Genomic DNA, 72,089 nt, shown 5'->3' with positions numbered 1-72,089 from the left:
TTTACAGCCCCTGCCGCCCAAATAATGTTTCAAAGGGAATGTGTCAATCAGATTATCTATCAGCTGAAAAGGGGAGACGGGCCAATGACCTTTTCATTTGTACGCCGAGGCGCGGTGTACAATCAGTCGAAGGAGAAGTTTTGCTAGCGTATGACCGCCCGAATAGAAAGCGATCGGATGCAACCAGACAGAACAAAATGAATACTCTTTTTCTGTTATTTGACTTTCTAATTTGATACTTTTCATCTATTGTTTGACTTTCTAATTTACAAATTGGGATGCACAAAAACAAATCTAGAGTCAAAAGGGGGAGATGGTGATCTCCGAAATAAAACTACCATCCGAACCACTTTTCTCAACAGGTTCCTTTCGAGAGGTAGGCAGCCTCTTTAAATTAAATGCCAAAAGTGCCGAGGTGGCACGTAACTTAGGACCTTACGTGTCACATTTTCGCGACTAGATTCGTGACAAGAGATGTCATGGTTTTCCTCTTCTACACTCAGTAAAGTAGATTTTCCAGGAGGTGCATGAGGTTGGGGCAATTCTGAAATTGGTGAGGAGACCTGGTTTTCTTTATTCTGGCGTGACGGTTGCTGTTAAGATTTCAGGTACTGAAATATTAATATTGGTGCTTGTCACCCTAATGATGTGGCAACATTTATTTTGTGTTAGCGATTGCCGGGGCAATTTCGTATTGCCACGGATTTAATTTTTCTTCTCTTGTTACCATCCGTCTTGGGCGGTCGTTTTGGCAAAACGGCGGAGCTGCCAGGTTTTCACTTACATGTGGGTTATAAAACCGCGGAGAGAGATAGCAATATTGGGCTCACCTTACATGAGCTGCCCTACGGGTCTTTTTTATTGTTAAAATAAAGACCACTATTCGAGAGCTGGAGTTATTATTGAAGACTTACTCCAGTCATACTTCCTTGGAATCTGGTGACTCACCACGCCGGATTGCTCTGTCAGGAGAGTGAAGTTAAGATCCTGAACATTGGTCCTTCGAGCCGGATGATTATTATTTGGATTGATCCATTTGAGACGGAAGATCATTATTTGGAGTGGTCCAGTCGGGCCTCATCATCATCGGGAGTGGTCCAGTCGGCGTCCTCATCACCATCATTGGATTGATCAAGCGAGCCTCATCACGACGCTCGCATGCACAGCAAATCAGGTTGTAGCCTTCCTTTCATTGTCCTTTCAAATTCCATTTAAAAAAGCTAAAAATCTGTGTAGATGCCACATTATTTCGTATTGATTATATCGAATTATATTCGGGTGTTCATAATCAGATGCTTTCAAAATAGCATAAAATTGTTGGTGATAATAATTTTTATTGTTGTATTCTGCCGAATAACTTTGCTTTGCCTTACCTACATATCTAGCCACGCGTTTGCAAACTTTGTCTTTGCAATTTGCATGCCATAGTATTTTGATCGGTTTCTTTATAATCCATAGTATTATTTTATTCACGTCAAAACGTCAAACTGCCGTTTCGAGTTGTGTATTAAGTTTTAAATCAGGTTATTGTGTTATTCGTTTCTAAAAAATGGAACTCGACAAGTTGGTTAAACAGCGCGGGGTGTTGAAAGGTTCATTAACGAGATTTGAAACCTATTTAAGCAACGAAAATGATATTAGGCCCAGCGTATTGTCGTCGAGATTAGATGCCATCAAACCTTCTCTGATGGAATTCTCCAAAATTCAGCTGGAGATTGATTTATTGAATAAATCAGAAGATCATGACGCGAGGGATAATTTTGAAGGTACATATTTTAATTTAATTGCATTAGGACAGGAAATATTATCAAAATTTAAGAAGATTGAAAATGTCCCGAATACATCTGTGAATTTACCACCAATATCAATACCAATTTTTTCAGGTTATAGTCATAAATGGTTGACTTTTAAAAACTCGTTCATTGCCCTAATTCATGATAACAGTAAATTAAATCATGTTCAGAAATTTCATTACCTTATTAGTTATGTGTCCGGAGACGCACTTGATTTGATTAGTTCTCTAGAAATAACCGGGGATAATTATACTGCAGCCTGGACGATGCTTATTTCAAGATACGAAAATGTCAGACTTATTGCAAATAGACATCTGAATTTCTTATTTAATGTTACACCGTTAAAACGACAGAATCATCATGAATTGCGAAATTTAATTGATCAAGCAAACATTCATTTGAGAGCTTTACATAATTTAAAGCTTCCAACAGAACATTGGGACACATTAATTATACATATTCTAACCTCAAAGTTAGATAATCACACACGTAGCCTGTGGGAATCCATGGAGTGCGATAAAGTTTATCCTACGTTCGAGCAGTTTAGCAATTTTATTTCACAAAGGTCACAGATCCTGGAAACTATCCAAGGTGATAATGATGGAATGCAACAGAAAGCGGAACCAGTTGCAACAAAACCAAAGTTTTTTAATTTTAAGGAAAGGAATTCTACGAACAAGGTTACGTTAGCGTCAAGCAACGTTAATTGTATGCTGTGTAATGACAGCCATTTCATTTATTCTTGTAAAATATTTGTTAACAAAGCACCAGCGGCACGAAGAAAGTTCGTTTCAGAGAGAAATTTATGTTATAACTGCCTAAAACCGGGGCACCCTTCAAAGGTGTGCAGGTGGAAGGAAAAATGCAGTGTTTGTGATCGAAAACATCACACTCTGTTACATATCAATACTGATAATGTACAAGCGGGTACTTCAACTGGCAAGGGTCAGTCGGAGGCACCAGTGAATTTAGCGTGTCATAGCGACATGAACGGGCGAGAAATTTTACTATCTACCGTAATAGTAAAAATAGAAGACGCGTACGGTGGAACACACAAAATACGCGCACTTTTGGATTCAGGTTCAATGTCTAATTTTATTACAAAGGATACTTGTAAGAGATTAAATTTGCATTGTACAAAATTGAACATACCTGTTTCAGGTTTGCATAATAATTTAATTCATGTAAAGGAAACAGTTGACATTAAATTTAAATCATTATGTTCTCAATACGAGGATGAAATATCTTGTTTGGTATTAGATGAGATTTCTTGCAATCTTCCACAGACCGTGATTAACCCAAAAATGTTGAACATTCCAGACGGTGTCCGGTTAGCTGATCCGCAGTTTTACCAGCCAGCTTCTATTGATATGCTGATCGGAGCAGAGGTTTTCTGGCAGGTGCTTCGTACGGATCAGATACAGTTAGGAAAGGGTAAACCTACATTGCATCGAACGGAGCTAGGCTGGATAATATCAGGAGCTGTACAGAGTCGTCATAATACGAGGCCAGTTAAAGTTTGTCATATTTCATTAAATTCTTTGCAGAACCAAATAGAAAGGTTTTGGAAGGTTGAAGAAACCGAAAATAGTAAGCATCACTCTCTGGAAGATAGTGAATGTGAAAGGATTTTCGAAGGCACGCATAAACGCGATGCAAACGGTAGATTTGTAGTCAACTTACCGTTTAAATCTAACCTATCTCAATTAGGAGATTCATTTAGTATTGCTAAAGGTAGATTAGCGTCAATGGGAAGGAAATTCTTAAGACAACCTAGTTTAAAGGAACAATACTCGGAATTTATTGATGAGTATCTTGCGTTAGGTCACATGACTGAATGTGAACCTCCAAAACGCGATGAAATTACTTATTATTTACCACATCACGCTGTATTTAAAGAAGCAAGCACAACTACTAAAATTCGTGTTGTTTTTGACGGGTCGGCTAAACCCGCTCGAGGGATTTCTTTGAATCGCGCTCTAATGATTGGGCCCACCATTCAAAATGATATATTTTGTCACTTGGTATTTTTCAGAAAACATCAATATGCAGTCACCGCAGATATTGCAAAGATGTACCGCCAAATTAATATCAACCCGGAACACAGAAATTACCAACGTATATTATGGAAAAGGGATGCGGAGGATTGTTTGAAACATTATACGCTAAACACGGTGACATATGGTTTGGCTCCTTCGCCTTATTTAGCAATACGTTGTCTGCTCCAGCTAGGTAATGACGTTTCATTTACTCATCCATTAGCTAGTAAATCCCTTAAGGAAAATTTTTATGTAGATGATTTTCTTTCTGGTAATGATTCCATAGATACTTGTCACGTGCTTAAATCCCAAATCATTAATGCGCTTGCTACAGCAGGCATGGAGATTAGAAAATGGAGGTCTAATGCACCCTCAATTAATGATTCTAAAGATAATTTGGAATTATTGCCAAATGAATCCAATGAAGCTAAAATTCTAGGATTAATATGGGACACCAAACTTGATGAGTTTACTTATCAGGTAGAAAACATAGACTCAAAGTTAGAAGTAACAAAACGTCAAGTTTTATCATTAATTTCAAAGGTTTTTGACCCTTTAGGACTGGTAGGCCCAGTAATCATTGTCGGTAAGATAATTATGCAAAGATTGTGGAAGCTAAAAACATCCTGGGATGACAAGCTACCCAATGACCTTTTATTGGCCTGGCAGACTTACACGCTGAGTCTCAGTAAAGCAAATCATATTCGGGTACCGAGGAAAATTTTCTGCTTCAATAAAAAATCTTTTAGCTTACACGGTTTTTGCGATGCATCTCAAGTAGCATATGGCGCTTGTCTGTATTTAAGATCTACCGATGAACACGGCATTCACCAATCACAGTTAATATGCGCTAAATCTCGTGTAGCCCCACTAAAAAATTTATCGTTACCACGTCTTGAGTTATGTGGAGCACAATTATTAGTTAAATTAATGAAGCGGGTGACGGCAGCTCTCCAAGTAACAGTTGACACCACTTTGTGGTGTGATTCGTCAATAACATTGGCTTGGATTGCAGGAGAACCGTATCGTTGGACTACTTTTGTTGCTAACCGCGTATCAGAAATACAACGTGAAGGTGATGGCGCTATATGGCGTCACATTTGTTCAACTGAAAACCCAGCTGACATAATTTCCAGAGGAATAACATCTCAGCAGTTGAAATCATCTTCATTATGGTGGTCAGGACCACCATGGCTCACGTCCGACGAGGATAAGTGGCCACGTTCTACATTTGATACTCCCACGGAGTTGCCAGAAACGGCGAGGATAGTTTTGGTTACTAGTAGTCCTGTCGATTGGGAAATATTTAATAATTATTCTTCATTAAGACGACTGAGGCGCGTAGTTGCTTATATGTTACGTTTCATACATAACTGTTCTAAACGAAAACCGATGCGGGTCGACGAGCTTTCTGTAATCGAACTGGAACATGCCATGCATGTAATGATTTTGAACGCTCAGCGATTCGCATTTCGTGATGAAATAGCTTCTTTAAGTAATGGAAGATTTGTATCTAGGCGGAGCAAGGTAAAGGCACTAAATCCTTTTATGCAGGATGGGTTATTGTGTGTTGGAGGTCGACTATCACAATCTGATATTACCTCGGTCTCTCAAAAACATCCAATTTTGTTACCACAAAATCATAAGTTGACTGACTTAATAATGACCCATCTGCATTATGAGAATTTGCATTTAGGATGTAATGCTCTGCTCGCATTACTGCGTTTACGGTTTTGGCCAATATTTGGTAAAAACGCAGTGAAGCGAGCACTGCATAAATGTATTGTATGTTTCCGAGTCCGTCCGCGCGAGTGTCGCCAGCTCATGGGCGACCTTCCTGCTGACCGATTCCGAATCCAAAGACCATTTTATGTAACCGGCATAGATTATGCAGGTCCAATTTTAATTAAGTCTGGTTTAACCAGAAATGCTAAGAGTGTAAAATCTTACATATGTTTATTTATTTGTTTTTCAACGAAGGCAATTCACTTAGAATTAGTGACTAATTTAACTTCAATGGCATTTATGAATGCATTGAAAAGATTTATAGCTAGGAGGGGTAAACCCTCACGACTCTTTAGTGATAATGGAACTAACTTTACAGGTAGTTATAGGGAACTTACTGAACTATTTGATTTTTTGAAGGCATCTGATAAGGATATCCATAATTTTTTAGCCCAGCAGAATATTAGCTGGAGTTTCTTGCCTCCCCGCTCACCGCATCACGGTGGACTTTGGGAAAGTGCAGTTAAAATGACTAAGTTACATTTAAAAAAGGCAATGCGGTCAACTGTTTTGACATACGAAGGCATGAATACCATACTAATACAGATTGAGGCTTGTTTAAATTCCCGTCCTCTGACTCCATTATCATCAGATCCAAATGATTTAAACGCACTCACTCCTTCACACTTCCTTATTGGCGACAACCTGTTAGCATTGCCTGAGCTTGATATCCATCATCTGCCTACAAACAGGCTTAATATTTACCAAAAGATGTCTACCGTTGTTCAATCTTTTTGGCACAGATGGAGCCGGGAATACCTAGCAGAATTGCAGAACCGAGTCAAATGGCAAGAAGGACGTCAACGCAGTTTACAGCCTGGTGACATGGTCATCATCAAAGACAACCAACTACCTCCGCAGTACTGGAGGATGGCGCGAGTGACGGAGATCCACCCTGGTCAAGACGGACGCGTCCGCGTCGTCTCCTTGAGGACGGCCAGAGGTGTCACCAAAAGAGCCGTGACACAGCTCTGTCTACTTCCCATGGAGGATCCTTCCTCCAACCTGGATTAAGAACCAATTACAACACTAAAGGTGATGTTATGTGTGAATCAAAATGCCGTCAGGCTCAACAGTGCCAAGTGATAAGATATTTTCTCATAAGTGGGTGCAGCGCACCAGAAGTTTCTACGTTATTAGACTTTTATTTTTTAATGTCAAGTCTGACATAGGGTTATATACGTTGTTATAAGTTTTTTGTTATTATTTTGATATCCATGTATTGAATATTGTTTATTTTTGTATGTGAACCTGTTGGGTAAATTCTGAGTACCAATGTTGCAATCTCTTCCTACATTATTTTATGAAAAACGACTATTCCTTAATACTCGTTTTGGGGCGGGAATATGTTAAGATTTCAGGTACTGAAATATTAATATTGGTGCTTGTCACCCTAATGATGTGGCAACATTTATTTTGTGTTAGCGATTGCCGGGGCAATTTCGTATTGCCACGGATTTAATTTTTCTTCTCTTGTTACCATCCGTCTTGGGCGGTCGTTTTGGCAAAACGGCGGAGCTGCCAGGTTTTCACTTACATGTGGGTTATAAAACCGCGGAGAGAGATAGCAATATTGGGCTCACCTTACATGAGCTGCCCTACGGGTCTTTTTTATTGTTAAAATAAAGACCACTATTCGAGAGCTGGAGTTATTATTGAAGACTTACTCCAGTCATACTTCCTTGGAATCTGGTGACTCACCACGCCGGATTGCTCTGTCAGGAGAGTGAAGTCAAGATCCTGAACAGTTGCCGATTTGGAACAAGGGGAGACCCGGCCGGTTGTGATATCCAGACACGCAGATATCGATCGCCTTGTTCAAATTATCATCCATCGGTTTTGTTTGGTAAATAGGAGGAGCCAACTTTAGCTTGAACAAATTCATTCCCTTTCTTCTCCTTCCCCTCCCAAAATATATACATGGATTGCGCCGACAACTAACACCATAAATTTATCGTATGTTTATCACTTATATACAATCTAACACCTTGTTATACTCACAATACCCTACGACAGGTAGAATCACGTAGCTAGTCGGTGAGCAGGCGAGTCAGAGAATGAGGTTTATGAAATGGCTTTAAAACACAGCGGTAATGGATTCAACTCACTCTATCTCAAAAGAACCGAGGAGTACCACACACATACAAAGATAACTAGGTTTCTATACCGAGAAACAAAAAAACCAACACAACGTTCGGTGAAACCTTTTTATACTGAACCGTCACGTGAAATGATTACGTTCAAGATCGTAAACCACGTAGACAAACTAGGGTGCACACACTTGAAGGGGTTTGTAATAAAGAGAGGGGCAAGGGCTTGTAAAGACGGCAGGGAGTACATTCTTACCCCAGATATATACATAACCAAAGCCTTATGGAAAAGTTACCTATGGGACTTAAAGAAAATTTATCGTAGAAAGAAGAGAAGGAAAAATTTGAAGAGGACAGATCACTACAAGACTAAGAAAAGTGTTTTTTAAGTTCGAACCCAATTCTTGCAATAGTGTCCATAAAAATGATAATTTTTTCACAAATGCAGTTTTATTGAGATTTTTTTTATTGATTTCGCTTCGGACCAAGATTCTCAACACATTTTTTAAATTTCAGCCCGTTTGATCCCATAGTGCCTGAAAAATCGCTTTTATCGATCGAAACCAAGTGTTCTAATACTGCCCGTAAAAATGATGATTTTTACACATGCATTTTTATTTAGATTTTTTCTCTGATTTTGCTTCGGACCATGATTCCGATCACAATTCTAAAATTTCGGCCCGTTTGACCCCATACTGACTGAAAAAAGAGCTTTTTAAGTTCGAACCCAAGTTTTGCAATAGTGTCCATAAAAATGATGATTTTTTAAAATTCATTTTTAATTTAGATTTTTTCATTGATTTCGCTTCGGACCAAGATTTTCATCACATTTTTATTATTTCATCCCGTTTGATCCCACAGAGCCTGAAAAAATCAATTTTAACGATCGAACCCAAGTCTTCTAATTTTGCCCAAAAAAATGATGATTTTTACACAAATGCATTTTTATTTACATTTTTTTCTCTAAATTCGCTTTGGACCATGATTCCGATCACCACTCTTAAATTTCAGCTCGTTTGACCCCATACAGACTGAATAAAGTGCTTTTTAAGTTCGAACCCAAGTCTTGCAATAGGGTCCGTAAAAATGATAATTTTTCCACAAATGCATTTTTTTTAGACTTTTTAGTTTCGCTTCGGACCAAGATTGTCATCACATTTCTTTAATTTCATCCCGTTTGACCCCATACAAACTGAGAAAAGTGCTTTTTAAGTTCGAACCCAAGTCTTTCAATAGTGTCCATAAAAACGATAATTTTTAAACAAATGCAGTTTTATTTAGATTTTTTCTTTGATATCGCTTCGGACCAAGATTCTCATCACATTTTTAATATTTCATCCCGTTTGATCCCATAGAGCCTGAAAAAATCGCTTTTAACGATCTAACCCAAGTCTTTTAATAGTGCCCGAAAAAATGCTCATTTTGACGCAACTGAATTTTTATTTGAATTTTTTCACTGATTTCGCTTCGGACCAAGATTCTCATCACATTTCTAAAATTTCAGCCCGTTTGACCCCACAGAGCCTGAAAAAATTGCTTTCAAAGTTCGAACCCAAGTCTTAAAATGATGGATTGTCGAACCCTAGTCTTGCAAAATCTTTTAATACAAATCAATACCAAATCTGCCTACAATAGCATTGTAATAATTATCATTCGCGACCAAATTAAAAAAAAAATATTTTTTAAGATAGGCAGTCTTTGTCAAATGTTTTACCATCACGATGATGGATTTGTCGTTCTTTATTTTTAAATCCCGAGCATTTGTATTGCCTTCTTCCATGTTACTCAAATCCTTTTTTTAAACTTTTACTTTATTCAGTGACATGGTTATACCAATTATTTGTTTTATTAAGACCACCAAGCTAGGCACATACCCGTGCTTTGGTGATTGAAAATCTTTATTATAAAGCAAATCAAATATTCAATGCAAATATTTGCGTTGCTCGTTGCGTTTTTCTATATAAGGTTTCTTCCCATTGAATGAAAAAAAAATTTCAATTACTAAGGCAACTGAGTTTACTCCACATATACTGCTTTTTTGAATAAATGTTTAATATACCTTTAACTTTCAATAAATCACGATAAAAAATTACGACACGTATGTTACCACATGTAAAATAATACAAACCGTTCTTCTGCATAGGCCCTTAAATACATGTTTGAAGTTGCGGTATATTCCAGGCAAAGCATGTATACCTGTTATGACACTTTTTTTTCCGTTATCCTGTTTTAAGAAAATATTACAAAAACATTTTAAAACTATATTTCCATAATTCAAATACAAAATTCTCTTTCTTTGGTTAAATTAGTACCCTAGAATCCTACATCTAAAAGGCATCTTATGTGAGTTTTTTTTGCAAACTGAGCATTAGGGTATTTTATTAAGTCTTTACCATTATCGAAGGGTAGAAAGGGTAAGAAAGAGATATGAACATGTATCAAATAATATTATCCCTTTGTTATCGGTGGAGAGTACACTAGAGGGTTTTAGGGTACTGATAAAGTTCAGTATATAGCAACCACGAAAACAAGACTGCTACGTTGTTAATAATTTTCCTATATTTTAACTCCTCCAAAAACATTTTTCATTTTTCAACAATATTTTAAAAATACGTTAGTTCATATTTTGAAATTGGAATTTTTTTCTCTGAATTACATAATAATTTTTCATTTAGTAGTTTGGCAAAAAAATATTTGATTTTTACTAGTAAACAATTTTTTTTTTGTCATAGTGAAACTGAGTTCCACCGTTGCCGAATTCCGGGAGGTTACAGGAATTGTTTTCCTGCAGTATGTTAAATTAAATTTTTTTAAAAAAAATCAAAGGAATTTGAATAATAATAAGGGTTGAAAGCTCAAATAATTCACAATATTTAAAATTTATGTCGTTTTTGGTGCAGTTCCAGTAAAGATAGTTTTGAGAGTTAATCGTAGGTGGCAGTGCTTGCACTCTTGGGAACGAATGGTTCCGAATGTACACGAAGATAACCGATTCATAGGTCAGGAGGTCATTTGTATTTTTAGTCTCGGGCAGACTAACTAAAATTATACTCAATTAGAACGGATGTTTGTCCAGTAATGTTTTTGTTGTAATTATCAACGGTAATAAACTTTTTGTAATCATTAACAAATCAAGTATTTATTGAAGACTCCTGTACTCAAAAACATTTAATACCGAATGATATTACTCACTCAGAACATTATCATAATATCGCTGGAATTTACCAGACATTACAATATCCTTGTTTCACAGTGTCACCTAGTAGATTGTATTTCATTTAAAATAAAATCTGAAGTCTTTAGTAGTGACCATCGATAGGGTATCATCTGTAAGGGAGGTCCATCCTTCATCCCTTGGTGATTTATTCGTTTCCTCTAGCGGTCCACTAAAAGGGTCCTCTCCACTTTTCCCTTGAGCTCTGACCGTGAACTTTTTTGATGAAAAGGGTTTTTATAAATATTATTTTAGATGCTTGTTTCGATAAACACTACTTATAGTAATGAATGTGTTTCTGCGTTGTTATCCGATATCACATACACCTATCACACATACACACATCAGATACACAAATCATAAGAGATAATACAATGTGCTAATTACAGTCAGACTGTTCTATTACTATTCCGAAAATTACAATTAAACGTTAAGATCCAGTTTCTATTTTTGGTATTGACAATTGGTGGTGGAATTCCATAATAATGATATTTCGAAAATTTAAAAAAAACTTAAATGTTTCAATATATCACATTACTTAAAATAAACTCATACTCGTAAAACCCTCGCGAGAATAGTTTAACTTTTATTAAATATTTTTTATATTCTTTCTGAGCCCAAAGCAATCAAAATATTTTATAACAGAAAAATGACATTAATATTTTAATTGGTTTCCCCCACTTCCACGACAAAGATCGTAACTTATGTAAATACCGTACGTTTCCATTTCACTTTTATTGGCCCCGTAAAATCTTTCTGGTTTCTTTTTAATCTGGAGGTTGTCTGTGGAGTGATAAATAATTCACAAGACTGACCTTTTGACTCCGAGATTAACCCTAGACAGAATAAATTTAAAGTACTCACTCGCCTAGCAAAAAACACTGTAAAAAATTGCGGAAAAATTACTTTTCAAAAAATAAAACACACAATTTTGTAAAGTTTAAAAAAAAATTACCACCAACTGAACTGAACAGAAAATTTCTAGAGGTGTGATTATTGAACGCCCGGTCTCGAGGAAGAAAAATATTTTTTATATTGTTCCAGGTATATTTTCGATATTTGGAAAACGTTGATCATTCTCATCCAGAATAAGTAAAAAAAATGACATCACTTCGGGCACACTTCACAACCCGCAATACATTTTTATAGGTTTATACGACGGCCGGCATAGTCCAGTGGTAACGCATTGGACTGCCATTCCGAAGGTCGCGGGTTCGAACCCGGCGTGCGCAAATAAACTTTATTTGATTAATTTGTGTTATTTCACAATTAATTAATTAAAATAATATATAGTATATTTGCGGCACGTTCCAGAGCGGAAGATACTACCAGTATCGCCCTGGTGTAAGACCACCATTCAGAATTGAAACGTTGCTTCAAATGGCTTTAGCCGTGTTTAGTGACTAGATCTGAATAGCCAGGTACTTCCCCACCATCCTCTTTCCCTTCCTCACTTAGCTTCAGCCTTACAACATCCCCCAATTGGGGATGCCATAGTCTCACTGGCTCCAGACGGGAGCAGTTGGGACTCTTGTGAGGTATTCACTATAAAAAAAAAAAAAAAAAAATATCTTCAATTATATCATTATCATAAAATTACACACATATCCACTAAAATATAAATCATTGGCCAAATTAAATCCGGTGTTAGGGGTATTATTTATTATCTCCTATAAAATATACGAGCCAACATAATATATACTCGGCGTCACTTGAGGTTATAAATCGTTTAGAGTAAAGTTATGAATTCTCATGTACCTAAAAACTGGGTGTTTGTTTTCGACTCTGTTATCATCACTTCCACGTCAAACATTCTACTTATATACTTTTATTCATTTATCTTCATCACGTACGCCACATTTGACCACATATTGTTGTATCATATCTTTCTCGGGCGTCCCGGTCTTTTTTACTTTCTTGTAAATTTTCAGCTATACCAGTCATGTAGTTTTTGAATACATGGAACGCACACGTACGGTCAATGGACATTACCTTTTATGTGTGTACGTTATATATGGAAAAGTATCTGTTGGTGGTTTTGTTTAATATACAAATTTCAGTTTAATTCCGATTTATTTAGAATTTTGGAAAACTGGAACATCAAAACAAGAAGCTTGTTTTATGCTAACACAGGAAAATAAAATAAAATAAAATTTGCCTCAGGGCCTTCGGAATCTTTTGGAATTCTGTGTGGAGGTTTTTAAGGAAAAGAAGGAGAGGAAGAAGAGGAAGTTATGGGAAGGTGATAGGTCGTGAGACCATTTGGGACATGGAAAAAACGTAGATTCGTTTTTTTGTTAAAAACGGGACTGCAGGCCTATCACAAATGAATTGACAGAGTTTTTAACAGAGTATCAGTTAGAAACGAATGTTTCATACAAATACTTATATGTTATATGTCTGTCATGATATTAATTAGGAACAGAACACATCTTCTCGACAAATTCTGAATGAATAATATTTTATCAGGAAACTGGTATGCTATCACTATTTTAACTGTATGATTTTCAGTATAATTACTTTTCCGATCTGGCACGCCACGCCGCTGGTAGGTAGACGAATCCTGAATACACCTTAACCAATGAACCCGTGCATCCCTGCTTTATCACCAAAAGTAACGATGGCAAAAGTGTTGGTTATCCAATAAATGTTTCCCGGGGTGTTGGTACCCAAACCCACCTCCCAAATTGTTACTATTTACTACTAGGTGACTATTTACATAAGATTTCAAACACCACCATACCTTTTTTCCACCTCTCAAGACAGAATTTTAATAGATCTTAAGTAATTGTTGATTACTTGACCTTCTAATTGAGGAAAATTACTGTCTACATCTGATTTTTAATAATTAAAAATACAATTTAGACAAATGAGAGCATCATCTAGATATAGAGTGATTTATCTCCTCAGATGAATCGCCTGTGTGAAAAACCGTCTCGTGTAAGACAAATGATTATTGAGCGGCAGTCTCAAATTACTCGTACTTTTAAGGGATGTTAACTGAATGTGCTTTAGGCATGTCGTTATACATTATTTATAAAAAGGGGGTAGGTTAGTAGAAAAAGCCAGTGGAGTTTTTCCATTTCATGTTATTTTATAACATTAATTTTATTTGTGTTGGAACTGTTATTGAAATTGCACTTTTTTTTGTATTTGAAATTTATTAAGTCACTCCTGTTAAATTTATAATTTGATTTTTTTATTCCTCTAATATAATCCATTTATAGCAAAGCCTTTGTTGCACCTGAAATTGCTTACGGATTACAGCATCAGATGAACATGATAAAGTGGATGGAAAATAATTTGAAAGAAACGAAATTAATTGGTGTTTGCTTGAATTTTTTTTTTTTTTTTTATAGTTAATACCTCACAAGAGTCCCAACTGCTCCCGTCTGGAGCCAGTGAGACTATGGCATCCCCAATTGGGAGATGTTGTGAGGCTGAAGGTAAGTGGGGAAGGGAAAGAGGAAGGTGGGGAAGTACCTGGCTATTCAGATCTAGTCACTAAACACGACTAAAGCCATTTGGAGCAACGTTTCAATTCTGAATGGTGGTCTTACACCAGAGCGATACTGGTAGTATCTTCCACTCTGGAACGTGCCGCAAATATACTACATATTATTTTAATTAATTAATTGTGAAATAACACAAATTAATCAAATAAAATTTATTTGCGCACGCCGGGTTCGAACCCGCGACCTTCGGAATGGCAGTCCAATGCGTTGCCACTGGACTATGCCGACCGTCAATAGAATTGTGCGTTAGTAGGTGTTGGAATGAACAAGGTATGGAATAAAGGAAAACCAATCACTTACCACTGTATTTCAGCAAAGAAGTACACAACACAATTACAATATAGTGAGTTTCACCGCAAAAATTATTTTTTATGTGATTACCGCACAAGAGTCAAAACTGCTCCCAACCGTCTTGAGCTAGTGAGACTATGGCATTCCCAATTGCGGAATGTTGTTAGGTTAAAGGTAGTGGGGATGGGAAGGAGATGCGGGGAGTATCTGGATATTTAGATCTCATCAAACACGTTTCAATTCCGAATGGTGGTCTTACACCGGGACCAAACTGAGAGTATCTTCCGCTGGAACGTGCCACAAGTATACTACATACTATTTGAAATGAATGAATTGTGAAAGAAAACTAATTAATCATATAAAATTGATTTGCGCACATAAAAAGGGATTTGAACTCGCAACCTTCGGATTGCTAGTCAGGGCTTTATTCCTCGACCAAGGAAGCATTGAAAAAAACATATGAGTACCTACTTAACAAGATATTATGCACTTCCAAGAGAGTCAACATGCTTTTTTTAACTTTTCATCCAGATTATGTATACAAAAAACACTAATAACTTGCTTCTACTGTGATTCCAAAACTTTTCTGTTTTCAAAACAAATATAGGTGCCTACTCGAATTCGCACTATTTTCTTGCCATTCGTTGTTCCAAATTCAAATAATTTTCCAGTAAGGTGATGATTGGGGAGAGGTAAGAAGTGGATAAATGACATCCCGGCAGGAACTAAGCATATTCTAATTTTTCAAACCAAATAGGCTTTTTCGTTAAAATCGACCAATTGTCCTTGTATCCACAACATAGGTGACCTCTTAGCGTGGAGGATATTAAACACTCTCCTGCTCAGCAATATGTCCTCCACAATAGGCTGAAGTGACATCGCGAAAAGCAAATTTCTGTATTATAGTAGCAAAATCATCTTATCTAGGAGTATAAATAAATCTTATCCGGGAGCAGTACAAATGGCAAGTTAAAACGCCAGTAAGTCATCCGGGTGTGGTTTTCGAAGTCGGCAGCTTACCAGGGGCGGGTGTTTTGATTAATTCTTCGATGGTCAGCCCGCTCATTCTGGTTGGGCTGTCAAACGAATTTCAAACCTGTGTCTCATTTAACTTCGGTAAAACTGAGATCATTCTGATACTTTAAATACGGAAACCCGGTCGGATTACATATCTTGTGCTTGACGCGCGCACTAAATGCGCTTAAAGGTTGTAACATAGCTATAGGATAATGCTCGCTCGCCATTGTGGTTTGATAATAAGGAAGTTGAGTCCATTTTTTTATTTTTTTTTATCAATTTTCGCATTCAAACTTAAATACTGGTATTTTTTTTTTTTTTTTAAGTTTGTTTTCATAGTTAAATTAATTCTCAAAGTTTAAATTTTATTAAGCCCGCCAAAACGAGCGAAATCCGAGCGGTAACAGGCGGGGTGTAGTGTGACGTCATTAGAACTGTGAAAACCACGTCGCTTAAGCATTATGTATGGAAAAAAATTTAATTCTTCAACAAGGAATTCCAGTAATTTTTTTACCAATGTTAACCGTCTATTATAATTGATGTTATTAAAAAAAAAAGAAAATTGACTAAGATTTGATAGTTAAATTAATATTTTAAATTAAAATATTTGCTTTTCACGCCCGGTACGGTATTGCCGTCGCTACTTGTTGACGTTCCCCGCGCGAATTCAGGACCACCGCGCAGAAAAGTAGAGACCAAAAGTAAAATAACGGTTTACAGCCCAGTTCACTGTGAGACTTTTCTGAGCAGCCGGCGGCCTGAAGTGTATCATATGCTATGTGACATGTATAATAATAAAAACATCTAAGTTATGCAATAAACAACATATTATTATAAAGCACTATACGAATATGTATCTTTAGAAATCCATTTCATATAATAATAATAACAAATACGTACATATATTTGACAAACCCAAATAAACCTTTGGCCTATACACCTCTCTCATCTAAACCGACCATCTCTCATGTAATAGAAAGAGATGCACCATAGGTGTTCCGTTGTACGTACGAGTCACGATACATGTGACGACAGAATTCTTTCGACCAATCGTGGAGCGTATACAGTCTATTGCTATTGAATGCTTTTTCAAGAACGTTTAACTAATTCTAAGAATAATAATATAGAAATATATTTATATATTTAGAATCGATATTTTTTGATCTACATGAACATATTTTTTATAAGTCAAAATATTTTTCACTCAACTTCCTTATTGTGACTACCGGACGAAACAATCAGACGCCGTCGAAGACCTTATTGCGGTGCAAAGTCTAACTTTAATTAATGAGCCAGGAATTTTTTTTTTCCTTTTCTAACCACTTTGGTATGAACAATGTTGATCTAACTCTCTGCTCTGAGTCTAGATTATTTTTATAACAAATGTATAGTCGTTTAACCAAAAAAGTCCTTGTGAGAGCCCTGAAGGAATAACCATCTGTTACTTATACCAGGGCGGGTAAACAGTGGATAACCTCCAGTGTAATAGCAAGAATTTATCCACATCGTCGGAATAAATCCATATATGTCTTTATACGGCAACCTGTCGATTTATGAACGCGAAATTTATGATTTTCGCGTTCATAAATTCGCTTTTTTCAAGAAATCTGTCAAAAACTGATTATCGCAATCATAAATCGGCAGGTTACCAAATAAAGACACAAACACATAGAACTATAAAATTTTTAAGTATTTTTGCGAGAATATTGATGATATAAGGCGTATTTTTTTAGATATTACAATTTGCAAATCCAAATAATGTTCCATATAATGTTGCTCCTGCCTACCCCATAACACAGTGTAGAGGATTACTTTCGCTTGAACAATAAAAACATGAGATTAAACAAAATAAATGATTTTAAAGATAAATTATATAGATTCATACGATAATGTTAACAACATTGAAAATAAATATTATTAATAATAATAATAATAATTTTATTTCAAAATGTGAGGAAGTTAGTGCAATACCACACGTCCCATATAGATATAGGTACATTTTTTAATTTTTTTTTATAACAGATATAATAAATTTACAAATAAGAACAACTATGCGGGGTGTGGTCTTGAGTGCGCTTGGGCCCAGCGCTCACTCAGGAGTGGCGCTTGGTGCTGGTAGGCTGCGGTCACCAACGTGTTGGCGGAGGCCATTAGCCGCATCCTGGCTCCAGTGACCCGGTGTCTCATCCATTCAGTCCCAGTTCCGTGAACATTGTCGATGCGCTGCTGTATCTTCGGTATCCAAATATGATTCTACAGGCGTCATTATATTGAATTCGGAGTCGTTCCATCGAGCAAGTTCGTTAGTGACACCATGTCTAACACGTATACAGGCCAGTACAGAATGCGTTGAACAGTATTTTTTTAACAGTATTGCTGCATTTGAAAAATTTGCCGGTAATCATATTAGACACTATGCTTAGGCTTCTCCTTTGTCGTTCGATATCGCCATCGTCCGATAGGTCTTGATTAATAATGTGCCCCAAGTATTTCACGTTCGAACATGTATTTATTTTTGCCTCGTTAAGGTATTATTAGATGTCTGAAAATGAAATATTGCAGAATAATATTATTATTTAATGAATGTTGGTAAGTAACCACGTAAGTTTACTCATAACTTCATATAGAATGTCATAATATTTATGAAATCAATATTGAAAAAAAACTCTTTTGGTAGGTCACTACACTACGGAAGTCAAAATTTATATGAATTTTCTATTTTCTTTGCCGTATTATTAATTTATTGTTGCATAAGATCCATCTCGGTTAGTTGCTGTTTACTTGGAATCTTCATATTTAACTGATTTCAAACTAATTATATTATTATAATTCAATAAAATGCAAAACAAACAAATTTCATAAACAAAAGCGACCTACAAATAATATACGCTGAAATATGAATGTTAGGCATTCTGAGATTTAAGTTGAAATTAACTTACAAGGCACATGATTGACTAGAAATATAAAAACGTTATTTTATAATCTGAAAAATATTATGTAGATTGTTATGTTTTTTTTGTTATAAATGTATTTCACTTTTTCTCCACTTGTTGTAGCAAACACTTTGTGGGTAAACATAATTATAATAATTGAAATAAAATAATTTTGTTTGAATACCACTTTATTGCATATATTTATAACCAACCGGTTTCAATTCAACCCAAACCTTCATCAGGGTTAATACAAACATATACCACAACCTCTGTAATTAATTTGATATGTTTGTATTAACCCTAACGAAGGTTCGGGTTGAACTGAAACCGGTTGATCATAAATATATACAATAAAGTGGTATTCAAACAAAGTTATTTTATTTTAATTATTATAATATATTTTCTACTTGGCGGTCAAAATGAGGTAAAGTCACCTGCAAGGCTTAAAAGCCGAAAACACTAGTTTTAAAAGGTTAAAACTTAACATTTCTGAGTGCTTATTACAAGAGAACCTGTTATTAAGCGGATTGTTTCTTTAAGTTTAATACTTACAATATAAGTAAAATTAATAATGTTATTTATTGTATTTTTTTTATTATTTTCATTATTATCTTCGTTATTTCGGCTAACGGCACTATACTTAAATTATTACCTCATTAAAAATTTAGGCGTATTAGATCTATCAAAAAAATTTATATTTAAAATGCAAAAATCAGTCATTTTAAATACATGTAGGATAACGAAAGATTTTTTAAATATTTATGTTGAGGGATCAGTAGGATTTATAAGCCCCGTTAGGAGTTCTACCGAGCCGAACCCTCTGATACGAAAATATCTGGAGTCGGTGAATTATTTTCCCATTTGATCTCTGGTGAGTTGACGTGTTGTTCTTGTATTGTTTTGTATTCATTTTGCTTATATAGTGAACTTGCATAATTTTGATTGACTAGACGATCATTTGTGGAAAAGTGTGTGAAAGGGTTTAGTTTTTCATATGGGGAAGATTTAACCCGAACATAAAATAGTTAATACATATTAAAGACATGAAAAAGTTACTATATTATTGAAGTGAAACTTCTTTACGCGCGTTATGCGATTTCGAGGACCGGAGTAAAACCAACTCATGACCGTCATCAAAAACCGTGATCATTTCGCTATAGGAGCCTAGCCAATATTATATACCTACTTTCGGTCGCTCTCCAAACTCAGCTTCACGGTCTAGAGGCAAAGTTCCCGATTGTCGTCATGAAGAACCGAGGTTCGATCCCCGCTTTAACTATTTTTTTTTTCTTTTTGTGATTTTTTTAATAATAATTTTTTTAAAGTGATAAAATGCTCTCGTGCTGCGACTTTTAGATATTTTGACTATATGATATTTTGGTCAAATACGTAATAACCGCGGTCTAGAGGCAGAGCGTTCGATACTCGTTATGCAGGACCCGGGTTCGAATCCCATATTTTTATAACTTTAAATTTTTTTTATCAACGATTTGTAATAATGTAGTAAAAAAATAGATAAATTTGTTAATTTAAATTTAATTTACTTTACGGTACCTATATGTTATTTTGGTCGAAATATAGCTTACAAATCATGCAGGTAGAGTCGCTCGATATTTTGATTAATTATTTTTATTTTGAATCATTAAAATTACTAAACAAGGCCGATAACGCCGCGTCGCGCGAAAAATCTCTCGTCGCGGTCTAGAGGCAGAGCGTTCGACACTCGTTATGCAGGACCCGGGTTTGAATCCCATATTTTTATAACTTTAATTTTTTTATCAACGATTTGTTTTTTTACTTATAAATATGTCAATAGACAGAAAAAAAGAGAGAATGAAATGAAAAGAGAGAGAAAAGAATACTAAAAGTTTCACTTCCGTCGAGCGTAGGCTTGCCACACACTGTATTTTTTTATTCTATAATAGACTGAAAGGTGTGATGGCTGACACTGTTCTCCACGGCAATGTCTTCCATAAGAGGAGGAAAAACACCATAAAAATACTTTAATTTGACTTCAAGTAGGGATAGCGGAAATAATCGAATTAGATTTGAAGAAGCGGAGAATACGGTGGAAATAAATAAAATGCTTTTCTATTTTGCCATTAATCAAATGTGACGTTCGTGAGGGCACCCCGATCAGGAGGATGGCATGAATGAATGAAAATGTATCTTCTTGTGGTATTGACTTATGTGCTGTGTTGAATGCGTTAACCCTGGTTCATAGAAGTAATTGCTCTATGATGAGATGCGTTATCCTTATTCTTTTGGGAACATGGACTATTACAAAATTTAAACAATTTAACAGGTACCAATTTAAATTTCGCAATACATGGCTATCTCATGAGAAACTGTGGAGATCTTAGACATCCAAAAAAAAAATTGTCGCGAACCCAAAATAATTTCTCTTTAAAAGAATTTAATATTTTTAATGAACTACCGACAGATGTTAAAGAAGCTAAAAGCCTTGCTGCTTTTTGTTGGTTACGCCTAAATACTATAAAGAACAAATTTTAGATGTATTGTTATAATAATAAATGAGATATAAATAAGTTGTTGAAAGGTTTATATTAGATATAAAAATAAAAACATACAACAAAAACCGGCTCTTGTTCCGGATGGAATCAAAAATAATCAATATATTATTACAATGAATTTTTAATGTAACTTAATACATATTCTATGGTTATCAAGTTTCTCCCTAGATAATATATTTATCCAACTAACGATTCGTGTGATTTTTTTCTATTATCGAACTTCAACGTCAACATTTTGCTCGCAAAATGTATGAACGTTATAAAAATGTCATCGCAGATCACCGCTTACTGATACAGATCATCAAAATATCATATCGTCTTCGTGTACGTACAAGAAGAAAGAGTAATAAGCAGTAATTACTAGTAATGAATACAGTTTACCACAAAGTTCGAGTAATGAGAATATAACGGATCTTTCACCCCAATTCGGCGAAAAAATACATTCTACTTCATAAGTCTTAGTCTCTTGTGATTTGTTGATTAATGCCGGCATTCATCTCCACCCACCCCCTCCCCCCACATTCCTTGCGCCATCCAGCTTTCCCATCTGGCCATTGCCTCTCTCCCGCCCTATGCGGCGGGGATGTATATTGCGGGTTCTTGGATTTATCGTACCTTTTGTTCAACATTTTGTAAACGAAGAATATCTAAAGGAAGAGAAAAAACTGCCTGTAAATTTTATATCACGTCAATGTCAGCTTCAATAGATTTTGATTATTTTCTAAACATGAATAATCAAATTACAAGCTATCCACTGGAAAGGAAGAGCGATTGAAAAATTCCAAGTTCAATTGAATGTACGAGTACCTATAACCAAGTCAATTGGAGGTACCTACATGGGAACTGAAAACATCCTTGGTAAGAAGTAACACGGCTTTTTGAAACCAGCGATGAGGTGGTCAAAATGAATTGCAAAAAATTATCTTTAGGAATATCTCTGAAAAAAGGTCGCGTGACATAAACTTCATATGATAATATAAAATTAAGAATAAGGTAAATGTTTACTTTTCCGCCACGCCCTTAATACACATAGTTACGGCGTAATTACTGTAAGAAAATATATTAAAATTACCGAAATTGGATAGTAATGGATTAAAAATACAATTCCGTCAATCTGACATTCGAGGATTGGTATTGCCAAATAGAACAAAATTGGAACGAAAAGCTTAAAAAAATAACTATATGTTTTATTTTTATTTATTTAAATTCATTATTTCCTTTTGAATACAATAAATAACTTCGTACATATTAAGATTTAATCAAAAGCATCGACATGTTCCAAAACCAATGGTTTCTTAGTCAGGATAAATGTACATATTTATCCTGACGAAAATTTTTTTTTTTTCAATCACTACACCTTTGAAAAGTGACATAAAGTCATTAAAAGCTATGAAAATAACATTTAAACATAACCTAAACTAACTTAACCTAACCGAACCTAACCTAACCTAACCTAACCTAACCTAACCTAACCTTACCTAACCTAACCTAACCGAACCTAACCTAAGCGAACCTAACCCAACCTAACCTCACTTAACCGAACCTAACCTAACCTAACCTAACCTACATTACCCGTTTTACGACTAGTTATGACTTTATATCACTTTTTAAAGGCATGCTTAATAGTCATTTTGATTTGATTTTCCATTGCGGTTTTTTTTTCTTTCAGTAATTAAGTTGAAACGAAGTACTGTTTTAGTAATTACACGTCATGAAGAGTTATGACATAGTAGATATTTACAAATAATACTAACTTCTCTAAACATGAAGATTATGATTTTACTGGTATAATTTATTTTTGAATTATTTTATGTGTCTTCATTGGTTTATTGTATCCACTATTGGGTAAATAATTACTGATTTCGGAGTAACTATTGAGACGTCAAAACTTTTAAGAAAAGTTGAACTAGAAGTTTTTTTAACATGAAATTTAATTTACAGAAAAGTCTTCCAATAAGAATTTATTCGGATTTTTTTTAAGCGCCGTTAAAACCGTCTACGTTGTGGATTTCTAATAGGATTAAGGATTATGGTTGTATGTAGTCGTTATAATTATTTTAAAGGACAGGAAAGTAAGAAAGGTCAAAAAGCTGATCAGAAATTATTTAAAGTGACTTAAATGACTAGATTAATATTTCTTCATTTTGTTTCTTATATATTTATTTAAAATTTAACATTACTTATTTCGTTTGTGCTGTCGGTGATGGTAACTCGTGTTCAATAAACTCGGATTTGCTTTGAATTTAAGTGCCATTTGCAAAATTGGATCTGATTTTGTGAAGAACTCAGTCAAGCGTACCTATTACAAAATTATTTTAATTGTCATTTTAAAAATTTTTAACATTATATTCATAACTCTGACAATCTATAAAGTTAGTCCAGTCAAGATGTACATCCGTGCTTGCAAAAGGTCCAGTCATTCTGAATTTTTTATATGTTGTTAGGACCTAAACCAGTATTAAAAAAAAAATTTGCAACTTCGAAAGTGCTGTGCGAGCGGCGGTGGACCTAAAAAACCAGGAAATTTTCGGATTTTTTTCAGTTTTTGCTCAATATCTCAGTAAAGGAAGGGTCTGACCAGTGTAGTTGATATGCATACTTTTAAAGTAGACTAAATTTTCTATAATTTGAAACCAAAACAAGCTATATAAAGCCATTGGTTTTAAAGATACAGTTCTTCAAAAATAGGCAATTTTTTCCAAAAATGAAATTTTTTCGAAATGGTCACTTATTTTGTAAAATAATTTCTAAAATACGTATCTCACGTCAAATATTGTATGAAAAAAAGTTGTTGTAAATTTAACAAGCTTTTATTTGAGACTAGATTGATATCTGTAGACTAAATGGTTCTCTCAAAAATGGCAGATAACCAAAAACAGTCATAAGTGGGTTTATGGTGAAATGCAAATAAACTGTTCTCGCGTCTTTTTATGGTTTTATTGTGCTGTGAAGTAAATCCATTAATCATCGTGGGTTTATTCTAGGGTTATAATATAATTACGACTATTTCAAATTTCAAGTACCCATTAGTACCTATACCCATGGGTACCCATATGAATGGGCACGCATATTCACGAGCTGTTCGAGCCCACATTTTGGCAAACCTCACACTGGCCAGCATTGCTTTTTATGAGGTTGACATAACTCCTGAGGAGCGAGACGAGACTGAAAAATTGCTGCGAGACACTGAAAGGTCTCTCACTATATCAGCAGAAAAAATTGATACCTACCAAATACTAAAGGCAAAATTTAAAAGTGCCTTGGATAAAATTAAAGCGAATGGTCCAACATCACAGTTGTGGGTCCAATACTTTCGTATGACCACTTTGATAAAACTATTCATCCAGGCAGAGCGTGCTGGTGATTGGAACCTTCATTTGTACACTGTCCACAAGATGCTCCCTTTTTTCCACGCAGCTGGACATTTTTTGTATGCTAAGAGCGCGCACCTCTATCTTCAGGATATGTTGGCTCTATAAGATCGGATGGATAAAAGTGAATATGACATGTTCACAAAAGGATCCTTCACCATTTGCTGGTCTGACGAGTTTTGGTCTGGGTTGTGGTCAGACCTAACAATTGAGCAGAAGCTGATGCGATCCATGAAAACCTACGGTGGGTTGACCCAAGGAAGAGGAATCTCCGAAAGTGTTCTGGCAAGGTGGACAACAGGAATGGTGTTTATGTTGAACATTTGTGAAGAACTGGAAAGTTTTTGCAGCTTATCATGTCATACTGGAGAGCAGCATGTAGACATGAGACCTTCTCGAATCATCCGAGATAATAGTGATGTGAAAAAACTAAAAAAACTGGTTTGCTCTCCACCCTCCATTTCCCAAAACTGACAGTTTCATTTCTATCAGTAGTGGTTTACTGGCAGGTCCTGAAATTAATTGCCACACAGCCCAGAAAGTTGGAACGGAAGGAGTAATGAAAATTGTGGGGAAAATGTACGACAAGGTAGTAATAAAACGGAAAAATAAAGTAACCACGCTGGCATCGATCACCTCAACCGTTAAACTGCCGGACAAAAACAGAAGAGTTGCTGTGGATCCGCTCACAATTTTTCAGCGAGTGTGTATTGCAAAGAAATCTGAACAGGATTTACAGGATGACTTCAAGTATGAGTTGGCCCCGTTCCCGATGTCTCTGTTCAATGGACAAGGGATGCGCAAGGGCACAAAATCTACTCTGTACTCTGCCTTCACTCCTCTTTCCAGCCACACGCCGATAGATACCAGCACTCACGTCATTTTGGATGTTGGCTACCTCTTGCACAAGGTCGTGTGGCAGTGGAAAAGCACGGTTCGAGCACTTTTGGCGCGTTATACCACCTACGTCCGAAACCACTTTGGGAAGAACGTCTCCATCGTTTTTGACGGCTACCCCGAAGATGCTACCAAAAAAAACACCAAAACAGCGGAATGACTCTGGCGCTACGCAGCTCATTCCAGCTAGGAATTGACTTTCGATGAATCCACAGTAATTCAAATTGCTCAAGAGCATGTTTTGGGCAATGAAAACAATAAGAGACGCCTTATAACTCTTCTCTGTGACGCCTTTCAGAAGGAGGGAGTAGAAGTGGCTGTTGCCAAAGAAGATGCTGATCGAGAGATCGTCATGTTGGCGTTATCAAAAAGAGCAGATGCCAATCGGGTCGTCATAGTGGGAGAAGATGTCGACCTGCTCGTTCTTCTCAATGGTTTAGGCCAGAGGTTCCCAAACTTTTTTGTGTCGTAGACCCCTTGCCATGTTTTTCTGTTTTTGGTAGACCCCCTACTTACCTGATATTGATTTTTTGTAAATTTCTAACTGTAGTGAAGTTTAGTGTTAAAAACTTAAAGTAAAAACACATGTTCAGTTTTATACATTTATTAATTGAATTTAAATTAAAACTACTCAAAATAAAATTTTGTATCTGTTATATAAAATAAATGTAAGATAAAATAAACTAAGCAATAAGTAAATATTTTTAGTGGGAAGGATGAACCTGATGCTTTAATAATAAATTATCAACATTTGGCGTCAATTTTGTAAGGTTTAATCTTAAGTCTCCTCGGCTAATGATGTCCAGTCTGTTTCTTTTTTTTCGTTAGGAGATTGGTAACAGCGCTGAACCCCCTTTCCACTAGGTATGACGATGGAAAGGAAATTAAAAATTTCCTCGCTATATTCCATAATACGGGATAAGTAACGGGTATGTTTTTTTGCAGCCAGAAGTGCTGATATCCGTGCTTAAACTGAACCTTAAGTTCTTCGTTTGTACTTATTTCAGTCAGTTCCTCTTGTTTTATGACATTCGTTTCTTCTATGTCACCATATGGGTTAATTATCCACGGTGGTATTACCATAGTCAAAACATCTTCAAACCTAGTTTCAAAATCTGAATAGAGGGCATTTAAATGTTGAACGTAGGTTGAAACGTCGTCTTCCTGGTAGTTTGTCTGTGACAAATTGGGGAACTGGGAAAATTCGCCCCGTCCAATATTTCGCTTCATTAGTTTAACTCTGGCAAGAAACGCTGATAAGATGGACTTTGTTTTAATCAAATTTAGACTGTCGCCTTGTAACTGCAAATTAACCATATTAAATTTTGTAAACAAATCTGTTAAATAGGCGATGTCTGTTTTCCACTTCATTAAATTGTCTTTTAAAATTTTATCTTTAGTATCCAGAAATTCTAAAATAGTCTCAAAAAGTGCAAAAAAAGTTTGTTTTAAATAGCTTATAAATCCACAATAACGTCCAACCATGGCAGGTGCTCCATCTGTAGCTACTGACATTATATTTGATAAAGGGATTGCTTTTTCAATGAAGTAATCCTTCAAAACATAAAATATTGATTCACTTTTAGTGTCGGTTAAGTGTAAGTAAATAGGTACTATCAGTTTATGTTGAGATCCACTATCGTGGACCCCCATTTTTATTCCATGGACCCCCAATTTTTTTTTTCGCTGACGTAGACCCCTTGCAGGTTGTCATAGACCCCTGGGGGTCGATATAGACCACTTTGGGAATCACTGGTTTAGGCGCTGAAGAGACAAACGTCTATCTTCAGAAGAGCACGAAGGGTGAAGCTGGTTGCTGTCACTACTCTACGACCTCCTACAACAACCAGGACTCCCGACAATTACCAGGAACGGTACTATTTACCCACGCGTTTGCCGGGTGCGATACCACCTCAGCACCGTTTGGCCAAGGAAAGACCAAAATCAGCATACTTCTGAGCAAGAGTGAACCACTTGCTGAGCAAGTGGAGGTCTTCCTTTGGCCAGACTCTACCCCACAAGCCGTGAGTGAAGCAGGCATCAAGTGCTTCGTGGCTCTATATGGGGGTGACATCGCGAGGGATACTTTGGATTTCCTGAGGTATAAGACGTTTGTCACTTCAACAAACATAAACCTCGCCCGTTTGCCACCAACGGAAGATGCTGCAGGCCACCATGCAGCAAGGTGCTACCTCCAAGTGCAGAAGTGGCGGGGAGTCAACTTGAATCCCACTGAATGGGGGTGGAAGCTGTCTTCTCAAGGACTCACCCCCATCCCCACCACGATGGATCCCGCACCTCCTGCCCTTTTGCGAAAAAATTCGTGTAAATGCAAGAAAGGATGCTCTGGGAGCTGCTCGTGTAGAAAGGCTGGGCTCCACTGCTCAGTCCTCTGTCAGTCATGCGGTGGCAAATTTTGCATTAACGTCCCGGATGTGGAGCTGAAATGCTCGGACGATGAAGATGACCCGACTACAGACTGGGCGCCTCTCCCAGCTAAGATAAAAAGAAAGACATGATTTGGCAACCAAGATACAATACCTACATGATTTATATTAGTTTTATTTTTTGTGTACATGTAATTTGTCCTTATAGTAGGTACCATGATGTTTGTACAAGCATTTTGGTATTTAGGTATAAAAAACAATGTTCGAAGATGACGTAATTCCCGATAAATGTAATATCTTTTCTTTTTTTCATCAAAAATCTGTTAACTGTTTGCTAAATAAAACCATAAAAAGAAGTATGACCGGTCAGTGGTTGAGTGGGCATAGCGCTTGGGTCTCACCCGAGCGTCGCGTGTTCGATTCCTCGGCTGGCTAAGTCCTCCATCACAACACAAGCAACATTTTCGGCTTTCTGTGGTGGTAGTAGGAGATTTTCAAACATTGTTGGGTTATTCGTAACCTGGGAATGTTTGTCTTTCTTTAAAAAAAAAAATAATAAAAAAAAAAAAAAAAAAAAAAAAAAAAAAAAAAAAAAAAAAAAAAGTGAGAACAGTTTATTTGCATTTCACCCAAAATCCACTTATGACTGTTTTTGGTTATCTGCCATTTTTGAGAGAACCGTTAAGTCTACAGATATTAATCTAGTCTCAAATGAAAGCTAATTAAATTTACAACAACTTTATTTCCAATAATATTTGACGTGGGATACGTATTTTAGAAGTTATTTTACAAAATAAGTGACCATTTCGAAAAAATTTCATTTTTGGAAAAAATTGCCTATTTTTGAAGAACTGCATCTTGAAAACTAATGGCTGTGTATGGCTTGCTTTGGTCTCAAATTGTAGCAAGTATGCATACTTTAAAAGTATGCATACCAACTACACCGGTCAGACCCTTCCTTTACTGAGATATTGAGCAAAAACTGAAAAAAATCCGAAAATTTCTTGGTTTTTTAGGTCCACCGCCGCTCGCACAGCACTTCCGAAGTTGCAAATTTTTTTTTTTAATACTGGTTTAGGTCCTAACAACATATAAAAAATTCAGAATGACTGGACCTTTTGCAAGCACAGCCCCCTTTTCATGTTTAACTTGACTGGACTAAGTAGGCACCTTCAACAAAAACAACTATTTTTATTATTTACGAAAGTATTATAAAGATTTCGTGATTTTTCATTGATTAGTTGGCTAACATTAAATCCTACAGTAAATTATTATATCCTGTAATTTTTCACGGCTCTGCTCTAGTTGTATGATAAAAAGAAAAACGTGATCATTTTGTTCTTGAAATATTATATCATCTAAGATGTGGACAATGTCTTTGTAAATTACAAAATATTGATTTTTATTAGAATAACTATTATTTATGTTCTTCTTAACTATTCAATTGTAATATTTAATCATCGAAGACAATATTAGCAATTCTTAAAAGAAAATTTTAAACAAAAAAATCATAAAAAGATACGGCTGCATCTAGGATTTGAACCCAGGACCCTCGCCCTGTTGGGGTACCGCTCTACCAACTTAACAAATGTTACCCTATCTCCTTCAGTCATATTTAACTGTATCATACTTCGAATAAGAACGACTTACATTTTTTCCTCCGCTTATTAGAAGAAGTCAGTAAGTGTCCAATACAAATAAAATTCGCGAATGTTTATCCGAGACACTATCTAGGTTACAAACCAATTCTTTAGAACTCATAGTAATATTTAGTAATCATTCAAAAAAGTAACTGCAAAAAATGTGGGAAAAATGAATAATTAATTAATTCTGAATTTATTAATTTATATAAAATGACATACAATAACTATGTCCCAATAGCCGATTCCCAGTTGAATCCGTTACCTTTTTATTTTTCTGTGTTGATTTCTGTTTCAGGTTTCAGTTAGATTTATTAATCTTATCTTCTTCTGCAATGAAAACATATTGATTTAAAGTTCTTCTTTCCAGGAAACAAAAGATGTGTTGGATAATGAGCTTTTATTTCCGAAAACCTGTCAGAAATGTGTGGAGAGAGGTACATCGACATCGAAGAGTGCCAAATAACGGGCAGGTTCAGCGCAAACAATTTACCGACTAAATATTTGCCCTTCCGCTCTGTGCTGGGAAGGTGCAGGAGAACTTTATTAAGTCAACTTGGCCGTAGAGGAAGATTTTAGAGCGAGAGGTAGTAACAAGTTTGCAACTTAAATTTATGATGCTGAAAACTGTAGTCGCAGATTCGTGTATTTCCTTTGTAAATTTATCCTCTCACGGCTGGGCGCATCTCCTGGGAGAAATGCTGCCAGTGGCCAACGTGGTAAACAGACAAATAAACACAAATCATGTTTCTTCACTTTAAAAAGTTAAGCAATTTAAAATTTTTTCAGTTAAAATAATTATATTATGTGTACTGTTAATTATTCAAACAGTTTTGTGGTTATTCCGCATCTCATCGTTCTATTAAAATTGTAATTTCCTTTTGTTCCTTTCCTAAAAATCTTACCTTGGAATAAACAAGAATTGAAAAAAGACTAGCGACAATGTTATTTATTTGTTATTAACACATATGTCATTTTGTTTTGCTCGTATATAATCTCCTGAAAAGTCCATTAAATGGAATAAATATTATCCCCAAATTTAATATTGTCGTGTGATTAATGTAAAGAAAGTAAAAGGAACATTATTGATGATTATTTAAGGTTTATACCTAGAACTATACGTGACCCGCGGAATCTTCGAGAATACCAAAACAATCCAACATCATAACCAGGTAAGGTTTTCATTCCTCTCCCCTCGTATTTCCTTGTGATAATAACACGATCGATTGATCTTCTCCTTTAATTTACATATACTCCACTTTAAATACCGATGGGGCATCATACGCATAATGTTCTTTTCTTTTCTGCTTGCTCCATTTTCTTTTGCTTCCATATTCTGTTTTTGGAGTAATCTTCTGAAAAAAGAGCAACTTTAAGTTAAAAAGAACTCTGTTATAATCAAAACTTGTAATTATTTTTAATAACCTAATGATTAAAACCTCGAGTAATATTTAATTATTGAAGATAATGTGAGCAATTCTTAAGTGAAAACTTGAAACAGAAAAATCAGAAAATGATATGGTGGCATCCAGAACTCTCCCCCCCCCCATCCCCGCCTTGACGGAACTCTACCCGCTCTACCAACTGAGCTAATGAGACCCTATCTCTATCGGTTATATTTAACTGTATCATACTTCGAATAAGAACTACCATTATTATCACCCCACATTTTTACTAGCTGCTATCTTTATTTATATGATCGCAAAATTCAACTCTAACTAAATACAATTAAGACAGTATCTTGAATATTTTTATTTTAATGTGCGACATCTATTGATTTTTCTGCAAGTCTAGGATGAATATTTATTTTTAGAATAACTTAATGAGTAAAACCTCAAATTATAATATTTTACTATTGAAGATAATATTAGCGATTCTTAAATGAAAATTTGAAACAGAAAAAACCTAATTGCTATATTAAATTGAAAAATAATGAAAATATGTACGCCAATGCGTCGAATTCGGGAGCATCGCCATCGGAGCGACACGAACCGTGTCGCCATCTAACGCAGCATCCGAAGTGAACAAAGATGTGGACCGAACTAGGGTTTATCACCCCTCTCACCCATATAGGTACATCTTAGGCAGTCTAGAGTTTACAATAAAAAAGTGATTTACTAATTTACTAACGGAATCGTAATACGAAGATCATCGAAATCAATTGGGCCCATTCTGAACAAAATCATATACTAGAAATAGAAAAAGTACAAAATAGTGTATGCGTAATCTATGTATTAGACAAAATAGTACTTTCCATTCCTATATCTATCCTTGTTCTTAACAAGAATGTTCGATTTAAACATATTTTTTTAAAAACTAATCACTGGCACTATACTTGATCCACTTATATTAAAATAGATAAACTTATATATCCCCAGTAAATAAACTCGTGGAAGATCCCACTTTTACAATCTTCGAAAGCGAGGACTTCTGCTTATCGATCTGCTTAACGATTCTGCATTGACCATCGATATTTTTAACGTCAGTTATAGACAGTTCTGCAACTATCTTTTGACATGTCACAAAATAGTAAAACTGCTCCCATGTCCTCTTATACTAATATTTAGGTACCTCAATTGTCGGTACTAAATTAGTGCATAACCGTTTTATGGAGAACATGAAGAAATAAATAGATAAACGATGACGCATCTCGTAAGACTACAAACATCCAGCTTGCATGCATAGGTAGAATTAATCAATTATATTGTTGTTGTTACTTCAAAATGGATACCGTACAATAGTCCCACCTGCTCCAAAGCGTTTGGAACCTTTGAAACTATGGCATCCCCAATCGGGGTATGTTTTAAGGCTGAAAGTAATTTGTATAGGAAATAGATGGGGAAGACAAAGTTAGGGAAATACCTGGCTATTCCTATTACTCTATTGACGACAAAATATACAGTGCGAAGAGTTCTTGTTTTACTACTGCGTTATTTTTCAACTCGCCTAACATGCAGTTCGTGTACTTTTTTAATGTTTTCTTTTTTTTATTGTGCAAAAAACTTATTTAGCATAATGAAAAATATTTTAAAAATTCAAGAATATTTTCGTTTTACTTTCTAATATTTTTTTTTACATGAGAAAAAAAACACTTCTCTCCATATAAGTAGCTATTCTGAGAAAATACTTATTGTTTAGTATTGGAACAGTTTTTTGGATAATACCTACCATTTTTCCCATCAGATATCCTTTCCTAAAAACAGCCTTACCCACATTGGAGAAATTATGAAGATTTATGTTGCACTGTAAATTGTCGCAAGTCAGTCGAATTCGTGTCGTATAACAAAAAAGTGCCACATTAGTATCGTCGTTGTATTATTCACTTGCAAATATCAAAATTCTCTCGTTTTTCTCGTTGTGGAGGAAATTTCACCCGAACAGTGCAAGTGTATTGAGAGCCCTATTGCCCGGATTCATGGGAATTCCAGTTAGGCTGTTTCCTTCATTCCATTTTTCCCGTGATTTATTCAGAACCAATTGAATGAGCTCTCTACTGTCGTTTTTAAATATATATTTGATTTATAGTTCATTTTAATGTGTAATAGAACACGTTACAATTATAAAATATAATTTTTTTATAAATATAGGTGTAAGCACATTATCTGGTAAGATCATAAAATCACAAAAAGTTGTTAAGAAAATAGAATCAACTGGTGCATTTTAGAGCAATTTTTTTTGCGTCTGTACACGACGGAGGTTCTAAGTCGCGGGAACTCTGCACTCCAAAGTACAAATTATTTGAACATCACTTCATTTCAAATGAATTCCTACAAACAACAATAATAATTACTAACGTCATTCATATAGCAAAAGCTGCATTAAAGTTAATTTTGTTTGCAACAAAAGTTTTAAATTTTCCTCGCCAAAAGATGTTTTGCCGCTATCTTGGATTTTGTTAGTATGTAGTGATGTTTACCGAAATGTTCAGCTTCAATCTAAATATACACAAATTATTGAAATAATCCAAACTAAGAACATAATAACCTATTAATTTGGTGAATGTTTTGTATTACTTCAATATTTTGGGCGTATTGAGGAGTAAACAGTGTAAGGAAACTTCCTCAGTTAATATTTATTTCTTGATAATATTAAACTTACATAAGTGCTTTTACATGTAGTTTTGTATGATATACATAATACTATAGTGCAAAAGTAATGAGGCTATAGCATCCCCAAAGGGGGAATGTTGTTATGCTGAAGGTAGTGGGGAGGAGAAGGAGATGGGAAAGAGCAAGGTTGGACAGTGCCTGGCTATTCAGATCTGATCATAAAACACGGAAAAAGCCATTTCAAGCAACGTTTGTATTCTGTTGGGTGGATGAACAGGTGGACTACAGGTAACGCTCCACTATAAATAATAATATATTTATTTAGGTGAATACACGATTGCGGAGTTAGAAATTGGGATGTAAGACAGGTCGAACTACTTACTAAAACACTATTTGACGTACTCTGACGGCCTCCGTGGTCAAGGGGTAAGACTCTCGATTAGCAAGCCGAAGATCGCGGGTTTATATCCCAACGTGCGCTAATAAATTTTATCAGATTAATTTATGCTATATCACAATTTATTAATTTAAAATAATAAATAATATACTTGCGGCACGTTCCAGATTAGATGATACTCTGAGTATCGCCCTAGTGTAAGACCACCAAACAGAATAGAAAAGTTGCTTGAAATGGCTTTAGCCGTGTTTGGTGTTACTCCCTCACACCTTTCTCTTCATAATCCTCTTCCCCTCCCCACAATTTTTAGCCTCACAACACATCCCTATTGGAGAAGCCATAGTCTCACTGACTCACTGAGCAGTTGGGACTCTTGTGCGGTATGCATATTAAACAAAATTCTATCAAGCTCACTCCTTATTATTCCACAGTTTCGATTATGAATTGTGGATTTCGTCAGGGCGATGCGAATCCTGTGGAATCTAATTGGGTTAGGTTTATCATTGATCAATATATTAGCATACAGAAGGCAACATGAATCAGCTATTCTTAATAAATTCCTTTGCCAAATGAGTATACTCAAACTAAGCTTCAACAGTATTAGGGTGGTATATTATCTTCGTAGGTTGCAAAGCTATGGCAATTATCCCAATTCATTCAGGCTGTGGGTGTCTGGTTGGAGGTTACCAATTAGCCCGGCTTGTGCACAGTGCAGTGTTGAAGCACCTATCAATGTGAAATGAATACCAAACGGAATCAATGTAAAGTGGTTCACAAACAAGTTTGGCATTCGATTAAATAGTTTGATAGTAGGATTGTAAGAGAAAATTACATTTTCACTATCTTACATTACATTCTTTAAATAATTTGTTCATTTATTTTAAGAAGAAACTATTTTTTTTAAACAAATTTAAACATTTTCCTTTTTATTTGTTTTTACATTAGCTCGACACAGGAGGCCCGGAGGAAATTAATTCCCACTAAGCCTAAGTCATCTTCGGGAATGCTGTGTGGAGAGTCTTTTTAGGAAAGGAAGGAGAATAATTTCATGGGAAGGAAAAAGTTGGATAAGAATCTGGGGGTCACATGGAGAAAAATGAGTAATGCTGATTTTTTAATTATATATATATAAAATAATATATGTTTTTATTTAACTTTACTTAAAAATGTTATTGTTGTACAGCGGTTTCATATATGTGCTAATACATAAATTACACAACAATACAGCAATAAAGTTACTCAATAAACAATAGTAATATAAAAATATATATAATAATGTCTTAAATTACAAATTAAACTTAACATTGATCCCCGCTAAAAAACAATCACTTTTTATTGGTCAATGTTTCTTGGAATATCTTCGATGCTCTATTTACATTGTATTCTGTTTTTGTCTCATTTTTTCTTCTTGTAGAGTGGTTATGTTTATGTTGGTGTCAATTAAGTTTTAGCAAAAATTCTGAATTTTGTTAGCCGCTAAACATTTTTAAAAGAAAATCCATTACATTAAAGTGCGCAATTTGTTTAAAAGTCAATACTTTTAGATACCTTAACATTTTTTAAATTTGTAATTATTCGTTCCAATATGTTCACAATACTTTTTATCATTGGTTATTTTATATAGTACGTATTTAATATCTTCCGTGGATACTTGTATCCCTTTCACACGAATATGTATATAAATAATGTATGGGCTTCGTTTTTCTATTTTGTCAACACGCCCGGCATATAAGCAGTAAAGGTATGTTCCCTTTCTACGGAAAATATCAAGAAAGGCGGAATCTTGTTATCTTACTAAAGTGGGAGTGTATTGAAAATCTTCCTTCGCTCTTATTTTCCTGAACACTTTCCTCGCATGATGCCATTACAGCATCCGTTAGACCTGCCACCAAGGGACCTGTGAAAAGTGTGGATGACCAAATTCAAATTTTTAAGTGGGTAAAACATGTTGTTGAATACTGATTGCTGCACAAATTGTGAAATTGAAAAAGGTTTCAGTGTAAATTAAGTCTGATAATTGATACACTAATTTTTGAGAGACTTGATAAAGTAATGAAGTAATGCGGTGATGAAATGGTGACGTAAGTTATTTATTTTTATTACTCTTTGATGAAGTTTTTGATGGTAGTTTGACATTGGATACATTTGGTTGCATTTTTTTTACATAAGGGTTAGTATTATACAATGGATTCATATGGTTTACAATTGGATTTATTTAAAATAAAATTAAAAATATCGAAATTGTTGTGTTAAAAAATGTCAGTATTATTTGTACATTCATGTGCACTATGTAAGCGAAGGATTGGGATTGCAGTAATAATAATGATGAAGAGGTGAGATGTTGAAATGATGAAGTGGTGAAATTATAAAGTGATGAAACGTTAATAATCAAGTGATGAAGTTAGTAGTGTGGAGTAATCAATTAATAAAGTGAAGAGGTGATAATGTAATGAAGCAATGAATGTATTAAGAGGTGACAAGGTGAAGTTATCATCAACAGGTCAAGAGTAATTTTTAACGAAGATCTATTTTTTTTTTACATTTGGGTAGGTAACATAAGACTTGGAACACAGTTAATTTTCACATTTTTTTTAGGAATCATCGTTTTTCATAAATAGACAGACAAAAACGCAATTTAATTTTTTGGCATTCAGATAACATGCAAATAATATCCTTTGAAATATCTCCACAGTATCAGAGCTCCGTGCCTTTCATCGTAAAAGCTTGTCACGGTAAGTTCAAACGATTTCACAATAAATGAAAACAAACATGAAATAACTCATAGCATGGATGGAAAAATTTTCACGTATCCATCTCGAATCCAGTGATTTCGCCATCGGTATTTTAACACATAAATAATATCAATTTAGGGAATTCATCTTATTTTATTTCTATGACGTGTAAAAAAATATTGAAAATTTTCCAATTTTGCAACTAAATTTTACGATATTTTCCCCCCAAGGGAAATCAAGGAAAATACGATGACAAGGCGTTGTTTCCTTTTTCATTTACGATTGCGCCTTTCACGTTATTTTTCCTAAAAACAACGCAATTCAAATTATCCAATTATAATAATGATTGTTATAAAAATGGTACAGTAATAATTGATCTAAGTCATATTTTATTTACTCAATTATTACTGCCAATCCTGTGCAAATCGCAAGTGCGTATCACTGTTGAATTCGGAAGCCATCTCTGATCCAAAATACCTGAAAAAATCCTTGACTCTCTTCAGAAACTGGTGGTCCGTTTGAGAGATTATCTTCTCTTGTCGAATGAATAGAAATCCTGAAAGCATAGGCAAGACAGCATACCTAACGTAGGTATGCTGTCTTGTCTTCTTCAACCGATATTAAAATGGGAAATGCTCTGAGGAACTAGCGTAAATGATGTATTTGGCACCGGTGCATGGACCGGATCGCTTCTTCGACTCGCTCTTGAGTTCAATAACTCGGCGATTTACCGGCCTCTGTGTTTCTTCCCTTCTTCAATATGGGTCTCTTCAAGAACAATGTTCATTCCTTTTTCACATCAAAAATACCCTCCACACAGCATCTCCAAAGATGACATAAACCCTGATGAAAATTATTTTCCTCAGGGACTCCTATGTGGAGTTAATGTAAAAAAATGGATTTTGGGATATTTCCAACCCCTACCATTCATTTCTGCCTCAAGTGTACATTATCTTGGTACTTTTATTTGTCCCTGTAATGTGCGCGTGAAAGAGTTAGTGTGCAAGCAAAGGGGTAGTGGGCAAAAGGGATAGGGAAAGAATGCTTGTAAATCTTATAAATATGTAAGAAAGAGTATCTCGACCTCGTTTCATCAATCGGTTCCATCGACGAAGTCTTATCTAGACAGGGCGTGTGAACCTTAAAATTAACAGCGAAGCCAAAATATAGGTCAAAGAAAATATTATTTATCAAAAAGAAAGTGCATTTTCTCGCAGTCGAAAGATCGGAAGAAGCATTACTTTTTAACTTTTATTTGTTGGTATGAACGGAACAAATTTGTCTCCTAGCAAGTTCGTCCCGTTGTGTTGTGAAGATGATTTTTAAAACATGAATTTGAGGCAGCAGTCAAATTTTTCGGTGGGGGCTATTACCGAATTTATCATTAAAAATTTAAACAACTATACGAATATTTAAAAAAAATAAACCTCATAGGTATAAAATCGAGGCGGTGTATCGATTAAAGGAACAAATGTTTAAAAAATTGTATTTCTTCGGAGCCAAACAACTACGTCACGCAACAAATTACGAAGTTCGCTAGTTTCGCGTTCGTTTTAAGAAGCATTTTTTAAAAATTGTTTCATTGATGAAATTTTGTACATGATGAAAGTATAAAGTATAATACAAGTATAAATTCAAACATTTTCACAGTCTTCCTCACTAGGGTTTCCTGTACTGAGGCGCCATGTAGTTTTTTTTTAAATATTGTATTTAGTTTTAAGTTGTCTTACATCGTTTTCATAATGTTTGTAGGTTGGTCATCTTCATTTTTCTCTCAGCCGTGTTTTATCTTTTGTTTTTAATATATACATTTCCATTAATTTCTTGTTTAATTTTGTAGAGCATGGCATAATTTAGTAGCATGGAAATCAATATTTCTCCGTAAAAAAAATGTATTCAAACTGGGAGTAACCTGTATATTTTAGCTTATTGCTCTATTATGCAGAGTATGCATATATGTATTTTTTAAAATTTAATTAAAATATTTAAACAAAAATAATAACTATAATAATTAGTGTTATTTCACAATTTATTCATTAAAATTAATACATATTATATTTGCAACGCGTTTAAGAGTGGAAGATACTCTCAGTATAGCCCTGATGTAAGACCACCATTCAGAATTGAAACGTTGCTTGAAATGGCTTTAGCCTTGTTTGTTGACCAGATCTGAATTCTTTTGCTCTATCTCGTCTTATTCTTCTCCCCACTACATTCAATTTAAAAACGTACCCCAATTGGGGATGCCATAGTCTCACTGACTCAAGATTGTGATGAAAGGCTTAAATCACAGTGTAAAACAGATAAACCATAGCTTCCACTTCGCGGTTTAAAAATATACAAATTATTTATGGAAACCGTCATTCTAGCGACATCTGTTGAGTTCAGATTGATCCACTTTGTTTGCAGTAGGCACCTGTAATAGTTGGAATTAAATCGAGGTTCTGGTACGAAAACAGAGAGGTCGTAAAATCGTCTAGGACGAGAAAGGATTCCCCTGTCTAGGCCTAAAAATAAACATTGAATTTTGTCAACCAATAGATCTGAACAAAAAGCTATAAAATTTTGAGTAACCAATCAGTGAACGGAAAGGCGTGTGTCTACGAAAGACAAAGAAATGAACTTTGGACCCGACATTAAAATAGATAATTAATTACATTTCCATTCCCACAGAAATAAGAGGCGAACGCACTATAGTGTAAACAATCGACGTTCAAGAGAACGAATCCTGGGAATGTTTACAATAACTGAGACATTTATGAGATAGCGAACCATAGAAATCGAGTGCTTTGAAGTTTTTACAAGTTGAAAAACACACACGCGACAATGCAATGGAAAAATTATAAACGTGATAGTATAAAAGAAGGACGGTAAAACGAAAGAAAGTTGCTGGCAGAATTTTCAACTGTAGTGCAATTATTTATGATAGAGATAGGGTGTCAAGTTCGATAAAAATCGTACTAAAGAGAGGTGAGAGTGTTGGAAACAATGAAAACTAATCGTTATCAATTTAAGATGAAGCTGAAATATTGGTAAATCAATTTTGAATGAAAATCTCGCGAAAAAATAGACATTTTATAAAAGTGCAGCGATTGAACGGAGGGAAAATACAGAGACTTTGAGCTGCTACAAAGGTCCTAGGGACATGAAAATAGGGTACCATAAGAAGGAAATAAAGCTAAACATATAGCGATAGATTAAATTCAGGAAACGTAGGCATTTTACATGATTATCAGGGTAGATAGATATTAGAGTTACACAAGACTGCAGAAGAAGTGACATGAGATAAAAGGTTGACAGTCTCATGTGTATTTTAAAGGATAAACAATCGAAATTCGAACATGATTCTTATTTACGTTAAAGTAATAAACGATTAGAAAACCAATAAAATTTAACGTAGGGCTTATGGAATGTTTAGATAAAGCAAAAGAGATTAAAACTAATGGCTCTAAAATTAAATTAAATTTACGGCCGTAGTACATAAATTTGAGACGTAAACAGATATGCAGACGTATGATTTATGTGAAATTTTGACAAAGATAGAGAATGGGGCGGAGATCGAGTAAGATAATAAAAGTGACGGATATCCCAGAGTCAAATTAGGTATATCTCCCATAGAAGTGTGGAAAATTATATATTAATTAATAATAAATGAAGTATAAAATTTTCCTGGAGAGAACACACTTCGGAAAAAGTGGAGAAAAGATAAAAAGAAGGGTAAAAAATGGTGATAAGGAATGATCCTAGTGGAGAAAAGTGATACAATTCTAATTTATCCGTGAAATAAATAAATACGACTTGGAAAATAAGTAATTATAGAGTTATGAGAAATAACATAAGAATAGAGAAGAAATTTGTGTAGGAAAACGTCTGAATAAAGAAAATTCAAGAAGAAAAAGGGAAAAATCAATTCTGCGGCATAAAGAGAGAAAGTACTGGTGAAAATGGAAAAGCTCACATAAGTGACAATAAAATTAAGTAGAATTTAGACAAATCGAAATTCAAAAATGCATAGTAAAGATTTCGACATGGATTTAAGCATTTTTCGCACGAGATGCATAAAATTGAGATCTATATATATGTTACTGAGGACGGACTTATCGCAAATTGAGAAAAAAAAGGAACACAAAATCATGATATTTTAACAAAATTTTGTATGAACCATGGAACAAAGGAAGCTGGGGCAAAGAACGCAGGCTTTCCCGATTCGGACCCTATCGAGTTATAGACGTGAGATAAAAACTAACCGCCGCCCAGACTTAGACGACGAAAGGTCATATGTCGGCACAATCGAAATTGGAGGCAGGTGTGTTCGGATTAACGAGTTGATAGGAGATAGAATTGATTATCAAAGGAAATTCAGATACGTCTTTTGGAACCTGAGAGGGGTATAAAATAAGGTGCACACCAGTTTTGCGACAGTCAGTCGAGGTTTTTTGAAGAGGTGAATACACCGCAGTACTACGTTTCTTGGTAAAAATTAACAGTGGAATATCTCTAAGTGTTAAATTTTGAAAAAGTCTAAGTTTAAATTTTGAACAAGTCCCTGGACTTAGAAAGTTTTGTAAAAAGTCTTAAATTCAGTTTCTAAATTCCTTTGAAAACCCCATCAATGAAGTTTTGTTAAGTCAGTTTAATTTAATTAAACCGTGAAAATAAATAGGGTTAAACTCAGTGCTTAAAAGAGTAAAGTGAGAAGTGCTAAAAAGTGAATTGTGAATTAATTAAAATTTAAAAATAATTATTTCATTCAAAGTGAAAACATTTAAATTTAATTGAGAGTTTTATCGTTAATCTAGAGTGAACGTGTTCGCGAATTAATATTTAAAAATAGATTATAATTTTGTTTAAAATTATTAATAGTAAATACTTTCATCTTAGTTTAAAAGCAACACAAAAACAAAAAAGGATTCAATAATAATAAACGCCCAAACCTTTGTTCAAAAAGAAACAGTTCAAAAAAAAAAAAAATTAATTGTGGATAGGTTAAAATATTGATGAAACCAGTGCAATTTAGAAGAAAGTTTTAACAGATATTTAATTTATTCAGAATCGAAATAATTAAAAGTTTGCGCAATATGTGTGATGGACTCGCCCTGGGATAAATTTTTTTTATTGTTGATTTATTATGGTGGGAAAGAAATTTTCAGTTGGTCTCACGACATAGGAGATTACCAGATGTTGGACAACTGATTTTAAAACAAGTGCTTAGATTTATTAGGGTAGAGAAAAAAAAATAGGAACATGCACTGTATCGGCAGAGACCTCCGTGATGGTGGTTGATAATAGTAAGCCGAGCTAAAATGCTGGGGGGCCAACACGCCACTGGACTGGGGGTAGTCAAGTTTCATCCTTTGAACAAAGAGTTAGACATTTTACTGGAGGAGTAACAATTTATTGGTTTTGAAACGATTTAAAATTAATGTGACAGGTTCTAGGGCCATAATTGATGTGTTCCTTTAGTGCATTTCTGTCTTTTGAAAACAAAAAGCATTCAGAATTCAAAAGAACATAAATTAGAAATCGCATATGGTGATTTGGGGGGTTGGTTTGGGGAGGGGGAGTCTGGATTTGAAAGCGCGGGGAGACGGTCGGGTGAGTTAGCGTTGAAGATCGGAAGGAGGAAGTCGATAGTCGTGGTTAGAAAAAGCGGTTCAAGACAGTTAGCGTTGAAGATCGGAAGGAGGAAGTCGATAGTCGTGGTTAGAAAAAGCGGTTCAAGACAGTTAGCGTTGAAGATCGGAAGGAGGAAGTCGATAGTCGTGGTTAGAAAAAGCGGATAGACAGTTAGCGTTGAAGAACGGAAGAAGAAAGTCGATAGTCGGTGGTTAGAAAAAGCGGGTCGAGACAGTTAGCGTTGAAGGTCGGAAGAAGCAAGTCGATAGTCGTGGTTAAGGAGCGCGGGCGGGTAGTCAGTTTTGATAGTCTGGATTTGAAGGCGCGGGGAGACGGTCGAGAGAGTTAGCGTTGAAGAACGGAAGAAGAAAGTCGATAGTCGAGGGTGAAAAAAGCGGTTCAAGAGAGTCAGGTTTTGAAAACGTTGGGAGGCGGGAAATAAAGTCAAGGGGGTCAGAGTTTCAAGGTCTGGGAGACGGTCAGGAATAATCAGGATCGGTCAGCGTTTTAAGATAGTCGAGTTAGTAAAAACTAGGAAGCGCGTCAACAAGAATTAATCGTCGGGACGCGAACACGGCTAAAATCATTTAGTGTAGAAGGTGCGGTTTTCTAACAGCATGAGTTTTCTGCATGTGACTGTGTTTGTTTTTTTATAATTATTTGGATTGTTGACACTAAGATGTATCGGTAAGTCTATTATAATCTAATTATTAACACTTATTTCCTTAATGTAAACCAAATAATCCAATTGTATTTTGAAGTAAGGGTATTCAACTTGAGCACTATAGGTACCCGTTAGCGAAGGAGGTCATAAATTACGAGACCTGGCCATTAAAAAAAGGGACGAAGAACGGTTACCCTGAAACCGCTTTAGATCATCCAACAATAGACATTGTTTATGAGTTTAAAATGATTTAATAATTCTCTAGTAGTTATATTTAGCGCCAAAATTTATAGAACACAAACCATTGTATTTATGCAGTGTTTTTATAGTAACGGATAGAACGGTAAATTAAATGCTTCAATGCCTGTTATTTGAAAATGAGTTGTCGTATCCTCCTTGGGAATTCAACTTATTCTATACGGAATTCATAAAATATATTTAATTAAATATAATTTATTCAAACATCACTCTTTTAATTCATTTTTGAATCGGAATAACGCAGCGGATCGAGGCTAGTCGCCGAGAGAGTGCATCTGTCTGGCATTCCTATTCTATCAAGCGAGATTTTAATTTTTCATAGGTTTGACGGGGACGAAGTATACGAATTTTCCGTAGGCTGTCCTATCTTACCAAAGCGACAAAAGCGAAGGGAACGAAATTTGTAATTTGGCTTGCCTAATAGGGACTTTTGTGTTAGCAAAGTCAATAACCCTGGATACCGAGATAACGTCTATTTTAGTATAGCAGCGCCGGCTTTTTCCCCTGCTATTGGTGTGGTTGAGTTATTCCCGTAAAAGCACCGGTTTCTGTCGAAGGTGTTGGCGGACCAGCCTTAGATAGTCACCCGGAATAGACCCCTGTTTCGAGTATTTTCAGCTGGTGAGAGGACGCTTTCACTGAGTTCAAATCGAAGGGAACGAAAATTGCTAATGGGCTTTCCTACTTGAGTTAGCTGGTAGACGAAGGAACAAAGCGGATAAGGGCTATGTTATTCTTGTCTGGCGTATGGAGAGGATTTTCTCGCTGACAGAACGAAGGGATCGTGACGAATATGAAGTTGTTTCGGCGCTTTCTGACGTCCTTCCTGTTAAATTCAATAAGTACTTACCCCACTATAGGAGGAGAAGTCATCCAGAATTAGGTTGGAAATTGACTCCGACTGAAACCGTTTGAGCTGACGGAGATCGGATGATTTCAGATTCACGACCTGATGATTCCAGTATCCCTGATCCTTAGCGCCGGAAGTCGAGGATATCAATTTCTACCATTCTTTGATATTTGAAGCGAACGGAGGGTAACAAACGATAGAGCGAATGACCATGACTTTGAAGTGGGGTAAAATCTCCCGTCTAGGAAACATTCGTTATGTCGGATGGACGCCCTCATCCAAATTAAATATTGACATGACTATTTTGAGTGTGGACGAAAGACTTGAAGTATGTTCTGTATTGTACATATGATAAATATGTGTCATTACCTCTACTGGAACGAGAAGCTGTATAGACTGGAGCCAGGAGCTATTTGGAGTAGCGTGACTGCAGAGGCGAAGTCGAACAAACTGAAGCTGAATTCATCATTATCCTTACGAGCGTAAACCAGAGGGGTGTTCACGGGACTCCCGAACTCCTGACGTTGCTGATGCAAACCACTTCAGTATATGTTTATGTTTGAGGTTAGTAGAGTGGACTCCTAATTTTCGGCATGCTGGCGAAGCTCAACTCATCATCGATTTGGGGGAGGTTGACGCGACCTAAACCTCGCGCTACCCACGTGGCCCAAATGGTTCCTGACACCAGGCTATCATGCCACCGGACCGGAGCAGCCCCTTGTACCTAACGGTATAAGATGAATCTTCATCATTCATCATCAACATCAACATCAACAGTTACCACCAAGGACCCACATTCCACCTTCATCACCCTTCGGCAGGAGGCAAAACATGTCATTATCTCATCTGTCGCTGAGCGATATTCAATTCATTTTTGGAGGTGTTGGGATTGGACCATCAACTTGGCTGCTCTCGAGCTGGTCACGTTGATGGATGGGATTTGGACGGAGACCAATCGAAAGCAACACATGTTTTGTCTCTAGCTATTCCCGAAAATACCTACTCATAGAAATAACTCACAAAACTAACAATCCATAGTCAAATCATTAACTTAGAATTTTGTGCATCTTGAATTGAATTATCTATAGCGAATTTCATGTACTTGTAATTAATTGTCTCATTATATTAGCACATTATCAACTGCAGCAACCGGAAACGTTTGGGCGAGCAAACAAGGTAGGAAAAGGTAGTTAAAATCAGGGTAGTCGGTCATTGTCTTATTTTCAAACCATACAGAATGTAACACGCCTCATCTAAAAAGAACCAAAGTTACCACAACCAATTAAAAGGATCCTTCAATGAATTAATCCCTGTCGAAACAAAAAATTGACACAACGTGACATATTAATTCGTTAAGATTGAAGGGTTGATAAACCGCGAGAAGTTGAAAATCAAACGAGCAAAATATTAATCCGTTAGTAAGACGTTGAGGGAGGGGAAAAACATTACATATGGAATGAATTTTCTTATAAATTTATATAAAAAAAAATTAAAAAGGAGTGAAAATAACAAAAATAGTTCGACCTAAATAATTTATAGTTTTCCGGCACATCTATATCACAAATATTAAATATCAGCTAATTTATATGAATCAAGCAAGAAATAAAATATTAAATAGGAATAAATAGTCGAAAAGATTTATTTTGAAATTAGTTGAAAAATACAATTAATTAGGTAGGATTTCTTCGACAAGATTTGTTGTGTACATCCCAACCAAAAAAATCTTGAAGGGGGTGAGTTTTCCTTTTATAAATAATTTTCAGGCCCAAGGAGTGAGGAGGTACAGCTGATTATGGTTTATAAATTAAATTATTAAAAAACAACAAAACAAAGAACTACACATTAATATATGTATATTATGTATTTATCTCTAAAATTATAAAATAATATATTGTATATAAAGAATATATATATGAGTAATGTGAGGTAAGTTTTTAGATTCTCACGGCCAAAAGCATTTTTGTTGTTTGTTTTTGGGGTGTTATGCCGTGTTGCGCTAACTCCTTCTTTAGCCGACGTTTCGGACAGCGTTGCAGTGTCCATCATCAGGGCAGATCCGGTAGATCCGAAGATGTGTAAATTTTGGTTGTCGAGTTTGTGCTTATTTATTTGTGGCCTGGGCCCGTCCAAGTGCGAAATGCCAACGGAAGTGGCGACATCTTGTGGCGAGTTCTGAAAGCACAGTATTTATGATAGCCTGGGGCCCATCCAAGTGCGAAATGCCAACGGAAGTGGCGCCATCTTGTGGTGAATTCTAGAATTAGAAAACCGATTGACAGCGGTTAGAGTAGATGTACCCAGTATCAAGGTATAAATACAATGGTTTTATATTGTATTATTATATGGTATTGGAGTATACTTAGACATGTTATTTGCGTTTAGCTTTGGTGTAGCCGTCAATTACCGGATACCAAGAGCTGTTGAGCTTGGATGGGCCCCAGGCTATCATAAATACTGTGCTTTCAGAATTCGCCACAAGATGTCGCCACTTCCGTTGGCATTTCGCACTTGGACGGGCCCAGGCCACAAATAAATAAGCACAAACTCGACAACCAAAATTTACACATCTTCGGATCTACCGGATCTGCCCTGATGATGGACACTGCAACGCTGTCCGAAACGTCGGCTAAAGAAGGAGTTAGCGCAACACGGCATAACACCCCAAAAACAAACAACGAAAATATGAGTAATGTATTTATATATATGTATTTTATTTATTAATCGAAGCATCGAAATGGTAGCGATTTTTAATACCTACCCGAGGATATATCTATATTATTGAAAAAGAAAATATGTATTTATTAATATTCAAGTCTATATATAATCATATATCTTATATTTATTTGTTAATATATGTACTCTTATTTAACATATTCTGACAATCGAGATATGTGCACTTAAATATATATTTTTATTTATTCTTCATTTAACCTCTAGTAAATTTACTAAATTCGGAAAATGAAATAAATAGTTTAACTTCTAAAAGGAATTAAAAATATTTTAATTAACTATGCAAAATAAAAGGTAACATAACTGAATTACAAGGAGAAGTAGAGATATTCTTTAAATAAACAATCTCACATCTGGGTTAGTGTGTCAAAGAAGGTGTTTATATTATTCGATATGTTTATAAATATAGCGTACACTGGAGAATTGGGTCAGTTAAATGGTTTGAAATCGACCTTGGCCGCAACTAGATAATTACCAGGATGTCATTGTACAATGTGCAGCGATGTTGCGTATTTACAAATACCTATCATTCACAAACGACAATTTGAAATCACGGGTTAGCAAGATTTATATCGCATAATTACATGAAACATTTAAATACCATTGATTAGATAGTCGCATAGATTTTATTAGTTATCTGAAACAGCTGGAAGCTGCGTGCTTACAAATACCTATCATTCACAATCGACAATTGAAAAATCACGGGTTGGTAAGATTTATATCGAATAATTATACGAAACATTTGAATATTATTGATTGGGTGCTCATACAGACCCCCATCAGTTGCCTGAGACAGTTGAGAGTCGTGTACCCTCTTATGTGGCAATCAATTACATGAAACAGTTGAAAAATCACGGGATAGGATGAACAAAATCTAATGTTGAATCCTGGGGAAAGGAAAATACAGTTCATCAAATAGGAGGCAGTGGTCGCTCCTATAACAAGACCATTAACCAAACAAAATAGAGATGACGATTCTCTTAAATAAAAACGTCAAAACCAAACAAAAAGCCTGGAGTTCGATAGCTCTCCAAAACAAACTATCAATAAGATCTTATTTTACTAGTATTTGTTAGTATCACCTTATTATCATGTATTTATTCGGTTACCAAACCTAGAGCTTCGCAGAGTTCTTGGCACGAGATCCGAGCTTGGGATGCGAGGCAAGTAGCCTTGTATTGCGAGTTATAAGCCTTTCCCAAAACGTATGCGTATGTACTGTTTACTGGAGAATGCGGACCTGCATACAGCTTGCATTTTAGGTCTTCTGGACCATTCTCGCATTTTCTCTTAAACGTGGAATGAGGATTCACGACCCGTAAGTCCACACCAACCGTGAGAATATGATTGTATATAGGACGAAACCGGTTCGCCCTTAGTAAATTGTAGTCCAAGGAGGGGTCGGAATTTGGGGGTTTCGGGACTCGAGAAGAGACTTGAAGGCAGTGCATGATGACGATGGAAGGTTCTTTGGGACGCGGTAACTGAGGTACCAATCAATGAACCGTGTCAAAAGATTGTGCAAATTTCTCGTTGATTCTCGATCATCTCGTTTACTTGTAGGAAGATAGGAGCCAAATTATGCCAGCAAAGGGCTATTCCGAGTTCGTCAAATATGCAATTAACTAATTACATTAACCTACTAAATCAATCTTTACATGTACCTTATAGCAGCAAAATCATAAAGGAGTGGCGCCAAACAGACGCAAGAGTTTACCAAAATCAAATTTACTAACAATTTACCATTTGAGTTATGTTAGATTACCTGTTCAAATAAACATGTATAATATCTTTTATCAGCGTTTAACTACGACTTTGTTAGGGTGCAGGGAATCAGAATAGTTACAATAGGAAAGCTAGCTTATTCAGAGAAATCATTTAAGTCTAGGTTTGCAATGGAAAGTCCAATTCAATTTTGAAACTCAACGCCTTGATCAGAACCAAGAGGGTTACCACAAAATGAAAGTAATTAAAATCTTATATCATAAATCAAAAAATTACACAACGTTTGATGGAATTTAATTACAATATAAATACGAAAATATTTGCGTTCAAGTTCGTAAATAACGTATTAATTAGTTAAGTACATATGTCTATAAAGATGTATAGTACAAGAGAGCTTTAAGTAGCTTTCTGTAGATATCAAAGAAATTAAGGGTCCAATTTTCATGGAGGCTTATGTGTTGTAGGGGAGGAATTTTCCATCCCTGCGAATACATATGCAAAGCCTTAGAGAAAAAAAAATTAAATATCGGCCATAGCCAAGAGAAAAGAAAATTTTATATTGTGTTAAACAAATAAAAGAATGGAAAAAAAGATTGAGAATATTACAAGATGGCTGGGGTCTCTTATGTGGTATTCGCATAAAATATTTAAAAAAATCTGATTTTTTTCACCCTCATTTCTCCATCTAGCTAACGAAACTTAGGCTCTCATAGTACCTATGCACAACGCATAACCATTAAGGTGGAGCGACCTAGTATGGAGAATTTTTTTTTCGCAATATAGAATTCGGCATACGCGGAATTGGTGCTCCGTTATGTACTTATCTTAAATAAAAATTATAAAAAATATTTATTTATAATTACGACATCGCCACTACTTTGAATTTTTGATAAAAACACTGAAAACACCAATAATGTTCTCCCAATTCTTAGAAATGCTTATAATTATGTAAAAAAAATTGAGTGTTTATTTATTACCTATGATATAATTACATTATTATTTTATAATATAATTATAAAGTAGGACTGTAGGAACAGTTAAACTATTCCCACACAGCAACGAATCCTTCTACCCCAAACGCGTATCAAACAAAGTTAAGTGTATCGCGTATCATCTTGGCGAAGTTTCCGATCCGCTAGAAATTATCTAGTAGATCGGGGTACTGACGCTATTCCTTCTTGTAGTTTAAGCTTTAGACTCTCAAAAAAATGTGCTTCGTCTTCAATTCCTCAAGAAATAATGCAAAGTGAAGCACAATCAAATAATTCTCACCATGAGGTGAAAGACTTCCCTGTTGTGGCCAGAACACTAGACAGATATTGTATTTCAGATCGAGCAGGAGCTGCAATTGTTTTCGCTGTATTACAAGATGTTGGCTTAATTTCACAGAACGAGTTGTGGATAGGAGTAAAATTTGTCGAGCTCGAATGAAGAAAAGAACTGCCCTTACTAGTAAGCCGTTAGTAATCGATTCCAATCAATTTGGTTTATACTTCGACGGACGGAAGGACAAAACTTTAAGCATGGAGGACAACCGGCGAAAAATAATAACTGAAGAACACGTTAGATTAGTAAAAGAACCAGGTAGCGAGTACATGGGACAAATTTCATTAAAAACCGGAAAATCTGAAGCAATAAGTAATGGAATTATTTCATTACTGTCTTCGAAAGATATTGCTTTGGAAAAAATTGTTGCAATTGGATGCGACGGAACTGCAGTTAATATGGGGTACAAAGGAGATGTTATTCGGCGCCTTGAATCACATCTCAAACGGCCTTTACAGTGGATTGTCTGTCAATTACAAGCAAACGAACTCATTTTTCGACATCTCTTTGAGAACATCGACGGAACCACGACTGGACCGCAAAGTTTCACTGGAATTATTGGTAAATCTTTAAATAAGTATGAACAACTGTCGTGAAATTTAAAATCATTCAATGTTCATTACCAAGTATGAAAAATACACAGGATTTAAGTACAGATCAGCTGTATCTACTGAAAATATGTAAAACTATTGACTCCGGATTCTGCAATGAAAATTTATCAAAAACAAATCCCGGTAAAATTATACAATCCAGGTGACTCACAACAGCGAATCGGATTCTTCGGCTTTACATTTCTACCCTAAAACCATAAAAATATGGTAACTTTAACGACATTTGTATTTACAGTTTACGCACCTATGTGGTTCAACATTAAGACCAAACCATTATGTCTTTCCGGTGCAAGGCATTTACACGAAACAATAGTGCTTTCACGGTTTTGCCCAGTGATTTAAAAGATATTATTAATCCAGTAATCCAACGTAATGGCTTTTTTGGGCATCACGAAAATATATTGCTAGCCATGTTAAAAGACAACCGAAAATACGTAAGAGAGTTGGCGTTGAGAAGAATATTGAAAGCTCGGCAAATGAACATGCAATCAGACTTTATTCGTACCTTCAAAGTGCCTGTTTTTGATTTTTCAGCAGATGATTATATTGATGTTATAAAGTGGGAAAATATAACCGAGCCACCACTAACCAAATTTGTAAGTGACGAGACAATTTTACAAGCCATTACCGATCACACGATAATTGAGGATGTCATACTACCAATGATAAAGAATTTTCCTTGCCACACTCAAGCTACAGAGAGATGTGTGAAAATTGTAACAGAAGCCTCAGCCGTTGTTTGTGGACCCTTGAGTCGAGATGGGTTAATAAAAACAAAGTTAGAGTCACGACACTTTATGCCTATTTTTAACACCAAAATGCAGTACCGTTCATAGTAACTTTTGTAATTTTCAAGTTTTTCAATGCGGTAAATAATATATGTACATTTTTTATTTCCACTATTTTTTCCATTCTAACAATCTACGAATGTATTATCTGTAAAATAAATGGTAAAATACAAATTTTATGTGTGTTTTATTTCGCGTACATGAGCTATAAATACTTAGGTAAAATCGTGAAAATGAAAAAATATAAAGCTTTGGCGATGTCCAGGTATTGTGAGTATATTTTTATTATTATTTTTGTTGTAATTGTTAATAAATGGAGCATCTTTCCCAACTATGTCGATTTCGAAATTCTCAAAAAAAAAATTTCACTCCACCTTAATAACCATGCGTTAGAATACGTACGTGAATACATGCCTTAATTTTGTCTAGACATACTATCGTAACCGACGGCTTTTCCACCCTTCACTCTTCATCGATCTGTTAATTACTTCTGATTTTACACTTGATCAAGCCATCATCACTCATAGCCCATTTAATATTGATAAAATAACCTGCCAAAGCTTGGATTTCTTAAGAAGTTTTCAAAAAATAATGTTGAAACTCACTTCTATGGGACCTGAATTTACTCCGTCTGGGCTTTATAATACGCCTGGAGTTTTGCGAACTTCGTTCAAAGAAAAATCAAATCCATTTTACTTGGAAAACCAACAATTTTAATTATGAAAAGCTTACAATTTAGCAAAGTGATGCTGTTCATTGTAGTCGTAATTTATTTATTCCTATGGGAATTAATGAATATTTAGAGTTATTCAACATTCAATTATTATTATTGCAAAACAATACACCCACACAAATCTTAATTTACAAAAAATCAACCTTCTTATACAAAACATCGAAAAATAATCGACTGATATCGCTGATAATTTTTGAGGTTTGTTCTTATTAGTGCCAGAAGTGCTTAGAGAGAGGTTTGAATAGTAAGTCAGGGACGCACGAGGAATACTTAACACAATAGCTCTGCACTGGTATGATACACAGAGTCAAAGACAACATAATATAGTTTTTTAACAGTAACAGTAGTCTTCAGTAGATAATGGGGGAAGAAGTCGGAAATGCCCGAGCAGTGCTGGGTTCAATAGTAAGAAAATAATATTCTACATAACAATGAAAGAAGTGAAACGGGTAGATACTCTCAGTAACGTCCTGGTGTAAGACCACCATTCAGAATTGAAATGTTGTTTGAAATGGCTTTAGCGTGTTTGGTGACCAGATCTGAATAGCCACCTGGTACACCCCACCTCTCTCTTCCCCATCTCATTCCCCTCGCCACTACCTTTAGCCTCATAACACACCCCATGGAGAAGCAGTAGACTTAAAATTATTTTGAAATAAAATTTGAAAATTAAAATTAAAAATAGTGGACAGGATAGACATCTCTGGTCAGTTTTGTACAGATTTTGCTTTGCAGGTAAGTGATAATGAAATGCAGTCATCTATGCATTAAGCAGCCGGATTCATCCGAATTATATTGTTTGACAAGAGAGGGCACCACTAATCCTGATTGTCATCTTCTGATTTTATATATTTTTGTCACAAGAAAAGTGACAGTACTTTTAGAATTACAATGTGTTAATTTTATTTTATTCTAAATTCTACTCTCTTGAGAGCTGGTCGTAACAGATCATTATTTCATGGTGCGAATGCAATTTTTATTGTGCTGATTGCCGTCCGCTGCCGAATTTGGAGATTAAGGAATCGCTGCCAATCTCAATGCGAGTGATATATTCGGTGAGTTCTCTGTTTTTTTTTTTGTATTTGGTGACTGGATGATTTTTTACGTCTCCTGCAGAGTGAATTTCGTAATCAACCCATTTTTTTCATGGGGAATTATTTATTCCCTGATGGTCTGTGTTGCTTAAAAGCCAGATTATCACCACCCCATTTGGGGATTCCATAATCTAACTGGCTCCAAAAGGTTGGGAGCAGTTGGAACTGTTGTGCGTTATTCACATTAAAAGGTACCTATTTTATTTATCAGCTACAAAATCTTCTTTGGTATTTTAAGTGTTCAGAATATCGAAGGATTTTCAGAAAAAAAAATAATTCACTAAAGAAAACGATTATAAAAGTATTTGGGGTTTGCAATAATTAATAATTAGATAACTTACTTTGTAATCTGTACTATGGTGATTTGGGCAGAATCATTTCAGGTCCGGTAAATCTTCAATATCAGAGTCGCTGGCCATGTCGAAGGTGGGCTTGTCGTCGGTGTCTGGAAGTTGATAGTATCTAACTGTTATCCCTGTAAAAATTCGTAAATGCGCCCCACTGTTGAATTTCGCAGCCACCTCTAGTCTGGATCCCCAAAATGCCTGATAAAACACTTGAATCTGTGCAGAAACGGGCATTAGGTAGGTATGCTATCCTTGTTCTACCGGTATTACAATGGAAGATGTCGCGCCCAACATGTTTACACGGTTGATAGTTGTTACAAGAGAACGGGTCGGTTCTACGACTCGTTATTGATAATGGTGAAAATATTTAATAAAACATCACTTGTTTGAGATAGAGCAAAAATCTCTCGAAAAATGTTTTAGTTGCATTTAAAGATACACTCTTTTTTCATGAATTTTTTCATGCCAACAGCTCGGTTGTGGAATGATTTGCCGGCATCTGCGTTTTCTCTCTGTTTTCTACTCAATTTACACGTTTAGTTGTGGATGTTTGGTGCCTACAGTCAAGAGATAAACTGTATAAGTTTGTTGTGGGCGTGTCTGGTGTGTCCGAAGTAATATTATTTTCTGTTTTTACTCTTGGTAAAAACATCCATTTTCAATTATCGAAATTCTTTCCCGAATAGATATTCTATCATCAAAGACATGATTTTTATTTATTAAAAATCTGTGATATCAACAATTTTCTGTTCAATGCAATAGTTGGACAAACACGCTTTCACACTGAAATGCGCTGCTAACTTTTAGGACCACTGCACATGAGAAACTAGTTTCCACGACAGTTGGCAACTATTTTATATTCCATTAAAATTCAAAAAAAGTCTCCCTGGATTCGCATTTCCATAAAATATATTTTTTAGATTTAATTGAATTAAATTTTATAATCATTAACATTATTGAGCTGTTACAAAACGATTATAAATTAGGTATGATTTGACATTTTCAAGGCGAAAAGTACTATGGTGATTTGCTTTGGGGCTATTATGCCGTGTTAGCTACCTCCTTTTTTTCATCAGGGCACATGTGTTATCTATTATTACATATCTGCCCTGATGATGGTCACTGCAATGCTCTTCGAAACGTTGGCTAAAGAAGCAGGTAGCGCAACACGGCATAATACCTCAAAAATAAATCACTATAAGATTATAAATTAAATTGAAAACAACAATAATACAAAATAAAGCTTGATAAACAATATTCTTGGTAAGTTATTATCACACTTACTTAAGAATTCTGGTTATTATAAAATAAATATAAGAGAAATAAATATTTAATAATAATTTAAAAAGATATTGTGAATCATTATTCATAATATATTTTCATATACATGCTTAAGTAGACGTAAGCATAAATTATGATTTATTTATTACTGTACATTTGATGAAAAAACTTATAAGTAACATATTCGGACAAATAATATAATAAGATATTGGATATGTGCAAAAGTCATGCAATAAAATTAAAAGTACAACGTTCGTCAAGTATAAACTGCAATACAGGTGTGAATACAAAATTGCCCTGTCAACATTAGTTTCTAACTAGGCAGTGCCTGTAATAAGATACTAATTAATTTATGTTGTTTACGTAATACCAAATTGTAAATTTAAAAAACGATTATTTAATATTAATTAACATACTTAATTAAAGTACCAAGGGCGATTGGAAGGAAAAATTGAAAGAAAGCAGTAAAATTTTGATAGAAAAGCATGATTTACTCTTTATTTACATTAAGGCCCGTAGTAAGCGTTTAAAGATGATTTGAAAGGGAGATATGTAAATACGAATGTTCTATTACGAATGTTAATTTTATCGCGCTCCCTAGAGGGAGCGAAAATTATTTAGCGAAAATGGTGAACATATTTAATAAAACACGACTTGTTTGAAATAGAGAAAAAATCTCCCGAAAAATGCTTTAGTTGCATTTAAAGATACACTTTGAATTTTTCATGCCTATAACGTAATATTAAATAACAAAACGAAAGAATTTTTAATATTTTTCGGAGCTTACTTTGCGATTTTTTTCTATCGAGAGAATTGTACAAATATTATCTTCAAAATTAACTTTGAAATTGTAAAGTGCTGAACTAGTTTTTTTTTAATATGTCACAATTTAAATCTAAAATATCACCGACATTATAAGTTTGTTGCCCAGTCTACGTATTCTCTCCATAATAGAATCAAACACGTTATTGTTGTGAAATAATATATTTCACCTAGTATGTTTCGGAGGTACATGCAATAATATATAGTGTAATATATACTGGATTTTAATATAGGCAACTATTGCCTGCAAACCATGTTGCTTGTGAGCGCCTGAACTTACTCAACAGGAAGCCTTATAAGTATTTAGGTCAATAAAGGAAGATAGTTCGTAACTTTGAATTTATTAAAAATTAATTATTCTGGCTTCAATATCAAAATGCACTTTCCAACTTTCATAATCGAACGCCAAGACTGTTCAAATTGGAATTGCAATATAGCGCCCCGTAATGCAAGGCAAAATGTGCATTGATTAATAGCGAGGTGTCCTGGCAGGTGCTGGGTGATTTATATCCCTGGCCGCTTCGTCAAAGGAGGGTTTGCTCATTGCAGATTCTGTTTTAAAGGCTTTTGAATGCACCTTGCGAGGAGAGTGACGAGGATATGCCGTGAACAACTGCACCCGCGGCCAGGGGCGGTGCGTCGGGGACTGGACTGGCTTTGAAATAGAAAAATAAATGCCTTTTAATGAGGTTTAAATACTAAATTACGCGTATTCAAGTAAAAATTATGAAAAAAATAAAGATAAGAATGCATTTTGATAAATTACTTGTGTGATAACCATAATCACTTTCTTATATTATAAATATAAATTATACCTTTCAAATATTTTTTTAAAGATGTAGATACACAATTTCGCCCATTTTAAAGATTAAAAAAATATCCCACAATCTAGAAATAATTTGTCATGTTATAGAATATTTATTTGGTTTATATTATGGACTGTGATGGGTAAATTGCATTATTCAAATCATATATGCGACGTACAGAAACTCGTACTATAAGTGGGAAAACGGTCAGATTGGAGTTGATTTTGCGGTATAACTTTATTTAGGACGGGTTGTTTCGGAGAATTTGAACAATTCATCAAATTTCAACGTTCATTTTCGGGTTCTGTGAAAGACTTATTCAAATTCTGTTTTTATATCATTGTAGGTTAGTTGCTTGACAAAACTGAAATAAAAACAGAACTTGAAAAAGTCTTACACAGAACTTGAAAATGAACGTTGAAATTTGATGAATTGTTCAGATTCTCCGAAACAACCCGTCCTTAAGCTTTGGTTTCCAAGTAAATCGAGTCCGAAGTTTGAACTTTTACGAAATTTGAAAAAATTAGTCGCTAGGCGATTAATATATTATCAGCTATTAATTGTCTTTTAGAATACCTCGAAGCATACGTTTAGTGTCCGAAATAAATGGAAAAAAAATGTTGATATTTCTTTTATATTTATTTATCATTTTAAATTGAAAACATTTTAAAATCTCCTACTACCACCAAAATAAGCGGAAAATGTTTATTGTGTTATGATGGAGGACTTAGCACACTACTAGAGGAGTTAGCACTAGAGGAATTGAACACGCTACGCCTTGTTGGTACTGAAACGCGATGCCAACTCAGCCACCAACCGGTCGAACTCAGCCACTGACCGGTCGAACTCAGCCACTGACCGGTCGAACTCAGCCACTGACCGGTCGAACTCAGCCACTGATCGGAAGATAAGACTACGTTCCCATTAGATCAATTAATTGAGCAGCTCCCCGGCAAGGCAAGGCAAGTTTTGGGTCCAAGTCCTAGATGTGACCGTATCTTTATCTTCAATAATTAAATATTATAATTTGAGGTTTTTGAGGTAAAAAATAAAATATGTTTTTGAGTTCTCCGTGTGGTTCACCAGTTTACCGCGAGTTTTCAGACACCGTGTATAAAGCAAAGTGATTATGATTATCATTCAAATAATTTTAATTTACTGTCTGAATAATTCACATAAATACGAATATATTATGGTTTGTACTCACTCCCTCTCTCTCTTATATGTCCGCGTGTATGTAAGTGATTAAGACCAAAGTTGATGGAATGAAAATTGTCATCGATAACGAGTCTAACTGTCGAGTAGTTTATCGGATCGAATTTCGATCGGATGTTGATTTGCATTCATTCATTCCCGCAAATAAAAGTGAAATTCAAACAAATTAAATTTAAAATACATAAATTAAATACTAATATATTATTACTTTTCTACGTAAATATATATAAATATACATACGAGTATATATATGTGCATTTTTTTTATATATATAAACCTAAAAAAATAATGTTTCTTTGTTTGTCTCGTATGCGTTCCTAAACCATTCGTTCGATTTTGCTAAAAGTTAAAACGTTTGTTCTTATTAGTGCCAGGAGAGTTTAGAAGGTGGTTGAACTTTATCTCTACACTGGATTGAGATACGGAGTTGAAATAAAGACGAGATAATGTTGTTGTTTTTTAACAGTCAAAATGTTGACTAGCATGAACGTTATGCACGAAGAAAGATTGAACTTATAAGTGAACCGTTGAAGAGGTTGAATACATTTTGGCAAAACAAATGCTTTAATTACAATACAATCATATTATTTCCACCTTAAAAATGCATCCAGTTGTCAGAAACTCTAGAATTCACAACCTCAAATCCTTACCCTCAACGATTTGTAAGTCTCAATAAATAAAGGTAAATATTGTGTTTACCTACAAAAATGTATTGGTAACCCCGTAAAATACGGGATTGCATTTAATTTCCTGATAAATTTTTAGTAAATTCCTAATATATCGGAACACGTGTTCACGCACCTACATTTGCCTTGAAAATATATAGTGACGAAATACGAAAATAATTGATTTTTATGAACACGTGTTCTGACATCGCAATAACATATTTCTTATTTTACTGAAAGTTTAACAGGAAACCTACTAATTTATTCGTTAAGGGCCTGCAATCCCGTTTTTAACAGGAATACCAATAATTTTACAAGATTCTTAATAAATTAGTGATGCTCATTTTTCTCTGTGTAGTATTTGTGAAATAGACCAAGATTACAAATAGAATTCATGAGGGTGTTTTGTTATTATTATGTATTTAAACATCCATGTATGTAAATTTTTGGGCACCAAGCCTGTTTTATGTACTTTAATAAAAAAAATATAAATAAATAAGGTAATTTTTTTTCTTTCTTGTCATTTATGCATTTAGATTGCAATTTAACCAAAGTTTTTGACCTCTAAGGTTTTTGTCTATGTTTTTTCCTGGTTTTTAATCTCTAATATATTAACATTGTTTAAGGATATGCAGCTTCCGGAAAGTAACACAAACCTGTTTATCTATAGAACCATATATCTACGAGTAGATATGGTATAATTTATCTGAATATTATCTACGAGTAATATTTTTGCTATAATTCCTCTACATTTGAACAGCTATCATCAATTATAGACTGTATATACATTTGTTTTACATGATTCTGAAAGAACAGCAGGAAAAGGAGTTAATTGTGAATTCCAGTCCATCTCTGGCCGTGACTTGAAATGGCTCCGTCGAGCTCTGAAAGCTCCTAAATAAGCTCTCATGCTCGCGCTACTTTCCGATACTTCGCTAAAACGTGCCTTTGCTTTTAGCAGACCCGCCGAATTCAAGTTATGCTATTTGTTTCGTAAATTGTCCTTCGGGTGAGACTGAACTGAAAGCTACACAAACAACGTCTCGAACGAAATGGGACCATCTGATAATGAAAACAATGAATTAAATGAGTATATAATACATTGCTGTATTTCCGTCCTATAATTAAACGTAAATTATTGACCGGCTATACAAAAATGAAGCTTACTTATTTTGCTATTTGTAAATAATAGAATCGAGATTGTATTTATTAGTTCATTGTTGGATTTTCATGTTCGAGTCTCGTTGATATTTAAAAAAACTGTAAAATGTGAGAAATAGATCGAATGAAATTGAAACAAACATTAATTTTTATTAAAAATACTAAGTTCAACTGTATGTGTCCGTGTATCTCTGATGCAAGTTGCTTAAATTCAGATTTAATTTCAGATTCATTTGATTCGGTATAATTTTCAAAATTGGAATTGATTGTGTGAATAATTCAGATAAGCAGTAAATTACTCGCCCGTAATATAATGTTTTTAACGGATAATATTTTAATTTTTGTTTTCATAATTGGTACTGCTTTGTCAATAATTCATAGAATATTCCGTGATTTTACACGGGTCTGCGCTATTATTATTATAAATTACTTATTCAAAACTGATGGTTAAATCACTTACCTCTCTATATAGTCATCGTTCCAGGAAATAAAGTGGTCAACGGTCTAGAGCAGCAATACCTCTTGGTCTTACAAAAAAGGCAAAAACTTACGGCGACTTCCTTTACCCAGTCCAAATCGAGTTCTAGAACAATTCCACGATTAGTTTTTCAGACTTCTCTGTTCTCTCCTAGCGACGTTATGTACCAAGCAAGCAATGCCTTTTTGTGTATAAGTTTGTAATCTTTTGATAATCTCTAGCTCGCGTATGATTCAAAAGAGGTTGTTCCTTGTATATGAGAAAATACACATATTATCCATTCCTGTATCCATCCTCATTCTTAACAGCAATTGTTGAAACAATTGTTTAAATTAAATTTAATTAAATATAGTAAATACATTTGAAACACCTTAAAATGTATTTACTATATTTTTAGGCAAACATTTATTTAACTAATCTCTGGAACTATATATCTCTCTCTCTGGTTTCAATCCTGGGATTGGTTTGCAGCAATTTTATCTAATCTCCTCTTCCATTCTTCCCTGTCTTGTGCGGCTCTTTTGACTTTTGCATATGATGAGCAGCGCACGTCCACCAGCAGGTCCTCTAGGTACTCTCGGCGTGGGCGTCCCCTAGAGTTGGTCCCCTCGGTCATACCCCCTATTATGACATGCAAGAGGCCTTCTTGTCGTATAACATGGCCGATCTATCTTGCACGCCTTTCGGACAAGGTCCTGAGCAGGTGCCTTCCTCCTTCGATTCTTTGGAGAACCTCCTCATTTGTAATATGGTCTCTCCAGGAAATTCCTAACCGTCTAAATTTCTAATAGGACCACATCTCAAAAACCTCCAGTTTCCGTTTATCTCTTTCGGATAGGCACCATGTTTCGCAGCCGTACATCAAGATACTCCATACATAGGTCTTGATGAGGAGTATTCTCAGTTTTAGGTCTGTATTATTGGATTCTATTATTTTCGACCTTTTATTGAATGCAAGCCTAGCCTGATGTATACGGCTGTCGACCTCGCTCTTAGACCGACCGTCCCATGTTATTTTGCTCCCGAGGTAGACAAACTCCTTGGTGTTCTTTAGTGGAACTCCTGCCATCTCTACTCTCATCTGATGTTGCATTCGGCCTACAGTCAGCAGCTTTGTTTTGTCTTTATTATATTAAAATATTTCACTTATATTAATTCACTTATATTAAAAGATTAAAAATTATTTTAAGTGTTTTAGCCAATCTGCACAATATCATTAGCCCCTTTACACTCTTAAGGGTTGTGGAGACTGTTGAGATGATATTAACTATGTAGAACGTTTTTACTTTTTTTTAATTTTATAAAGTTGCCCCTTAGTAGTTACTTGGTTAAATTTTTTTTTAACTAACCCTTCAGGCTAATTTAAATTTTATAAAGTTGCCCCTTAGTTACTTAGTTAAATATTTTTTAACTAACCCTGCAGGTTAATTTGGTCGCTTTTGAGAACAACTCATATGGTCTTAGGGAAATCGTTGTATAGCGCCCTTTGTGTTTTTTTAGTATTTTCAAGGGAAATAAGGCAACATCCTTTGAAATTGTTTTTTAAATCAATCAATCAATATTTTAACTAAAATAAAAATAAAATTAATAACCAGTAATCAGAATTTTATATTATGTGATTTGAGTGCAGTGTTTTAAAAGTGAATATTCGGAAATTTCGCTCAAAAATATTGGACATTCGAAACGAACGTCAATCGGTAAATGCGACCCAGATGTTTTCAACAGAATTTTCGAAAACTTTGAAAGCCCTGGCAAGTTTTTTTCTGAGCCCAGGGTAATTTACTATCCCGACCGTCGATTTTTATTGCGGGCAGAATGCACCACTTCAACAATCACCATGAACATGATTACATGGAGATGAATTATGGACTTGCAGTGCTGCCAGGGTCTCTTATCTATGTGAGGTCTCAGCGCTTTATTATCAGCAGACACATACCTGAACGTTGTTGGTGGACGCGGTGGACTCTCTCGCTGCCGCAGCTGGTCCAGTTTCTTCCCCACCTAGGATTCTTGCTGCAGAGTCTCAATTTTCTATCTTCGTCAAGGTCTCGTACCTGTGAAGGATAGTGTGTCAGCGCTTTATTAGCAGCAGACACATACCTGGACGGATGAAAAACCTCGTGATGGCACTGTTGGTGGACGCGGTGGACTCTTTCGCTGCAGCAGCTGGTCCAGTTTCTTCACCACCTAGGATTCTTGCTGCAGAGTCTCCATCATCTATCTTCGTCTCACCTGTTCCTATACTTTATTTTAATTAACTAAACTTCACTCTTTTTTGTAATATTTATATTTGTTGTAATACCTGCATCAACTGTAAAGCGCCCTTGAGGTGATATCTCACAAAAGCGGCGTTATACAAATTATCAAATAAATAATAATACTGCCATGGTAAGAAATATGATCTAATAGCTATTAGAAAGAGAAACTACCATTCTTCATATTCAAATATGTAAGTTAACCCTAAAAAAATTAAAATGTACACCTTTATGAGACCAAAGATTCCGAACGTAATTTGGAAAAAAAATTAAACTTTGTGAATTTTTTATTAATTATTTTTTATCAAACGACAGAAAAGTGAGGGGACAGTAACGTTTATCTAACAAAATGCGTATGTTTCATATATTTTTCGTTATCAGTTATTTTAGTTACACAAAACGTAACGTGAGCCATTTTTTATGTTCACATTTAAAAAAAAATTGTATCATTAATCATATTTTTATTTATAATATTAAAATATAAAAAGCATATTTTATTCCTTTTCAAAGGCAGTTTTTAATATTTCATTTATTTGGATTTTATTGCAAAAAGGAAGTCCTCCGACATTCTGTCAAAATTTGGCGGAGGCCTGAGGAGAATAATTTAAGGAAAGTACATATTAAATAGGATTAATATAAGGTTTTTATACTTGAGATTTTACTACTACATTTCCATGGAAGCATTTGCTAGTGGTCGGAAGAGGAGTTTACATTATTGCATTAATTTATCAAAAAATCATTATATTACAGGTATATTATGTGTATTATATAGAAAGTAAAATAAATACATGATGTATGGTAAATAATTCATAGCAGTATACAACTATTAGCTGTAACATTATTTAAAATTAATGTATTAATACTAATTATTAACGAATTTTGGAGTTTTTAATAATATTAGTATTGCGGAGAGACCACAGTAAATTCGTATAACTAGAATTGGCTCTGGTAAGAACTTTGTTATAATTCACACTAAAACTACAAAATGTAAAACGTAATGTAAATTTAAAACTACAAATGGTCAAAGAAATTTAATATAAGGCTCCACTTATATTTAATAGTTTCAGAAAATGTTAAGTCAACTTCTTTGAGTGCTTTTAATTGATTGTAATTTTTTTTCATCTTTATCATTTTTAAATTATAGGCATACAATATTGTTTTTTTTTTCGACATTCTTGTCCAAATCAAATGTTTATTACGTCATTGAATTAGCCTTCATACCCTATATACTAAGTTCCCATTATTTGTAAGAAAAAATAATGCAACAATATTGTTCTTTTAACATATTACTTTGTGTTACTTTAAAACTTTTTAAAAATTATGAACCTGACCACAGGTTAGTCTTGGGTTAGTGAGGTTAAAAATTTGAAATATAAACAATGATAACAAGAGAAAAAAACTTGTCCCACTTGTCCCCTTTTCTGCTAATCCGGGCCAAACGACAAGGTAAAATTATTGCATTTTGGTCTCCGCGAAGAATTGTTGTGTCAATTATGAATACCGGCAAATGTTGTACTCGGCTGTGATTTTTTGGAATATCGCAGCGTCGAGTAAAACATTTAACCGCCTCAGTAAACATCGTTGTTTTATGTTATGTGAACAAAGTGTCAAAAGAAATTCCCTTAATTATATTTGAACTGATCTGTGTAAAACGAACCAGCGGCTACGAAAGACCAGACTGAAGGGTAAGTCTTTTGGTCTTTCCCAATCTTTCCTCTCCTGTAAACAATATATAAGGCTTCAATTCGTTTGTTACTTTGTTAAGTTCTTAAGTTGATCAATGATTTTTTTTTTTTAAATGAGTATGAAATACGGTAGTTATAGGTAAATAATTACTAAATTCTTTACCGCACCCCTCCATATCCGCACAATTGCGAGTGAAAGATTTGCGCATCCAATGAGTGTAAATTGTTCTTTACGGAAAATAAATGAGATATGGTATACCTACTCGTATTTGTAAGATCAATTGAAGTGGAAACAGTTTTTTTATAAGAATGTCTATAAAATATTTCTTGACGGAGCAACTCTCATATTTGTTGTTATTACTTATAATTGCTCCTGGAAGTCGATATTCATGTAGGTAAGCATATGTAGTGCTCCATAGCAATACTAGCAAATGGTATTAATTTAAAAAGTGGCTGAAGAGATTTTATCAGTCAAGTAATGATATTCAGCTGGGAATCGAATCCGTAGAACCAGACAGACCAGTAATTTAATCACGATATCACGAATGTTGGAAGGGCGCAACCCGCCGTTAAAATGTATGTTACCCACTAAGGACCAATTTGATGAAATCTGAGTGTGGTCTCGAACAGCGATACTCGTCAAGTTAAGTAAGTGGTCTTTATAACAATCCCCGAGTACGCTATTCCGGAAAGTAGGTGAAGGTAAACTACTTGTCACTGGTCCCAGCGATTAGTTCTTAATTATACTCGTGTATCTAAGACTAGTTCAAACGTTTCCAAAACTTTTTCAAGCTAAGGTAAAAGTTCAATTTGAAAAATTGTGTTCGTTTAATGATCTGAACTATTACAACTTTTAGCAAGTGGAAATGTATGCAGTTAAACCGACATATTTAATAACTGAATTATGAACTTTACAAGGAGGGGTGGTCAGGGAAGATAAACCGTCATTAATTTTGTCTTCGCACACACTCACAATAATGCATCTTCTCAAACATACTCTTCTGTTATTCTGACTCTTGACATACTTTACAGAAGTATTTGCGGTCGTTGTACAAGATTATGTTTAAATATTCGTTAAATATGGAAGCGCTCAGAAACTAATCATCACAATTGGTAGCAACAACTCGAGCGATTTGTGTTCGGTTTTCGATTTGGCCAATCAATTTAATTATCGTCATTCCTCAAAATATTAATATTGAAACATAATATAAACTGCTAACTGCGATTAAATGCTTATGTATTTAACTAGTTTTCACCGTTCATCCCATATTTTTAGGTTATATATAAATTAGGCAAATTAAACGCTTGCCATAGCAAGCGATCGCTAAGACGTTTTGCAAACTTGCCATAATGTGCTGAAAATCGTTCGATTTCTTCGCTTTATTTCTTAGTTCAAGATACTTTCTTGTTTCAGGTAGCAGTTGTGGATCGCGGTCTACATTATTGGGAGTTCAATCGGAGAATAAAAAGGGAGTAAAAAATTACCTCTCTCTCCCATATTATATATTTTTTATCTCTAGATTTAAAGGAATATCATTACACCAAGCATTAGTTAGCTAGCAAAACGTAGAAGTTTGTTATTGGGTACTTTAAATAAAAAACTTATCATGCTTAGTTAGTAGTTAAATATATAAATTTATGTACATATTATACGACATACATGTGCACCAACAGGAACAAAATATATACATTCATATAAATGCATAAACATGCATACACATAAATGTACATTACAAAACAATAATAATATTGAAATAGAAATATATATTTATACGTTGCACCTCATATACGTTACGTCTAAAAAGATATAATAATATATATTAACTATAGAAATGGTTTAAAGTAGAGATTAGTCATTTAACATAAAACGTGTGTTGTAAGTGTGCTCCAGTCTGTTATAGTATAGCGCTAGTAATATGTTGAAATATAATTTTATACCACAGAATTGCTCTTACTGAGAGAATTTGCAGACTCTGATAAAAATATGGAATACTATGGATTGTTCATATAATCTTTTATAAACTATGAATTTGAGTTATGAATTTGGAACTGATTGAAAAGGATATTTTTTTACAGAAAATCCCCAATATCCAATTCCATAACCTATAATAGATGACAATAACTTACTAATAATAGATATTTAATGATAAATTTTAGAAGTTAATAAAAAAAACTAATATGAAAAATAGACATCTTCAGAATTAAATTAACTTTAATCATTATTAACTTACAATAACAAATTGATTAGCAAAGACATTGTTGACAGGTGACATAGATACAGCCACAACCAAAATCATATTTTACAATGCTCAGATAAAAGCAAGATTTGTGGCCCAGCGCCCTTAAGGTAATTTTTCTATAAAAATCAGCCAATTATTATTATTTACTTTGATCAGGTGTCTTGATGGGTTGAATTCCTGATATTGATATCCTGAAGTTTAGTTTCCAGTATTGGGAAGGCGGTAACACTATATTGGAGCATATCTCATTAATTATAGTGGTTGGTGCAGTGTTGCATTGCGTGACTGTAATAATGACGCACAATATCATAACAAAAAATATCAATGATTTGATTAGGAAGATCTGATTATTAAAATGCAACCAATGAAAACCCGGTTAACCTCTAAAAAGCCTACGTATCGTTAACCCTAGAATAGTCACGCCTTTCCGTGAAACGTGAACAGTCGCGTTCGGAGCGTTTTGCCAACCATATTAAAATGCAATTTTTGCACATTTTTAGTTCAACAAACTCTTGGAAACTTATTTACATTTAGGATTATTATTACCATAACCTTAATAAAAATAAAAAAAGCTAAAAATTAACACAAAATTATATATTTCCACTATCTCTATCATATATTATCAGCGAAACAGTTTTGACATATGTACTTACCGTGCTCGTTGCACAGTAACTTTGCGCATACATTTTTGGTCTGACTACTTTAGGGATAAGTTTAAAAAAATCATTTCTTTTAATACACCTAGCTATTTTTTTTTTTTTTTTTTTTTTTAATTTATTGAAACATAAACAAGGTTACAATTTTTTAACAATATAAACACCAATATATCAATCACTCTCCTAATAAAGCAGCTGCTTGTGTTTAGGAGAGGACAACAAAAAATATTCCGGGAACACATATCGTACGAAGATTATAAACTGTTTTTGTAAAAATATTAGCACATTATCTGGTAAGATGGCACAATTTACAAATATATATTTTTGAAAAAAATAAAACCTCCTGTGTAAAATATATAAAGCAAAAACATCGATTTCCTTTACCGCATTTATATGGTTTAAAACAAAAACAATACTATAATCAAGAACTTAAATTTATAACCATTTTTAATTTTACGATAATTGACATTTATCAAATTACTATCAACGATGTTTTCCCGCTTATAACGAAGAGGAAAGTAGCCATAATGTAATATTTAAACATTGAATATAATATTACCTAAACTTCTCAATGAAAAAAGAATAAAACACTGACGATAGTTTTACCGGAACCAACACTCTACCAATTAAGCTACTAATATTCAAATAGTTCCTTTTTATCGATCTCATATTTTAATTTAAGAACAATTCTTAGTAATTATTTCTAATTTTATCTAAAATTATTTTATTAGACTTAAGGAATTGGGAACGAGTCCCAATTGCCACAGTTATTTATTTTGTAGTTGTTCATATTATTTTAAAATCCCAATGATTACATAACTTTTACTTAACTACGAAAACATTGTAAAGAATCATTGCGAATGGTAGCAGAAGTCGGGGACGCCCGAGGAAGACATGGTAAGTGAATCAGAATAATAGAAGAGTATGTATGAATGTGAATAAAGCAAGGAATCATAAATATATATATATTTATGATTACTAAATCTACATATACTCTAATATCCACAATCAGAATCAACCAAAACTTGTCATTACTTGTCACAAAATTTACGCAAAACGGTCTCGTTACACTTGTGACTGTTTAATAACACTTTTACGAGTGATAAATTTACTTGTTTTCGAATAAATTTGTCATTAAAATAAGGGAATTTGCATTTCCGAGGATTTTGCACACCTGGTATAATCATAATTAAGGGAAAAGTTTCTACCGATTTCTCAGTAAATATATTCATGGCTGGACACTGTCTCGCGCAGTGCGCGGGGTCTTTCCGATTAAATTTGCTTCCCGCACAGTCAACGGGATTCGTCCAGAAGGGGTTAATATTTTATACCATGAACAATGACTATGTTTTAGCAAACCACTTTTATAAGCTTTGAAGGTTTTGCTGTGTGAAGCTGAGAGATTATTAATATTGATAACACAATTATTCCACAAAATAGATTCAAATATTAATAATCAAGAAGATTCAGTGTACTTAACCATCCCTTTAAACAAATAATCAACAAAACATAACCCAATACCATCGTTACAACTAGTTTTATCGCCAGAAGCATCATTAAAACCCAACATTATTTGATACCCGAACGAAGTTGCTGAATATTTGATTATAAACTATCTAACGGCAAAAAACAAGGCAGAATGAGCTTAGCCGATGTAAATAATGTTTTGTGTAAATATTTTGCAAACATTATAATATCAATTTGATTTATTAATTATTAACATGGCCGGACGGGCTTTCACAATAATAAATATATGATACAGACATCAAAAAAATATGTTTAGGAGTAGATTACAAAAATAAACATAAAATAAATTAACATCATGGTATATAGGTACATATAAGTTTGTACAATTATAAGAAAATAGAGAAAAGAGAAAGAGAAAAACAAAAAAGCAGAAACAGAACAAAAAGATAAAATGGGATAAAATCTCTTAACTATATTGCCTACACACTCTATAACACTCTTCCAGATAAGTATAAAAACAACTAGGATATAAAAAAATAAAATTAATGCTTTTAAAGAATGTTTATTGAGTACATACACAAAAAATACGTAATTCTTGTCGTATGGTCATTCGTGTGGTCCTTTATCTTGTTTCCTCTGTATTTGTAATCGAGCATAATCTATTTTTATCATTGTATTTGTGAATACGTACCTTTTTGTAGATTACTAATATGGCTTTATGCTTATGTGTATATTCATTTTTTGTTTTTTTTTCTCGTTTGTTCTAATTAACCCCCCTTTTCTATTTTTGTACTGTTTTTTTATGTGAAACTTATAATTTTGATATTAAAATACTAAAGTAAAGTTGGTTTTAGTAAGTTCCTCCCGTCTTACAATGAGTTTTGTAACACAATATAATTCTTCTGTCTGGTCCCCTTACTTAAAAATCCACCCCAATTCCATTGAAAAAGTTCAGAATAAATTTCTAAGATATACTTTACTATAAGCTTGGTCTACAAATAGAAAAAATAAATTGCAACCACTTGATGAGTTAATTATTATTAAAACTCTCAAATGGAAGAATTGTTTCCGACTTGACTTTTACTTTTAAAATTAAAATGGAATTATGGACACCCTTGCTTTATTGAGTTTAATTACCTTCAATATACCAACTACTCGACCGAAATTTTTTTTTAATTACAACAATTATATCAGGACTGAGTCCTTTGAGATTGCATGCAGTTGGCAATACTTTAGAAAAAATGTAGATGTGTTCAGTTGAACGGAATAAGGTTAAAAGAAGGCTATAACAACATACCTGAATAATAATTACATACAAGATTAGCATTACACTTTTCTTCTGAAAGTGTTATGTATAACTTTAAAAGAAAATTTCACTTTTGATTAGCCCATATGGGCATATAATATATATTAAAAAAAATTAAATAAATAAACAAGTTTTTAGATAATATTATGATACAAGTTCGTAATACATAATAGGTATACAAAATTCTAAAATTTTGATAAATAGAAAGACTGTAAAAATCTCCCTAATACTTTTAGCTCCTATGCGATGCTTCTGAATAATTTTATTTTTTATTAAAACGACCATTAGGCTTTTACAAACATAGATACATTTTTTAATATGAAGAACATAAGTACACAATATTTTAAATAATCCTATAATCGTAATAACAAACTGATGCAGTTAAGGATTATTGTTAAGAATGTTCTTAAAGTTAAATAATATATGTCGACAGCGCAATTATCGTAACCCAAATGATGCGATCTAAAAGAAAATGTATTATTAATAAAATTAGTGCGAGAAGAAATTACTTTAAATGGACAAACCTAATAATTACTCGCCACAAAATATTCTTTTATAAATTCTAATATATATTATTTATTAAAATAGAAAAATAAAAAAAAGTGGAAATAAGTTAAAAAATGTTTTATTTTCTATTTTAATAATATATAATTCCACCAAGTATAACAGTATAATAAATAAAGTCATATATTATTTATATATTATTATACAATTCTATTATATCCATGAATTAGGCTCTACTAATATAGATTTATTTTTTAATATTTAATCATGTTTCCATGAAAGTGAATAATTACTGATATTCAGTGATAAGTATTGTACTAACTTTATAAGGTCAAATACAAGTCCATTAAGGTAGAAACACACTAGGTCGACGTACGCGATACACGCATTACAACGTTCATAGGTCAACGTGCACGCTGGTTCTACACACGCAACGTGTTTAACTAGGTGGCAAGTGGTCCTTAGTTTTAAGTAAATGGCGCGCATGCGCGTCAGTTGATTTGAAGTTTATTTTTTAGGTTTTATTATGTGTTTCACTTGTCAGCAGACCGAATTCGTAGGTTTATCATGTCTCGCAATTATATATTTTTAAAAATTATTTATTAAGCGTACTTTCACTGCATAAAACCATAGACAAGCCAAACACAACAGTAGATACATAAATAATAACACTCATAGATGTGAAATCAACTCATTGGAGGCGTGACGCTACCCCCTCCATCTTTACACGTCTCACGCCAATCTGAACAGCCCAAGGTATCGATTCTCCAATCCAGGCCGCTCGCAATCGCCGTCGAAAGAACGCAAGTTGCTCGACATTCTTATTCTTGAGTCTTATCGAAGGTACACACTTATATACGCCAAACGTTAAAAGTCGTTCCACTCGAACCTCGAGAGAGTCGAACCACTCGTTCGAGTCGAATGACTTCGTCGAGGATCGAGGCCCAGATCGGCGCAGCGATGGAAGCATGGGCTTGCGTTGCGTGTGAAAAGCGTGTTTCTAAAGCATAATTTCCATTGAAAATGTATGAATGTACGAATGTAGTCATCTCTTGATGCCTTTCTTACGTAGCGTACATCGATTCTGTGTGTTCCCACTTTAATTTTTGAATTACGTTCCCCCCACGTTGCCCACGTTCCCAACGTATTTTTTTTTTATTTATTTGTGTATTTTGAAAAAATTCTCTGTGTGACATGTATTATTTTGAATTTCTTATATTTCTTAATTAATTTCTACGGTAAGTAAGCATATATATTAAGATTTTCAAGAATATCCTATAATGAAATATGTACTTACTATGAGTTGATTCCTTGCAGGTAAATATTTGTTTAAATACGCATTTTAATTCAGTCCTTAAAATAATTAAAATGTTTTTGTTTTTATCAGCTTTTTGTGAAACTTTACCTGTACATTTCCATAGTTTCTGTTTGACTAACAGTAATGAAAATTACATCGAATCAACTAATCGGTGACATCCTCGAACATTCGTAAATGTTGTACTAGAATATCCGAGTAATTCTATCGTTTCTAATTCATTCGATTGCTTTTGAATCGATTACTTTGACATAAGTATCGAATGGGACGTATGGGAATAATACTGCATACACGGAGACTTACTGATAAATATATTCACATTATTTTTATTCCTATTAACGTATGAATTGACAGATTTGCTTATAAAATATCAGTAAAACACGAATGTGTTATGACGATGTCGGAGCCCATAAAAATTAAAATATTTTCGTATTTGTCATTATTAATAACAGGCTAAACGCAACTGCATGAACACGTGTTCCGATATATTATGAAAGTACTAATAGTTTATTAAGAAATGGCCCACTATCACCCTTTGAAAAGATTTTAATAAATTAGCAATACTCATTTTTCTCCGCGTAGGGGGTAAACATAAAATTATTATTATTAAACATAAGTTTAAAAATTCTGTATCTTCTTTTTTGTGAAATGTAACACCATTCCCGTTTAACGAATCAGGATAACAGATTTTAATAGCGTTAAAATAATCAAATTATGAAATTTACAGATGTTAAGGACAGTGATGCTGTGAAAAGGTTCAGATTTGTTGGATAAACTGTCAAGAATGATAAAATCAAAATGGGAAAT

This window comes from Hesperophylax consimilis, chromosome 4 (genome assembly GCF_061612785.1).
Source record: "Hesperophylax consimilis isolate HC1 chromosome 4, BYU_Hcon_1.0, whole genome shotgun sequence".
Classification (NCBI taxonomy): Eukaryota; Metazoa; Arthropoda; class Insecta; order Trichoptera; family Limnephilidae; genus Hesperophylax; species Hesperophylax consimilis.
The sequence above is the reverse complement of the archived record's forward strand: the minus strand, read 5'-3'. Positions refer to the sequence as shown.